This window comes from Tachypleus tridentatus, chromosome 10, assembly GCF_004210375.1.
Source record: "Tachypleus tridentatus isolate NWPU-2018 chromosome 10, ASM421037v1, whole genome shotgun sequence".
NCBI classification, from domain to species: Eukaryota; Metazoa; Arthropoda; class Merostomata; order Xiphosura; family Limulidae; genus Tachypleus; species Tachypleus tridentatus.
Window position 1 is genome coordinate 161,057,464 of NC_134834.1, and position 72,089 is coordinate 161,129,552.

Here is a 72,089-nt window from a genome sequence, read left to right on the forward strand (position 1 = left end):
ATACTATACAGATGATATTAGTTACATATTATATACTACTACAGATGATATTAGTTACATATTATATACTACTACAGATGATATTAGTTACATATTATATACTACTACAGATGATATTAGTTACATATTATATACTACTACAGATGATATTAGTTACATATTATATACTACTACAGATGATATTAGTTACATATTATATACTACTACAGATGATATTAGTTACATATTATATACTACTACAGATGATATTAGTTACATATTATATACTACTACAGATGATATTAGTTACATATTATATACTACTACAGATGATATTAGTTACATATTATATACTACTACAGATGATATTAGTTACATATTATATACTACTACAGATGATATTAGTTACATATTATATACTACTACAGATGATATTAGTTACATATTATATACAGATGATATTAGTTACTACAGATGATATTAGTTACATATTATATACTACTACAGATGATATTAGTTACATATTATATACTACTACAGATGATATTAGTTACATATTATATACTACTACAGATGATATTAGTTACATATTATATACTACTACAGATGATATTAGTTACATATTATATACTACTACAGATGATATTAGTTACATATTATATACTACTACAGATGATATTAGTTACATATTATATACTACTACAGATGATATTAGTTACATATTATATACTACTACAGATGATATTAGTTACATATTATATACTACTACAGATGATATTAGTTACATATTATATACTACTACAGATGATATTAGTTACATATTATATACTACTACAGATGATATTAGTTACATATTATATACTACTACAGATGATATTAGTTACATGTTATATACTACTACAGATGATATTAGTTACATATTATATACTACTACAGATGATATTAGTTACATATTATATACTACTACAGATGATATTAGTTACATATTATATACTACTACAGATGATATTAGTTACATATTATATACTACTACAGATGATATTAGTTACATATTATATACTACTACAGATGATATTAGTTACATATTATATGCTGTGAGACCACAGTACATGATTTACTATATCTGACTTGTTTTTTTGTTAGTTGTAAGAATGTCTTTGTTCACTAAAACGGTGATGCTGCTGTATACTTGAAAATGATTAGTATTGCAACATTTTTCAGTGACATTTGTGTTGTTTAATAGAGCAGTACGTTTCTGATATGTTCTGCGAAACGTGTTTTTAAGAATATAAATCTTATGTTTAGACTTTAGTTAGATTATTAACCAAACAGTTTAAAAGTTCTTAATGCACATGAAGGTTTAGGGAAAACTGAAGAATAGAAACACGTGAATTTTAATCGCTGGATTAATTTCACTCTCACATTATTTCTGAAAGCTACAATACTTTGCTTTTGGTAAATGTTTACTCACGTCTTTCGTTTGTTTGTCGAATCTTTCAAGTTTTTTTCGAATTTTGTTTTAGTTCTTGTACTGAAATTTGAAGAACCTCATTTGAAAAGTTGCCTAAAGTGAAACCCAAATGTACAGTTTCAGTTCTTTATAGTATTTTCCAAATGTAAAGTTAAAGTTGTCTAAAGTAAGACTCAAATGTATAATTAACGTTGTCTGAAGTAAGACTAAAATGTATAATTAACGTTGTCTAAAGTAAACTAAAATGTATAGTTAAAGTGCCTAAAGTAAGACCATAATGTGCATAGTTAAAGTCTCCTTAGAAATAAGACCTAAATGTATAATTAACGTTGTCTAAAGTAATACTAAAATGTAATACTTAAAGTTATCTAAAGTAAGCCTTAAATTATGTAAATTTAGAAACTGCCGTATATGAGACATTGAGCCTCGAGTGAGGAAGGTGAGAATCTAATGCAAGAGTATATTAATAAAAATATTTTATTTTAAACTATTCAACAAAAAAACAACATAAAATCTGTTTTTAAAAGAGATGTGTCAATGAAGAAGCTGCTGATAGAAATGACAGGATAGGAGAAACGCACTGATATTCGTGATTGTTATTATTCAACAGCTGATAAAACATTAGCTGTTTCGTGAAGTACATTATAAAACAACATTTCAAGCGCGTAAGGAAGTGGCTCGTAATCCAAGGAATGTGGGTTCGCGCCCGTGTCGCGCTAAAAGCATACTCCTTCCCAGCCGTGGTGAGTGTATAATGTCACGGTTAATCCCACTATTCGTTGGTAAAAGAGTAACTCAAGAGTTGGCGGTGGGTGGTGATGACTAGCTGCCTTCCCTCTAGTGTCACACTGCTAAATTAGGGACGGCTAACACAGATAGCCCTCGAGTAGCTTTGTGCGAAATTCCAAAACAAACAAACAAACAAAACAACATTTAATGAAGACAAGTGACCATCAAAGTAAGATAATTATGTAACTTTACTAAATCTTTACTAAACGTCATGTATTAACGCTATGTCAAACCTTAACAGATTTCATAGGTTTCAAGTCTTATGCTACACGTTTATTAATTGATGTTTTAAATGGCCTATATTTATTAAAGTCAACAACCTGTCGTTATTGTGAATGAAGTTTCGTGTCTTCAAGATTGATGTTGAGAAATGAGACAATAAAGAAACGTGCAAGAAGGAAACGACTTTCACACAATACAAACAAAAGGTTGTTCATGAAGACAGAAACGTGTGAAATAATTAATATTTGGTTACATAGAGGGCAGATTTTGCTTTAATGTTTGAGTGTAAATAGTCCTAGGTGGGACAATTCGCTAATTTATTGGAGATAAGAATATATATTCCTAACAAAATAGGAAAGACTAATATTGACAGTGTCTTTATTAGGTTTAGGAACGATAGTTTTCTTTGTCTGTTATAGCAGACCCAGAGGGTTTATACATTAGTTTCTTCTAAATGTATCAGCGTTGACAAGTTAGTACAGCGGTTCTTGTCCAAACACTATGAAAGTCGAAGATGGTATTCGCAACGGAGGGTTAGTGCAGGAAATTTGCTATTTGTTGATTCTATTTCTATTGTTATTTACCCATAGAAGAGTCTGATAGACAGTAATCGAATATTTAGTTCCTAGGACTATACATGAGGATATAAATATTTCGAAACTTCTAAGTTTCTTATTGACCACACGTGAGACACATTTTACAATCTCTTTGTGGAGAAAAAGGTTTGCGCTGTTTTTTATGGTAAAATGGATTTTATGTTTAAATTTTATCATATTGATTTCGTGTGGCTTAAATTAGATTTTTAAAACATGGCCTGCTTGACTGCTACATTCAGGCTACTTTTACAAATTAGGCTCAACAGAATAGTAAAAACCAAAGGACACGAGAACTCAAGATAATTTGCTATCGTGTACTTGTATATTGAGTAAAGAACAGAGAACTTGAGTTTGTAAAGACAAAAATCTGGCAGAAACATACCTTGTGGCAAAGCTATGAAATCATTACTAAAAAACTGACTTATTCTCAGAGAGTACCACTTTGTTAGCATGTGTCTTGAAAACAGTTTGCTGAGAAATTCTCCCAATCTTAACAGCACAAAGGAAAGTGTAACAATGAAAGACCAATAGAAACTTAACAGGACAACAGGAAGTGAACTAAAGGAAAAATAAATTTTAACAGTGCAAAAGGAAATGTAATAATGGAAGACATATAGAAACTTAAAAGGACAACAGGAAGTGTAATAAAGGAAGATACATAGAAACTTAACAGGACAACAGAAAGTGTAATAAATGAAAAACAGAATTTTAACAGTACAAAAGGAAATGTAATAATGGAAGAAATGTAGAATCTTAACAGGAAAACAGGAAGTGTACTAAAGGAAAAATAAATTTTAACAGTACAAAAGGAAATGTAATAAAGGAAGACATATAGAAATTTAACAGGACAACAGGAAGGTAATAAAGGAAAAATAGAATTTTAACAGTACAAAAGGAAATGTAATAATGGAAGACATGGAGAAACTTAACAGAACGGAAAAAGGAAGTGTAATAAAGGAAGATATAGAATCTTAACAGGACAACAGGAAGTGTAATAATGGAAGACATGGAGAAACTTAACAGTACAAAAGGAAGTGTAATAAAGGAAGACACATAGAAACTTAACAGAACAACAGGAATGTAACCCAGGAAGACACATAGAAACTTAACAGGACAACAGGAAATGTAATAATGGAAGACATGTAGAAACGCAACAGGACAACAGGAAGTGTAAACCAGGAAGACATGTAGAAACTTAACAGTACAAAAGGAAGACTAAACAAACAAACTGAACTGTAGAAAAAAAGTGTATCAGTCATGAATTACGTGATATTTCTTGTGTTCAGTAGATACAATCCAGCTGCCCACATGGAGTAACATTACAACTGTAACTCATGTTTCAGGAAGTTAAGGGCCCGGCATGGCCAAACGCGTAAGGCGCGCAACTCGTAATCCGAGGGTCGCGGGTTCGCCCGCGTCAGCGCTTTAAACATGCTCGCCCTCCCAGCCGTGGGGGCGTTATAATGTTACGGTCAATCCCGCTTTTCGTTGGTAAAAGAGTAGCCCAAGAGTTGGCGGTGGGTGGTGATGACTAGCTGCCTTCCCTCTAGTCTTACACTGCTAAATTAGGGACGGCTAGCACAGATAACCCTCGAGTAGCTTTGTGCGAAATTCCACAACAAACAAACAAACAATCAGGAAGTTAAGAGTTAAAAATTGTATCATGGGATACAATCTTTTAAAAGTTCGACAGGTTCTAATATAACATACGTATATATCCGTTTGCCACTTCGGAATATGTTAGTAATAGTATTGTACAGATAAGTAAGACATGACAAGTTATATCACGATATGTAGTATAGTATAGTAATAACTCATCTATGATTTTCTAATATTTGCAGATGACCAGAGAGGCCAGCAATAGAACTGCATTTGTTAACCATTTAAAATTTACTTAACAATGGATGTAGAATCATCAAATATGTCTGAAGATAATTTCGACAAGAGAAAATTTTCAGAGCATTTTTCTATAAATTCAAGTCCTGGTCACATTTCTATGCTGAAACATGAAGGTCAACTTTCATTGGCAGAGAAGAAATTTCTGTTATCAGTAGAAAGAGGAGACTTAGCATCAGTCAGAAGGTAACACTGAACATTTGAAATATGGAGTAAGATTCCTTCTAACCACAGCTGACATACATATGTTTGTAATTTACTTCAGAATCTCCTTGTAAATATTACAACCCTTCATTATATTATTCACATAATGACGTTTGTTCTTTGTTCCCTGTAAAAATACAAATAACATAAACATAATGACACATAAGTAGTAAATATGGTTTTAAATTCATAAAGTCGATAAATTAATAGTAACAAAGTGACCAATCGGGTCTTCGTCCCATCAGTTACTGTAAGCTTCAGATTTATCCCAAAGATGGAATCCCCGAGATATCCTAAAGACAGCTCTTTTAAAGTAGTCAAAAATGATCTTGTAAGATGGCAAAGTTAGCTTTAAAGTGAAACCAAGATATTTGCTTTATAAATATTAAAAGCAAAAACCTGACTCAGTAATTACTGAAACAAGTATGTTTACTCTGTATTTATAGACTAAGTGTTCATCTCCGGATATTTAAAATGTCACTATGAAGAGAGTTTACCTCAGTCATTGTTCGAGAACTTGAATAACGTTTTAAAATCAAATTCTCATTAGAAACATTTTTAACTCTGAGGTTCCAGGTTTTGTGCATTTGTCCTCAGATATTAGCAATTTGTTCTAAATCATTTCCTATCTGTCGTCAAGCGTAGCCTATCTCTCTTAAATCATCATCTACCTGTCCTCAAGCATCACCTATCTCTTCTAAATTATTACCCGTCGTTTCTAAAATCACCTATCGGTCCTCAAGCATTACCTATCTGTCCTAGATCATTATCAATCTCTTATAAATCATTACCTATCTGTCCTAAATCACTACCTATCTGTTTTAAACCGTTACCTATCTCTCCTAAATCATTACCTATCTGTTTTAAACCGTTACCTGTCTGGCTTAAATCACTACCTATCTGTGTTTAAATCACTACCTATCTGTTTTAAACCGTTACCTATCTGTCCTAAATCACTACCTATCTGTTTTAAGTTGTTACTTATCTGTCCTAAATTACTACCTTTCTGTTTTAAGTCATTACCTATCTCTCCTAAATCATTATCTATCTGTTTTGAAGCGTTACCTATCTGTGTTAAATAATTACCTATGTGTTTTAAACTGTTATCTATCTGTCCTAAATCACTACCTATCTATTTTAAGTCGTTACTTATCTGTCCTAAATCACTACCTTTCTGTTTTAAGTCATTACTTATCTCTCCTAAATCATTACCTATCTGTTTTAGGGCGTTACCTATCTGTGTTAAATCACTAACTATCTGTTTTAAATCGTTACCTATCTGTGTTACATCACTACCTATCTGTTTTAAATCGTTACCTATCTATTTTACCAAAACTTTCTGGTATACTTTAGATGTCTGAGAGCAACAGAGAAAAGGGAAATATGAACATCAATTGTGTTGATCCTCTGGGGCGTTCCGCCCTTCTCATGGCTATTGATAACGAGAACCTAGAAATGCTGGAACTGTTGATCGGGTTCCACATCGAAATGAAAGATGCGTTATTACATGCAATAAGTGAAGAGTACGTGGAGGCGGTCGAGAAGCTTCTGGAACACGAAGAAAAGGTCCACAAGAATGGCGAACCCCCATTGAGATGAAACACGTTCTTAATAAACACCACTGTTAGAAGTTCCTGGAACACAGGGCTAAGAGAAATAGAAATATTTATAAATGTTTTTATCTTGAACGCAATTATTTATCAGAAACTAAATTTTTCTTAACCCACTAACCAGTCGAGAAAATTGTATTACTATAGTAACCAATCATTAAAAACTTTCTTACGATACTAACCAATCATGAACTAGTTCTTACCATACTAACCAATCACGAAATCTCTCTTACTTTACTAACAATCAATAGTTTATTCGAAATCTGAACTTTCATGCTATGCTAGCAAGTTATGAAAAATTTCTTACTGTACTAACCAATCGTGAAGCATTTCTTACTGTATTAACCAATAATAAAATATTTCTTATCATACTAACCAACGATAAAATATTTCTTACTGTATTAACCAATGATAAAATATTTTTTTTATCATACGAACCAATAATAAAATATTTCTTATCATACTAACCAATGATAAAATATTTCTTATCATACAAACCAATGATAAAATATGTCTTATCATACTAACAATGATAAAATATTTCTTACTGTATTAACCAGCAATAAAATATTTCTTACTGTAATAATCAATGATAAAATATTTCTTATCATACTAACCAATGATAAAATATTTCTTACTGTATTAACCAGCAATGAAATATTTCTTACTGTAATAGCCAATGATAAAATATTTTTTATCATACTAACCAATGATAAAATATTTCTTACTGTATTAACCAGCAATAAAATATTTCTTGCTGTAATAACCAATGATAAAATATTTCTTGCTGTAATAACCAATGATAAAATATTTCTCACTGTACTAACCAATGATAAAATATTTCTCACTGTACTAACCAATGATAAAATATTTCTTACTATAATAACCAATGATAAAATCATGTAGTATTAATAGAAAGGCTAAATCGACTAACTATGAAGTGTATATATTTTTTCTAAACACAGATACAGTATTCAAAGCAATAATTAATCATATATATATATATATATATTTGTATAAAACACAGAGAAATAAAACTAGAAATTTCTGATTATAATGAAAGAGTTAATTTTTGTACTAGGGTTCATTCAAGTGCTCACTTTGTTCTACAACTTACGTTGTTTCAAATAGTTTGTTGTTGTTGTTTTTTGAATTAAGCACAAAGCTACACAATGGGCTATCTGTGCTCTGCCCACCACAGGTATCTAAACCCAGTTTTTAGCGTTGTAAGTCCGCAGACATACCGCTGAGCCACTGGGGGCTGTTTTAAATAGATATAACAAGTCTAGATATGAAAATCCTTAAATATATACGTTATGAGTAATCTCCAGTGAACCATAAAAAATAAACTAAATATTTGTATACTGCCACAGTATATATTCTTGCCCTGGAAATAAGGACTCGACCTCTGCTGATTTAATAGCTTCTAATCTCAGCAAATATTGCTAGGTTAACCAGTGGAGATTGGGCGAGAGATTATGAGGGTCATAAAGTTCTAGAAAGTTCTGATTCAGGAGACAACGTGTTCTCAGCTAATAAACCTTTGATCTGTTAGCTTTGAGCACCAACTCATGTTCGATATAAGTCGTAAAGATAAGTTATCACTGCGGAGATGATCGTGAAACCGATTTGTCTCCATCTCTGATTGCTATGGGATAAAATTATGGTGGCTTTTTTCTTCTAATAATGACAGTTTCAGAACCCGACAGCCGTGATAGCTGCTAGCTACTTATCAGTGCAGTTAGAAAGTTTTCCTGGGGAAAACATGATGCACCATGACGTAACAACAAGAATGTGGAGCTAGATAGGGTTAACACTATTAATGTAATTCAAACACAATTTAATGGTGAAACAATAAAGAGATGTTCCCCAGCATAGCCCCTTAAAATTAAAAAGGAAACATGTTTTATTTGTTTTCAAATCATGATTTTAACATTTCCAAGCACTTATAAATCTAAGATATAGCTATATTTATATATTGATGTTGTATTGATAGAGGTATTGCTCAGTTTGTATCTTTTACAAACTATTTAAAAATAAAGCAACCTTAAAAACGTAATTATTGTATGTTTTAGAATACTTTAAGAATATTTTAAAACGTTTCGTTTTCGTCAAGAGAGATTTTTAAAAATATTTGTTTAGAAGTAATAAGTAAAGAATTTCAATTTCACGTATGTTAACAGCGTAAATATGTTCCTTTAGAACGTTTTGGAAACATCTTGAATAGAGATATTGTAATTTAAAATTAGTGAGAAATTATTGTAGTTGTCAGGATAGAGGTTTAGTTTGGATTTGTTGCTAAGCGCATAACTACACAATGGGCTATCTGTGCTCTGCCTACAAAGGGTATTGAAGGCTTACGCTTGCAGACTTATTGCTAGGCTGCTGAGGAGAGTGGGCAAGGTTGCAGATGGCTTGTTCATTTAATATATACAATAGTTATTACCAGATGGCGATATTAATGTGAATTTGAAAGTTATTTTTCATAGTGTAAAGCATAACCGGGTAACTCGTGATAACGAGAAACCTACTTGAAGTAAAAATGTATGGATATTAGAACTTTAATGAAACTAGAGACCAACGTTTCTACCTTCTCAGATCATCTTCGGGTTAACTTAAACAGATATCCCACAACGTAGCTTTGTGTTTAACTTCATTCAAAACGTCTTTAAAATGCTATCGGTATTAGTTTTGACACATCCAGGTAGGTTTGCCTAGTCCCTCACATAACGTTCTTTACAGATTATATTTACTTGTCAAGTAATGGATAGTGTTCGCTGAAGAAATAGTAGTTCATTCCAATAGCAGGATGTACGTGTTACGGAAAAACCAACTTACTAAATAATATCCTAAAACTTGATCTTTTCTTCTTGTGTGAAGGTTGTACATTTCAGATAACGTAAAGACAGGAGAAATTGACTACAATAAAATATTGAAGGAGTACAAAAGGAGAGAGGTACATTTAATAAGCCTCGACTGATTTATTTTTGAGTATATTTTAGTATATAATTTATACAAGGACTGTATTTTACGTTTGTACATTTTGATATATATGAATGTGATTCAGGTTGTACAAATTCATTTTAAAAGTTGAGTAATTTTATTGTAGGTGTGTGTTTTCTTATAGCAAAGCCACATAGGGCTATCGGCTTAGCCCACCGAGGGGAATCGAACCCCTGATTTTAGCGTTGTAAATCCGGAGACATACCGTTGTACTAGCGGGGTCGAGTAATTTTATTATAAATTGTGTGTGAAATGACTTCCCGAACAGTATGTCTTAAAGTCACAAAACCGGTAAAAGTTTAAGGTTATAAATATCACAAGGAGTTAGACCTTTTAATATTTCCCGTCTGTTCCAGAGCTGGGAAGCTATAGACCAAGAGACGGCACCTTCACCCCAGACGTGTCCCCTAACTCTTGCAGCTCACAGAGACATATTACGAAATCATCAAGATTTTGTTGGATCGTGGTGCAACTCTTTCCATTCTTCACCAAGTGCGATGTGGATGCAGCGACTGCGTGGTGTCCAGCTCCGAGGACAGCCTGAGACACTCTCGGTCCCGGATCAACACTTATCGCGCCCTGGCCTCGCCCTCACTCATTGCACTTTCTAGCAAAGACCACGTTCTGACCGCCTTCGAACTCAGTTGGGAACTGCGGCGATTGAGCTTCATAGAGCATGAGTTCAAAAGCGAGTATCAGGTAACTAACTGTCATGTTTACTTGGTTTGTTGGGAACTAAGTCGGTTGATCTTCATGGAACACGAGTATCAGGTAACTAGATGTCATGTTTACTTGGTTAGTTGGGAACTGAGTCGGTTGACCTTCATGAAACACGAGTATCAGATAACTAGCTGTCATGTTTACTTGGTTAGTTGGGAACTGAGTCGGTTGATCTTCATGGAACACGAGTATCAGATAACTAGATGTCGTGTTAACTTGGTTAATTGGGAACTGAGTCGGTTGATATTCATGAAACACGAGTATCAGGTAAATGTCATGTTTATTTCATATCAACAATAAAATATTAATTTAAAAGGGTCTCTCCTTTCCTATTGTTTGTTTGTTTTTTGTTTTTTTGATTTCGCGCAAAGCTACTCAAGGGCCATCTGCGCTAGACGTCCCTAATTTAGCGATGTAAGACTAGAGAAAAGGCAGCTAGTCATCACCACCCACCGCCAACTATTGGGCTACTCTTTTACCAACGAATAGTAGGATTGACTGTCACATTATAACGCCCCCACGGCTGAAAGGGCGGGCATGTTTGGTGCGACCGGGATTCGAACCCGCAACCCTCGGATTACGAGTCGAACGCCTTAACACGCTTGGCCATGCCGGGCCCCTTTCTATTGTAATTTAAAGTTATTTAATTGGATTTAAATGGTGTTTGCAACAGAAAAGCAGTATCATTCAATGTTTGTTTTCAAAGCATATTTCAATAAATATGTTTAGTAGTTGTTATAAGTAGTTACCCGGGCACATGACTTGGTTATTTAGTGTGGAAATGGTTTCCTAGGAACAACATACTTACCTTGATAATCTATAGTTTCCTGGTAATGAGTGGTTACCTAATTACGAAAGTTTAGAAATGTGTACATGAAGACTCTCTGAGTGCTGTTGTCTTGAATTCAGCACAAACGTGCACAATGGGCTATCTGTGCTCTACCCAACCACGGTCATCGGTACCCGGATATTAACGATGTAAGTCCGCAGATATACCAATGTGCGACTGGGGGGCAGCTCTGAGTCAACGAACTGAAATATACGGATTTGAGTAAAAATGGATATACTTATATCCTTATGAAGAAAAGAATGTAAAAGGTAGTTACAGTAAAAAAGAAATACAACTATAATTATTTATATTGGGAATATCTTACATGTAAGTGTGTACATTATCGCAACAACTAGCTAGAGCACCTGTTCCCTGGAGGGAAGTTATGTAAATTCATGTTTAATGAAAGGTTATCTCAGGACATGTAAAGTTACTTGCCTTATATGTAGTTGTAACAAAATACCCACATAAACTGCAAAATTTGTATGTACCTCCGTCAACAAAGGACGAAGTAGTTACATGGACATACAGCAGACAGTACTATTATATTTATACAGATATGTAGTTACATGGATATAAAACAGACAGTACTATTATATTTATAAAGATATAGAGTTGTGAAAGACCGAGTATAACGGATTAGGGCAGCTTCTAGTGAAGAAAGTTAAAGGTAAGAATAGCTTGTTATTAAAAATGATTCAAAAGTCCGGTGCGAATACAGAGAAAACTCAGCAGATAGAAAAACAGTAAGAACCCAGCCATCATCTTGTGAGTATTTGTTTCAAACATTGACGACCAAGTTGTAGGTGTTTTAATGCAACCCCACATTGGTTACTAACCTCAATGTAGCTGTTCCATTGATGGATTCTGACACCATGGACATAACAATCTCAACTGACCAACATAAAAAATAGACATGACTAAAGAATTGAATATTTTCTCGTTATTGACTCGTTTATAGTTTTTATTTAACAAACGTTTAGATACTAAATAGAACTTTATTCGTTTTTCACGTCCAACAATTTTTATAGATTCTTATAAATTTTTCAGTGTTTTGTAGAGACAGCATCTTCTATCTTATAGATCAGAAACTGTTTGAGTTTAACCTTCGTAATCTATTCTGTCTTATACATCAGAAACTGTTCGAGCTTAACCTTTGTAACCTATTCTGTCTCAGAGAACAGAAACTGTTCGAGTTTAACCTTTGTAATCTATTCTGTCTCATAGATTAGAAACTGTTCGAGTTTAACCTTCGTAACTTCTTCTATCTTATATCTCGAAGATAATATAGTTTAACCTCATCTATATTTTAACTTAGAAAGTGATATGACTTTGTCTCTTCTGTCTTGTAAAGTCGAAGTTGATTTAATTTGATCTCTTCCAACTTATAAAGCAAAGCTAACTTAACAAAAATAAGGCTAATATTTTAAAATATCAAACAACCTAGTCCTACGTGTCCTTATGTTATCTTTCTTTCTCACAGTTTCGGAAGGAAAGTATACTTGCTATACATTACGTTAAGCCTATTAGTTTGTGTAAAATTACATTGTTTAAATCTATAGTTGCTGTACATTATGTTAGGCCTATTAATTTGTGTAAAATTACATTGTTTTAAATTATCGTTGCTATACATTATATTAGGCCTATTAATTTGTGTAAAATTACATTGTTTAAAATTATCATTGCTATACATTGCGTTAAGCCTATTAGTTCGTGTAAAATTACATTGTTTAAAATTATCGTTGCTATACATTGCGTTAAGCCTACTAGTTCGTGTAAAATTACATTGTTTAAAATTATAGTTACTATACATTATGTTAGGCCTATTAGTTTGTGTAAAATTACATTAAAATTATAGTTACTATACATTATGTTAGGCCTATTAGTTTATGTAACGTTATATTAATCTTGTTCCTTATAGTTATTTAATAATTTAAAATGTGTGTAATAATAATAACACTATACTAACCATACTATGTTCGCTATATTTTAGAAGGTACTTTATTTGACCCCTATAACTGTAGTTTTACTATCTTGAAATTTATTATTTAACTTTTTAAACATTTTTATAGTCGTCTGTAAGACCGACCATGTATTGCTTTTGTTTTATCTTCAATATCATATGTTTCATAGCGGTATAATGAATGCCATCGATTTACTAGGACTGATTAAATAGCAAGTCCTCTCCATTATTGACTGTCAAAACATACTTTAACCTGCTGTTTTGGCTAATATAATGGTATCGTAGAGTATAATTCACGAACAGCTCGCTTCATAATCTGGCGAGTATCAGGTTCAGAATGAAATGGTTAAAATTGCTCTTTGATTTAATACTGATCACTTCGAACTAAACGCAAAATGGCTGAAATGAAGCGTCATCTAGAAGTTTAGACCGATTATCTTAAGCTCGAGTTTAGGAATCACCTTTTCCCATCATTTATTTTTTATCGCAAATTTAGTAATCAGTTGCCTCACGCCATCGCTAATGTGCCCATTTTGTAACGTTAATCTGGTTTAAATGATTGTAATCGAGTGTGCGTTGTTTTTCATGCGCTTGCAAACATTTTTATCGTGCAACAAACCCCAATTTTAAAATAATAAGCCTTTTACTTTACAGTTAAACTATCGAGGGGCTAGTTGACTGGTGAAAAACACATATATATGAAATAAATTAAAATATATGTGTAAATTATATACAGAGTATGTGTGTGTGTTTTTGTTATATAGCAAAGCCACATCGGGCTATCTGCTGAGCCCACCGAAGGGAATCGAACCCCTGATTATAGCATTGTAAGTCCGTAGACTTACCGCTGTAATAGCGAGGGTCTGTATACACAGTAAGTTACAAGGTTTATTTCTGATGTAACACTCTATTTGGAACTTTTTATTTTACTTGTTATTTATACCACAGATAAGAACTCTTCCCTTGCTCAATGGTATGGCCAGTTGGGTTAAGGCGTTCAGTTCGTAATCTGAGGATTGTGGGTTCGAATCCTATGACATCAAAACATGCTTGCCTTTTAGTCGTGAGGGCGTTACAACTTTCGGTCAATCCCACTATTCGTTCGTAAAAAGTAGCCCAAGAGTTGGCGATGAGTGTTGATGACTAGCTGCCCTCCCTCTAGTCTTACACTGCTAAATTAAAGACAGCTAACGCAGATAGCCTTTACAGCAGGTTTTAATTAATGAATGAATGAAATTATTACAAAACATTAGATACTATCCTTTTACCTGTGTCAAAGGTAAGTTTATAATGCAGTGGACAATGGCAGTGTCATTGACTGCAACGAACCTCTCAATTTACAACGACCTAACAACGGTGCGAAATTAAACGTTGTTTGGAATGGCAGTCAGTGTTAGAATAATAGTTTAGATTCACGTGTATGAGTTGGTTAAACTGTAAAGTACGTTGAATGTTGCACTTAATCTTAATTCCAACTCGGATGAATCACACTTTCTACCCAAACCGATCTCACAGCAGTATTTACAACAATAATTAACAAATATTTTATTTAGTAACTATGACTCGTGAAGACATCTATTGGCTATATTTTATTTTTTTATTTATTTTGTCCTAGAAACTTCACCGACAGTTTCAAGGCTTAGCTATGACTTAAGGAGACGTCTGCTGTCTGTACTTTAAGATTTTACTTACTTATTCCAGGAACTTCGTCGACAGTGTCAAAACTTTGCCACAGTACTCCTTGACCACACCCGCAGTTCTTACGAGTTAGAAGCAATTTTGAACTACGACCCCAGTGGTCCAGCTTTCCACCATGGTGACCGAATGCATCTGAGTCGTCTGAAGCTGGCCATTAGGTACAAACAGAAAAAGGCAAGTTAGTTCTGTCTAAAGGTACACGATAGATATCTTACCAAAGCCAAAGGACCTCCTGTCGGTTCTACACATTGGAAGAACTGCTTACATTCAACAAGTTTAGTGTAACATATCTCCACTGCAGTTTTACAGTTGTCAAACAACTTTTATTATATGGTCAAATAAAATAGAAACCGAAAAATAGGTCAAAATTTATCCTTTATCACAACAACCTAGGCCCAACATGGCCATATGATTAAGGAGCTCGACTCGTAATCTGAGGATCTCGGGCTCGAATCTCAGACGCACCAACCATGCTTGCCCTTTTAGACGTGGGGGCATTATACTGATACGGTCAATCCTGCTATTCTTCAGTAAAAGAGTAGCTTAAGTGTTGTCGGTGAGTGATGATGACTAGCTACCTTCCCTCTAGTATTATACTGTTAAATTAAAGATGGCTAGCGCAGATAGCCCTTGTTTACCTTTGCGCGAAATTCAAAAATAAACACAAAAACCACGTTTATTTTATAAAGCTGAAATATAAGGAGAAAAGAGTTACAGTTGTAGTGTTCATAGTTATTGCTTATGAACAGCATGCAGAGGAGGAATCTTCCTCACCAGAATCGTTAATCTGATCAATTCATATTTTATGTGAATAATTTAATACAGATATGTTCCTGGAACAGGAAAGGCGGAGCCACTGCTGAACTAATAATTCAATACAGATGTGTTCCTGGAACAGGAAAGGCGGAGCCACTGCTGAACTAATAATTCAATACAGATGTGTCCCTGGAACAGGAAAGGTGGAGCCACTGCTGAACTAATAATTCAATACAGATATGTCCCTGTAACAGGAAAGGTGGAGCCACTGCTGAACTAATAATTCAATACAAATGTGTCCCTTGAACAGGAAAGGTGGAGCCACTGCTGAACTAATAATTCAATACAAATGTGTCCCTTGAACAGGAAAGGTGGAGCCACTGCTGAACTAATAATTCAATACAAATGTGTCCCTTGAACAGGAAAGGTGGAGCCACTGCTGAACTTTGCAGCACGGTTAAATAAAAACAGTAAATGTTTCAAGATGTCTAATGGAGAAGCTGGAGAATTGTTTGTCTGTCAGTTTTGAAATTCACGTAAAGCTATACGAGGGTTATCTGCGCTAGCCATCCATAATTTAGCAGTGTAAGACTAAAGGGATGGCAGCTAGCTGGTCATCACCACCCACCGCTAACTCTTGGGCCACTCTTTACTAACGAATAGTGGGATTGATGGTTACTTTATAACGCCCCACAACTATAAAACGAACATGTTTCGTACGACGGGAATTCGAACCTACGACTCTCGGATTACTCGTCGAGGGCCCTAACCAACCACATGGCCGTGTGGGACCTAAACTGGAGAAAGCAGCGTCATATTCCTTCGACAAAGACAGATAGAAAGTAAAGGACAATTAAAAAATATTTTCTCCCTAGACAAATAAAAATTAGATAATAATTACTGTATTAACCACAGAGACATTAGTTGTTAATGTTACTAAATAGATATTAATTAGTGTATTAACCACATAGCCATTAGTTGTTAACGTTACTAAATAGATGTTAAATACTATATTAATAACACTGACACCAGTTAATTAATGTTACCTGTAGTTCTTTTAAAAATTTGTAAAGAGAAACTTGAACATAAGTTAGAAGCTATTTAAAAATAAATAAAAAAATTCAGACACAGAACATTGATCAATTCGAAGGAGAAGTGAATATAACTGGAAACTTCACACTTTTTACCTTTGAAATTGAAGTTAGCAGAATGTATTTTACTTTAACCGCGACATAACGGCTCTAAAATTTCTTAAGTACAAACTTTGAACTCATGGCTTCTCGTCCCTAAAGATGTTTCGTCCATCACTCGTATTGTTGTCATATTTAATGTTACCAATACAAAAAAGCTTATTTTTTGCAGAAAATTAATAAAATTGTTTTAACCACAAGTGATAAGTTATTTTTAGCTGCGGCATAACGGCTTTAAGATTGATGTATTTAACTAGGCCTAAGGTTTCACAGATTAATTTACTGTAATCCTGCCAAAAAGAATTTCAAGTGCCGCATCTGTTGAGAATTTTCTCTTGCTTCCTTTTTAGCTGAGCACGCTATTTCCTAGAAATAGCACAAAGCCACCCATTAACAGTAGAATTAATTCTCCTATAATTTGCGAGAAACGCTTGACAAATACCCTTTTGTAATTGTACTGTTTTAAGTAGCTAAGGATCTTATTTTTAATGGGGTATCTTTCCTCGGATAACCAACTATTCTTTACTGAATATCTCTAAAATATATCATTGTGGCAACGGTGAATATTCATGAAACCAATAACCAACGTTAGTAGTATTACTAACGAAGAAATTCTTAATTTATCTCGGGAAAAATAAAACCTTCAACGAATTGAAAACTAAACTATTAAGTCAGTCGTGACGAATAACCACAAAATATCTTATGCAGAGGCGTAGATCCTGGGGGGTATGGGTGGGATACACCCCCCTTCATTTTAGGTGGGGGTATGTGGCATACAATCATCCCCCCTACAGTTTAGTCTGTTGAATTGTTTTATTGCATCACAGACCTACAAATTGTGTGTTTGTTCTTGTGATTCTCGTGTTCTTACCAATCGAATTACATAATTAGGCCTAGATGTAGGCTTTTCAGTAGCCGAAATGTACATCTTTAATATAGGCGTGCTTCTAAGCTTTTCGATCTAAGCGATAGTTCGTAAGTATCAGTCAGTAAGCCTAAGTATACATGATAGGCTTGCAAGCACTATTACAGAATCTACCTACGTTTTGTACGTAGTGTAAGATAAAGTAAAATTTTTATCACAAAAGATTGAACAGAGCTTGAAATTCGAAAATATTACTCCCAAGCGTAAACTCCTGTGATCTAGATCTGGCAGTCCATTTGTAGCTTGTAGCTGCATCAATCATATGTGTATATTGTGCGGTTTTCCTACGTCATTTGTTCTTATGCATGTCTAGCCGCTTTTATTGTCGAACGCCTTACTCTCCTTAGCTGCCGAATCCGCTGACCATAGTGTACAGTTAACGACAGGTTCGAGCCGCTTGGACCAGACGCGCTCTACATCACCCCCTTCCGCTCCCTTTAGTCTAAGCCTCAATTTTACAACAGGGCTCATTAGAACTGTGTTTGTGGCCCTCATTAATCCGTGAAATTTCAGATTATCACCGCCCTCTAATAAAGTGCTGGTGCTTTATGGTAAAAGAGCAATATATTTTCTTATCATAGATAGTAAAAAATATTGTGTTTTCTTGTACAATTAGAACACAAAAGGAGCGATTTCAACGGCCTGAAGCCTCTACTCGAATTGTATTGCTAGTTTTTTAGGTGTTTTTATTTAATAGACGTGCTTATAGACATTATATCACAACGTGTTTGCCTTTTGATGAGCTTTAACAGGAATATGATATACTTGTAATTGTTTAAGTATTTTTCGAGAAACTTGCAATTACTTGTGTTGTAACTAGCACACATTATTGTCTCAGCGATGCCCAGACGGTCAGTCGGCTCGGTAGTTATTGTGAGGTTCGCGCGTTCGACTTAAATACATTGTACAGTTCAGTCCTACTTCCATTCTGTTCTATCTTCGTTCGTTGTACGTTGGAGTTTTCAATAAAGACTGTATTTTAGCCTGTTGAGTCATCTGGGAAACATATTCCAATTATGACAAGCAAGCGTCTAAAACTTTCCGATATTAGACAGTTCTACAAGCCAGTTACTAGTACTACAAGTGACAATGTAGATGCAGATAATCCAACCACCTTAAGTAAAGGAATAGAAACTTGTTATACAGAGGAAATACCATGTTCATCAGAGGACGAGTCTGAAAATGCTTGTGCAACTATTGCACATCATGAACCACCAGATAGTTGTGAAACAAGTTTGTGCAGTAATGAAAAATCTGACACTCCACAGATGCAGTGTGGAAAACCATATCATCCAGATGCACAACTAATACCACGATAGAAAGCAAAATCTCAAAATATCAACTTCCAGGGCAAGTGGTTTGATGAGTTCCCATGACTGCACTTCGACAATCAGACTCAAAAAGTCATATGCTTTCATTGTGCCAAGGCGGAAAATAGAGGTCTTTTTACAGGGAAATTGGAGAGGTCAGTGGAGTATACCTTCATATCCACCGATTTTTGCAACTGGAAAAAGGCAAAACAGAAATTCAACGAACACCAGTCCTCCTCTCAGCACAGATTCGCTATACCTCAAGAAGGTTCACTTGATGTAACTTCAGTGACTGTCCAGCTACATGATGGAAAAAAGAAGCAGCAAAAGAAGTCTAGCCAAAATATTCAGAAGTTTACATTTCTTACTGCGTCAAGGTTTAGCATTACGTGGACATACTGATACGGAGGGGAACTTCCTGCAGTTAATGAAGCTCCTGGAAGAGGAAGATCCTGAGTTGACAGCCTACTTGTCAAAGAAAACCACATTTGCATCACCCCAGGCTCAGAATGAAATAATGGAGATGTTCAGCCATCAAATACTGAGGAACATAGCACATGAAGTGCAGCAAAGTAAAATCTTTGCATTAATGGTTGATGGTACTCAAGATGTTACAGGTGCTGAACAGGAAGCAATATGTGTATGATATGTAGATGAGAACCTTGACATCCATGAAACATTTCTTGTTTTGTACAGTGTTTCCAATAAACTGGTGAAACAATGTGAATGTGAACGCAGCTTTTCTGCATTAAGACGGTTGAAGACGTGGTTAAGTTAAACTATGTCTCAGTGCTGCCTCAACCATGTGGCAGTTTGTTACACTCACAAAGATGAGGTGAACAAGCTAAATACAGAAAAGCTTATGAAAGAATTCATAAACATATCGTCACAAAGGAGGTTTGTGAACATGTAAACTAGAGGACTAAATGAATCTTACTTCAATGAAAAGTATGAATAATTGTGTGCTACATTGTATTGATGTGTAATTTTCAAGAGCTTGCAAAGACATTTTAATTATTTTTATCAAACAACATGAACAGTTTTTCAGTAGGTATAAACTTATCAAGGGTAATTAATAATTTTATTGATGTTTGAAAGCATAATTCATGCAATGAAAGTTATTAGTAACCTTGTCAAGTATAATGGCCCTCTTTTATACTGTGCAGTGTGCAGGAATAAATTCATGTGGCAGTTAATTTGTGACACATTTGTCTTTATTCTACTGACATTTTGAAAACTGTTCACAACACCTCACTTATACAAACCTACATGGAAACCTTGAAGTATCATGGCAACAAGATTACTCTGTGACTGCATGTTTACAGCTTTCAGGTTCACGTAATCAGAGATTACAAATTTGCAAATTGAACAGTCAACAGAAGTGGTTGCAAAAATCATCTCCCCCATCGGGTGTAAAAAATCTACGCCCTGCTTATGACCTTTAATACAAGAAAACAATGCAACTTATTATGTTATAAAGCAATGCAATGTTTTCTTTTAGAATGCTACTAAAAATTACATGCTACAAAAATCAGATTATTAAATAAGAATACAAAAAATAAAACCTGGTATTTAATTTAACAACATATACTTATAGCTCAGATACTCTAATCTGACTGCATGCATTACCAAACTGAAACTTTAAAAACCTAACTCAAAGCTTTTGTTTACTTTGTAGTAGATAATTATTAAAATAGTATGTATTGGTAAAAGCATTTTTCTGCAAGTTGAAATTATATATTATATTAAACACAGTACTTTTATTTTCATAAATATTAACAAAAAATACTGATGATTAACTTAAATTTTTCAAAAATCATATGTACGTTTTTTTCCATGCTTAAAACAAATCAGTTTATAACAATGGGCCACTTTCTGTGAACTTTCTTTCAAAGTACAGGAAAAATTCGCATTTATTGTTTATAGTATTTAGTACAAGTGCATATATAGATATTATTAGATTATCTGTATGGAGGTTATAATGTCACATTCTTTACTTTAATTCTTATATTTCCCAATACACTTCTCAAACTGAAACACTTCAATTACTGTATATAATCTCTCTCTTTTTTTCCTACAAAGTGAAGCCTCGTTTATGTAGAGCAAAATTAACAAATATATCTCTCAGTTCTTCAGTACAACAACCACCTTGATACATGACATTTTTTCTACACATCATTACTTCAACATGTATGAAAGTTTTTGAAACACGAAATCCATCGGTGAGTACTTATCATTATAAACTTGTTTTACTCTGATTCATGACTTAACACATTAACATTAGTAAAAATGTTACTTTATTATAAAACAGAAGTTTTTATCCATCTATTAACATTTAAAGGAAAATGCCTCAGCCAGAAAAGAAAAAACAACCTTAAATAATCATTTAATATTTTTCTCAGATGCTTGTTTTTTTGTGAAAGACTTGACTAAATTGCAGAATTTTACTTTTAATATAGAAAAAATTTATGACATTATTAATCTTATAACATATTTGTATTTTTTAAGTTCACAAGGCATTACATAATCTTAGTTATTTAATTAGCATGTTTGGGAAGAAGTGATTTATAGAAGGAATAGCTTTTTGTTTGTTTGTTTAGAACTAAACTCAAAGTTACACAGTAGGCTAGCTGTGCTTTGCCCACCATGGGTATCAAAATCCAGTATTTAGCACTGTGAGTCCCCAGATATACCACTGTGCCACTGGGGGGAGGCAAGGGAATAGCTTCAAAACTATCAATATTATATCAAGTACATTAATTATCAAAGGCAATCAAAATCAAGACTATAAAACAATAATAAACAAGAAAATTTCAAAACTTGTTTTTAATTTAAAAACAAAACTTGTAGCACCTTCTAGATGTAATCCAAATGTCTTGATAGAGATTGCCTGTGGTAATAGCACCAAAAAGCATTGGGGATATCCAATCTGTCAGACAAAATCCAAAAAGGAAATAAGAAAACAGTCATGAGTCATGGAAAATTAATTAAGAGTACAGAGTTGAGAGACTGTTGGAATAAGCACTCATGACCTCTGGATTACAACTGGAAAGTGCAACAAATATTTTATAAAAAGAAAAAAGTTCTGAAATCTTGAACTTGTGATCAAGCAATAGAAAAAAAGTAAAAAAATTACATTTTGAGAAGTTTATATTTCATTTATCTTTAAGAAATCTGAGCAAAATTAAGCTTGAAAAACTGTATTGACTCAATGAATTCCACAAATGATTCCTACGTAAAATTACAGATGTCTTACTTCAAGTCTTTCCATTCATTGGTTATATTGTGTAAAATCCAATAATTTTTAACATTGATAAGGGAAACTTAATTTATTCTATACCTGCCATAATTGACATGAACAATTAGGTGATAAAAAAACTTGTAAAAAAACAAAACAAAGAAACATGCATGACACACATACACACCACTTTCATGTTTCTTTTTTGTTTTGTTTTTAATAAAAAAAATATTTTTAGCATAAATATCACACATAAACATTTAGCTTAAGTACTTAAAGCAACTTCTGTTCTATGGTGCTGAAGATAAACCTGACAATTAGCAAGTGACTTAGTAACTAGATTGTTATCAAGTTAGAAAATACATGGGCTACCAGATGTTTAATTTAAAACAGGTAATTATGAAGAAACCAAAACTGTTGCATAATTTTATCTTGTTCTCTAATGATTCAAAATGAAAAATTATTTAATAATAAAAATGGTGCTATGCAAGTTATTGTTTTGGTTGTTTATGAAAATGTCTGTAAAATGCACCTTCAGAATACTGGCATTAAGAAAAAACACTAAAATTGGACCAAACGTCTAATGAAGATGGAGAAGAGATATCAGATGCAATCAATGGAGGGTTCCAAATGTCAAAGGTTTGAAACAGGTTGAAGCTATCAGTTGATAGAGTTGAAGTAATTGATGGGGGCATTGGAACCTGGAAATAAATAAAATTTTCTGAAATGACATTAAGACTTTTATCATGTTGTAAGATAGGTGTGCATTACCAGGAACATGCTAACAGATTTTTATAATTAGAATAATGCATGATCTTTCCCATTCCATAATATTCTTTTAACATCATGACAAAAGAAAAAAAGTGTTATTAAGTTATTGACAAAATACATTTTTTAATCTAAGAAAAATATAATGCAACCAGGCATTTAACTTTTCATAATACAGTTATATAATGCATCAGAACGTGATTTCGTATCCTCTTCAATAGATACAGTTTAACTAAAACTAAAATTATTACATTTCACTTACAAACACCTTTCTCATTTTTTGGTTTGAAAATTCTGAAAACTTAATATCAAGTCAATTAATCCAATAATACTTTTTTTTTTACATAAATGAGTTTGGATTCTGATAGAACACAGTAAATAACTGAAGAATGGACATATGAACTATTATCACATATAACTAGGCAAATATAAAGTGAAGTAGTAAACGTAGGTCTTCCCCATTCATACATATATGAAGAATTATGGTTGAAATTTAGGGAATTTTTGGATAAAAAATATTTAAGTTGTTAAGAAAGTTCAGTGATTACGTTTTACCAAAGTCATAAAATCTCTTGAGCTAACATACAATGATTTTACCTCAACAAACCCAGACTCTTCAAATACTTCCTGATCTCTTTCAGTGGTATTCAAATTAGCATTATCCAAATTCAATAATGGTTGAGCAAATGTGGAACTGTTTGCTGTTGGCCAGATACTAGATAAAGAATTCCTACTGCTATCTACAACAGAACTCCAAAAGTGACTAGAAGCTTTGGGCTATGGCAGTCATGATAAAAAAAAAATATTAACAACACAATTTAATACAACCAAGAAAAAGGGTCTAAAGAATGGTATAGACAAGTCAAAGATGTTTTACAAATTTGTTATCTTTAGTCAATCAACACAGATTACAAAAATATATGTAAGAAACATATATTCAATTTGTAAAAATTGATGTTATTGTGAAATGATACCTCTTGGTAACTACTTTAAGTGCTGTGAAATCTCATGTTGTTAAGGGCATTGTGTGTAACACCTCCCTAGTGTGTTCTTCTGCATGAGAATTTTGCTTTCAATTTTATAAAGATTAATAAAAGAATCAGTAACCAAAAGATAAGAACATTCGTGGACCACTCAACACAGAGATAATGCTGATGTATTTAATTATAGAGAAAAGTGTTGACAATGAGAGAAGGGAAAGGGAATAAAACCTTCGTGGAAGGAAAGAACTTGATGATAAACTTATTACAACAGTAACTCTATTCATGAGAAAGAACTTGATGATAAACTTATTACAACAAGTACTCTATTCATGAAAAATTTTCATTTAAATTACTTCCACGTTTTACAAGTTTTTAAAAACTTATAAAATAAACAATTACGAGAACTGAAGCGTGCCTAATTATCATCACGTGTTCGAAGAAGTAAGAGGATTTCATTTACAGACTGAGAAATAGTGTATTTGATTATGTCCTTCTACCATATTGAGGGCTGGAAAGCTAACAATAAGAAGGTTTTCATCTTACCTACTCCCCCCCAGTGTGCTACAACCTCATTCTACTTTTTATTTCAATTAATTCTTTACTTGGACAGTAGTAACCTTCCCAAAACTGTTTGCATGCAGCAAAGGGTGATTGATATATGTGGGGAGTTGAGCACCCACATCTTGCTCTCCTAAATTTTATTTCTTATTCTATATCTATTGCTACTATTTATTTCTTATGCGAGACTACCGAATAGAGGTTAAGGCTAGTAGACGGTGTATCCCCACCGCAATGTGGGTCCTATTTCGGAGTCACCTCCAAAACCCAGGGTACATTTTATAATCCCACATTGTAGCTTGTACCATTGGATCTTTTCAGTTGATATAGCGTTTTTTGTTTAATTTGCTTTTGTTTCAGCTTGTTCTTGTGTTATAAACAAACTAATATGTATGCATTTACACACACACATACACATGTTAAATCAAGATAGTTTTAGTTTTTATAGAAGACAGGGCCACAAACGTCTTATATTTTCATAATTTTGATCAATACTAAAAAAGTTATTCTGGTTTGGGTAATAATTATCCATTATCATTATATTACCTTTAGATACACTTTAAGCTATGTGATGAGTTCAGTAATCTCATGATAAAGGAATATATTTTGCAGGCGAATTTAAAAATGAACAAAGTAGGCCTAATTGAAAACGGCCAATTTATTTAACAAGAAACAGGAGTCTGTGTTTAGGTTCTTAAGGTATATTGAGTTACAAGAGACTTTATCGGTCTACATAAACTTAGCAACCAGCTCAGTATTTATTAAAGTATGTTAACCAGTTACTTAAATTAACGGTTCACGTTATGTAACATAAACTCCTTAAAGTATATTGGGGTGTAAATGTTACTTACTACTATGATTCACCGCTTGTTGTAATATAACGACCTTGTTTGAGTGAATCGCATCGCGTATTTCTAATAATGTATCTAAGATCGGCTGGTGTGGGTATTAAAACTTTTACTAACATAGCACAGAACGTTTCGACCTTCTTCAATCATCTTCAGGATAACCCGATGCCTTCACACTTTAAAAATCATTTATTAATATAAACTAATATACTTTTAAGAATATGAAATAAAATTAATTAGAAAAGTAATAAATTTCAAATATAACAACATTTTGGTACATCAAATGTATGCCAACTAATAACTGTAAAACATAAATATACATAACATCAAACATCCTCTAAACATTTACAGTCAAATTGGTGTCTTCACTGCAATAATACTTCTTAAAACGGATGATTTCTAGTACATGTATAACCGAAAATAATTCTAATTGGAGACACCGTAGTCTGCAAGTCCACTGATCTTAGGCTTAACACAAATCAGGCCTTTACTAAGTACGACTATATTAGATACAGAAATAAATTAACACTAACTTGGGTACATTTTCACTTTAGTTTAGTTATTGTTAAATTTTACTGTACATAAAAATAGCAAGAAATATACAAATAAAAGTTTTTTTAAAATATCTAACATTAGGTTGTAAAGCAACAAATAGCCTACCTGCTTTGTGCCATAAAACACTAAATCAATCAATGTAGAGCAACAGTAAAGGTTTTTAGCTCATAGCTGACCCCCAGTGGCTCAGCGGTATGTCTGCGGACTTACAACGCTAAAAATCGGGTTTCGATACCTGTGGTGGGCAGAGCACAAATGGCCCATTTTGTAGCTTTGTGCTTAATTTAAAACAACAGCACAGAGCTGAATAAAATAATAAAGTATACTCACGTTGGTTTGTACGCATGCGCATTTAGATGGTAGGTGCAGGTACATTTTCGGAACAAATTCTCATTTTTATTTTAAGAGACAATTGTTTGTTTGTTTGTTTGTTTTTTGGAATTTCGCACAAAGCTACTCGAGGGCTATCTGTGCTAGCTGTCCCTAATTTAGCAGTGTAAGACTAGAGGGAAGGCAGCTAGTCATCACCACCCACCGCCAACTCTTGGGCTACTCTTTTACCAACGAAAAGTGGGATTGACGTCACATTATACACCCCCACGGCTGGGAGAAAAAGCTGTCAAATTCATTTTTACTATTTTATCAAACTGTGAAAATCCAGACTAAAAATGACCAAAATTGTGATTGAAGCCTTAATAATTGAACACGATGTTGAAAGTGCCCTAAAGAACTTTATAGAGAAAAAAATGTGAGCATGCTAGACAAACAGCATTGACAGCATTCTTCAATCAGTGTACACCACCCTCCTAGCCATGATGATGTTGATACTCCCACTCGGTCCAGCATGGCCAGATTGTTAAGGCACTCGACTCATAATCTGAGGGTCGTGGGTTCAAATCCCCATCATACCAAACATGCTCACTATTTCAGTGGTGGGGGCATTATAATGTGATAATCAATCCCATTATCTGTTCATGAAAGAGTAGTCCAAGAGTTGGCAGTCGGTGGTGATGACTAGCTGCTTTTCCTCTAGTCTTACACTACTAAACTAGGGACAGTTAGTACAGATAGCCCTCATGCAGCTTTGTGCAAAATTCAAAAATCAAACCAAATAAAACATTTGATAATAGTAATAATTACACCATTTTATTTTAATTAAAATTTTAAAATATCATTCATAAATAATTTCAATATATTTTACAAACTACAGGAATTAACACTCAATGTTAGATCTTTCTATGATAATATTTTCCATTAAAGTTATCACAGTTTTAAAACAGACAAATTCTTACAAGCTATGTATTTTTACTTAACATGTACAATTTGTCCAACATGTTTCCCAAGAAATACAGGAAATAGCTGTAGGAATTATTTTCACAAGTTTCAGATTTATATTTCTTCAAACTTCAATATCTTACACGATAAATTTAAGTAAGAAAGACTATAATAAATCTTTGCATATTAATTGTGTTTGTGAAGGTAATAATCAGAGTTCTAAACACTATTAAACATATTTACCCGAATTCACTTTGGGAAAAGAAAAAAAATCAAAACATATTAATCTATATTAACAAATAACAGTTATGTTAAAGAACATTACAAGATTTCACAGACGGAGCTCATATGCTCACTCTAATGTTTCACAAATGATGTTTCCCTATCACGAGGTGAACACCATATTTTTTCAACATTGTTATAAATCAATAATTTTTTTGCCACCAATAACACGAGTAACAGTTTTACAAAATAATAAAACTTTTTTCAAATCTTTCACACATCATGCAACAGATTTACTGTTATGCATTTGTTCTGATGCCTACATTTCTTTCAATTTGATGCTTGTAGTGTATATTGTTGGATGTGTATTGTGCAAGTCCCAGCTGTTTTCTAACTTTCTGGAAGATTCTTAAGAGTAAGAATCAACAATATTTGTTTTACAAAAATGCTTACACATTTTTTAAAATGGTTTAACATTCAAGATTATCTCCTTAAGCCATATAAATCAATGCACCAAAAAGCAGAACAATTTTTTTTATCACTACAAGTGTACTACAAGCCACAGAAGCTATAATTGTGATTAATGCTTATTAATCAGAAAACGATAGAATTTGATCAGGAATTTTTATAGATACTGAATATCACAACCTGTTTAACTTCAGTGAATTAAGTTATGGCATTAGTATATCTACAAGGACATTAAATATCTTTTGTGTGTATTAATCTTGTTGACAAATGTCATAAATTTAATACATATAAATATTTAATTAACATTTAAATTAAAATTTCCAGGTGTTTCAAATTGTAATACATTATGAACGTTACATAAAAAATTGGAGACTGATCTGAGATAAATTATAATACATAACAATCAACAATATAATTTCTCTAAAATTAATTTTAAGATAATAATGAATCACTGTTATATTGCAGCCACGATTAGCTTTACTTCTCTTTAATATCTTACTATATATAATTAAAGCATGTTCTTTACATGGTGTATTATTACAGTACTAACAGTAATTTTGTTATAGTAAATGCATTTACCATTAGTACTACATCTTGTCCTTAGTCATAATAATAATAATGATGTTAGCTTTCCAGCTACTTCTTATAGTTTGACTTTATTCATTACTTCCTGTACTTACACATTACATCAGTAAAGATATAATCAAACACACATGTGCAGCCACAGTGAAGTAAAGTTCTTGTTATCAGAGTATTTTTATTTGAAACTATGCTCTGCAATAAAGAAATAGTTGTTGCATAAATTTTAGTTATTTTTCTAATTTATTGAATCTTCAATGCACAAAGTGGAGAATTGTTTTATGGATTTTTTGTGGTACCAGTACTGGTGAGTTTGTTTTATAAATCTATTTTTATTAGTACAAGCTTTATCATTACATTTTAATTATAAAAATTAATTTACATTGCTAGCTTATTACATGGAATTAAGCCTAACCTAAATCACCTAAGCTAATTATTATCATGAGGTATTACTGGGATTACAGCCAAGAATATCACTAACAAACAACAATACTCAACTGACAACAACAAAGAGATTACAAGCAAAAATGTAAAACCGTATATTTAATTAGAAATATTTATTACTCAGTTGATTTTCATCTGTTCTATGTGGACAGCTACCCTATATCAGACATTCAAATTAATTACATAATGGTCTTGACTTTGATGTAGCCTTCTGTTAAAATATTGTATCACAACAATAGAATTTTTATCACACCAACTCCACATTGTACTGTTGACATCCTCTTATCATCCCTTCCTTGTAAACAGTGATGATGTAACACTGAATAAGTTCCCACCAGTTGAATGTATTATGCTACATAGCAATTAGGGATGGTACAAGGAGTGACAGTGGTCTTTAGAATAATGTTGACTCTTTTTCTCATTATCATATATATATACCATATGTTTCAGCAAGAAAAAAACATGAAGTCAAGCTTATCATTTGAAACATTACTTTTTACCAAATTAGAGCAGTTTATTCGAAATCAGCTCCCCTCATCAGTAACCCCAGAAAAGGACAAAGTAGAAAACTAAACTCCTTGTAGTAGGGGACTACAGTTTATATGATTGAATTTTCCTTTATTCACCACAGTACACCTGCATTTGTAAACATATTTAAAGAATATAAGTGGTATGTAGCACTAGTTGCTTCAGAATGAATGAAAGTCATTGCAGTACAAAAAAATAATGCTTAAGTGCAAATATAATGAGTTATCTCCTTTGTAATTTATTTTTCAAGTGAATATTAAGTATCAGGTTCCACTTTGTAAAAGATGATATAAATAGGTGTCTGCTACAATTTAGAGAATGAAAAGAATGAGAGTTATCACTAATACAGATGGTTAATCACACTTTAAAAGAAAGGTCCGCATGTTAATGCTCTAGTATGATGTGATAAATTTGAGTTACAGCACTGTGCATTAAAATGATTAACTTGTGTACATTCGGTTTATGGCAAATCTATGGTCCTTTGACAATATTAAATGTCATGAATATACTTACAGAACAGACTCCAGAATGTTTGTCAAACCCCTTTATGAAGAAGAATATTAATACGGAATGTTTATAACGACAACACAGTTTAAATAATTTGACAGTGCAATACAGCTGTGAAAGGATTTACTGAATACACTCAAGAAATACATCACAGTCCTCTGTGAGGAAAGATGTTTATACAGAATATTGAGAAGAGCAAAACAATTGAAAACAATTTAAAGAGCCATGAAAGAATTTCCAAGAATATATTCAAAAACAGTAATAAGCTTCAAAACCACATCTCAAACAAGTGCAGAGCAAACTTAAAAATTTGGCTTAGGAAAATGTACCCCTCTAAAGATAATAAACAAGGATATGGCATTCAGCCATACCACAAAATCAATGTCTAATTACATGCAAAAAATGAAGTAATGCTGGAATTAAAGGAATTCCATTCAATAACATACCCATTATATCCTTTACTTCAGAACCAATAATCACCATAAACTAAGTTTTAAAAGCCAATGTCCACAGATTCATCTGTTATTAATAAAAGCTTTCTACTTGTCAAAAATAAATTATATACAAACAAACTTAGCATAGATGCTACATTAAGAGTTTAAATCTCAAATCTATCCATATCTTAAACCACAGCTTTATAGTGTTTTACATCACTTAGGTGGCAAGTAATAGTTGATTCATTATTATAAAGATTGTATAAAGTGTTGTCATAACTCTAAAGAAAGAACTGACAACATTTCAATTATTTGAAACACTTCTCAAATATATTAATATAAATATATTTTTTTTATACATTCTTGTTCTCAGGAAGACATTTATAGGCACTGACCTTTAAATTTTGCTTCCAAAAGTTAGATTAATTTCTAAAATGTAAAGAGAGCAAGAAAGAACACTTTTTCTAACTTATGATTCATCAGAATTCATGTATCTGAGCATTTTATGTCCTTTCTGATGTGTATTATTTCAGTATTGATGCACACAAAATATCAAAGGAATACTATAACAACATGATTATTTTCAAAATAATACAAGAATGTTATAATTATAATTTTAATCAAAACAAAAAATGCACAAATTTTGCCAAACATTTTGAAAATTATTTCAAACTGTCACTGCTATAGTTGTTATACAATCAGTAGTTAAGTTTTATAGCTGACAACTGTGTGCAAAAAAATTGTGGAACAAATAAAAATCATTAATATTTCATAAAAGTAATTGATCCTGTAATGTATATGAAAAAAAATTAGCAAACTATAATAGCTGTGATATATCTTTTACAATTCATAAGTTAGTACTGTTCCATTGACCTCTTCATTACACATACATTTAACATTAAGATATCTCAGGAGCAGCAAAGACTGGGAATATAACCACTATGTGGAATTTCATGAAGAAATTTTTCATGTCACATTAAACTGTAAATTTTTCTTAATTAGTTTATTATAGATTCCAAATTAAAAGTATGTAAAAACAGGATTTTAAATCCATCTTTTGTGTGTAACATTTCTGTGCCAACACAAACATTTTTTCAACACAAGGATTTATCAACTAGGATGGACATGATGGTAGACAAAAAAAAACCTATCCTAATATGTAATATTTCTTTTCTGTAAAATGCAACATTTAAGACATAAGTGATTTCAGCTCCCTTGATATGTTACTTTAAAATTACATCTTCAGAAATGACTGTAAATGCTCAGAATTTATTTGCATTTTACTTTACTAAATCCAAAAATGAGAAAATCGAAACTGTTCTCTTCTTAACACCCTTAGCAGCCTTTCAGTGTAATAACAAAATCAAATTAAAGAACTACTTCCAGTGGTGGATTAATAACACAGCTGCTGAACATTGTTTAAGAAAGAACATCATACTGTGTTTTATGGTCATGCAAAGGAAACAAACTTAACACATTCCAACAGACAAAAAAAGGGAAATCCATGAATATACAAAACAATAAATGTATTACAACTAAATACAGTAATAGTATAATAACTTCAGCTGTGATTAATAATATCAGTGATGCAGTGTTTTGTTTGGGAGGTACAAACTATAACAAGCCATTAATGAAGTTACTTTTTTATTCACATCATGAATATACTTAACTTGTGTAAATTAATTAATTTATTTAATATTTTTTTGTTCAAACTTGCATATAGTTGAAGACAATTTGAAGTAGAATATACAAAGTTGAAAAAGAATAATTACATAAATATTTGGTTATAATTAATACAGTACAAGTTTTCAACATAATTCTAAACACTGGTAAAACTTCCATCATATTTTCGTCAGTCTCATAAAAAGCTTACAAATCAATGAGCAAATACTCATTGTAAACTGTATAACAAGCTATCATTAAATCATCTTACCTCTTTCATCAGCATTTTCATCTTTATTATTTCAGCATATCGGGTTAAAACTTCCCATGGGGCATGAATTTTGACAAAGTTTACACCAACTGTGCTCTATTGAAACATAAAAAATAAGATGTAACCTTACAGAGGTTTTCTTATTATCTACTCTCAATACAAATGGTATTGTGAGTAAAAATATAAATAAATATATGATTTAAAACATATTTCACACAATTCAAAAAAGTTTGAAAATTTTAAGATAATAATCAAAAAATATGTTTTTCAGTAATATAAATAACTTTTTTCATACTTTAGCACTCTTACAACAAGCTCAGTCAAATCAACTTTGTTTGTGACCCCAAACTGACCTTTACTTTTCATACTGTGACTTAATGTTTTTGTGTATCTTTGAAATTTCACAAGCTTTCAGTAAACATTACCAGATTTTTGCATACAAACACCAGAAAGAAATCAAAATATTGACTGCTCTAAGTGTAAAGTGGTTCTTACATTATGGAAAGAACATATGGTAATTTTGATTTGTTTCCTTTTTTTTTAACATGGTGGTTATGAGGATAAAAAATAATTTCCTTCATCTGAAATTTATCAAATTTCATTTGTGTAATCTCCAAAACTTCTTGAATAAATATCAAGTTTTTCTCAATAAAACTTCATATTCTATCTTCTATTTTCTCTATCCTAATTCTCCATGCATTTTTTTCAGTTTGACACTCCTCATAACCACCATGATAAAATTAAATGAAACAAATCAAAATTATCATTATGTTCTTTCCATAATGACTGCAAATTGTAACAGGAAACTATGATTTTATCACAAGTAGCTTAAATATTGTAATAATATAATTTCTACTAAAATATTTTTGTTTTATTGCTCTTTGAACTGTGTCTAACTAATAATCCCACCACAAAGTTGAAAATCCCATGACAAAGTGTATCATATATTACATGATCAAATAATGTAACTCATGAACTGCTCACAAGCACACCTTGTGAAGCATTTGTAGTACTATTGGTATCTTACCTAATTAAACGTTCTTCAATTTAACAAGTTTCTACTTTTTTACATTTTATTTACTTTCATTTTAATAAATAAAAAATTGATATGAAAAACAAGAAATTACGGTACTTCACTAGATCTTCAATTTTTTTGTTTTCAACAAAATTTAAGCCTAGTGTTTTGTATTAGAGGTACAAACAGATTAAAAATTTTTGATTTGTTTAATTAATGCACTTACATACACAACATAATAAAACATGGAAAACAAACAATGTCCTACAACTATCACAATTTCTCTGGCTTTCCACCTACGAGATAAAACTTCAGCTAAAGGCATCAAAAAATTTCACACAGAAATAATGTTTGAACTGGAGAGAAAATAAACAATTCTTTGAAGAAAAAAACGATGTAATATATAATTTGTTAGATTAAATCTTTGACTTTTTATTGCATATAAATAAATATAGTTTATGACATCAGAAAGAACTACTGGTAAGTGGGTCTGATTTTCTCATTTATTACTCTGTAAACTAATTGTATAGAAGGCTTTGCTTGAGCAATAACTATGTTACAACAAATAATTTCTACCACATCTACTTTTAGGAGAAAAAATAAATAAGAGAAGAGACAAAAACTAGAGGGTAAATTACACAATTTCACACTATGGGAGTTTGAGGATTTTTTAAAGTATTTCCTTATAAAATTAAGAATTTAAAACTTATGTAATATTAATATTTTAATTATTAAACATGTTTTGATGTCACGTTTATTCATGTACAATGATATTAAAGTGAGATAGTTACACTTTAAATATAACTGAAAATGTAACATAAGCCTTATGACCTATCCTCAGCATAAGGATTAACCAATTTACCACCTGCTGCATTTCATTTATTTTTAACTCATTTTGAAACAGCCCATAAAAGGTCTCAAAAGGAGAAAAGTTGGTTGGTTGATTTAGTGTTTTTTGGCACAAAGCAGCTACGCTATCTGCATCAAACATCCAGTAAAAAGGTAAAAATAAATTAAATGTAGTAAAATACATAAAAGGAAATGAAGATTAAACAAAATATCATTGAAAAACAGAAAAAGCATAAAACCAATGTTGACACCTAGTCTACAATGTTAAGATAGAAGGCAGAGTATAAGAAGTTGTAAAGGACTTTCTCTAGCATAATGGTAATAATCATTGCCTGTCAGGAAGACTAACAGGTAAGTACAAGAACCACCACCAGTCACCTGAAGTTGGTCTTTTCAGTCCTGGTTATTTGTCATTATGGCCAGTACCAAAAGGTAAAGTAATAAAAGTGTTAAAAGACATGCAGCAAAATTGTAAAAACAAGTCACCAGGATGACTAATGGGTAGTTCAAACAGCAGCGTTAGTCACCTGAAGTTGGCCTTTCCAGTCCTGGTGTCGAGTTATTTAATGTTATGGCCATTTTTCAATTTAAAATTGAACTAGAGATTGAGACTCTTAAAGGGAGCCACAATTAAAAAGGTGTAATGAATAAATATCCAACACTTAAATGAGATTATAAAAGATTAATGGCCATTAAAAAACTAAAAACTTTATCAAGGTGGACAGTGTTACCATCACCAATAACACTGTCCAATGTTACAGATTATCCCTGGGAAAAAACATGTTTAAAATAGTGCCTTCATTGAGAATCGTAACGATGGCAAGAAAGTAAAATGTTTCTTACAGTGATTTGAGTGTTACACAAACATAACACCACTCTATCAAGAGAAGCAGGAGAGAGATAGCGCAGAATGTCATAGTGTACATTATCAGGTTCAACAGGTGTACTGCCAGACTGATAAAGGGGTATTTTCAGTTCCACCAGTGTAAAGGGACGATTATAGTCGAAGAGACAGTCAGTTCGGAAGGAAAGAGTCTTGATGGCCATGAAGTTGGAGGAACAAGCAGAAGTGCTAGATACTCGGCAAAAGCTTTCACCTAGAGTATTGGCGATGCTCAGGACATCAGCTACCTCTTGGCCATCAGAGAGTAAGATTGAGAAGAGGACAGAATTGTAGTGCCCACTGACCTTTCAAATCCTATTCCATATGACCTTGGAACTGGTGGTAGAAGATATGCTATTTGTGAACTTAATCCAAGATTCCTTCTGTCTTTGACGTCTTATCCACCTAGCATGTGCATGGGCCTGTTGAAAAGCGATGCGGTTTAAAAATGTGGGATATCTAAGGAAAGTATCCCGGGTCCGTGTTTGAGCCTTTCGTGCCATGTGACAGACAGGATTCCACCACGGATGAGAATATCGTGGAAAATGTGTTAATGTTTTTTGGAATACACTGAGCACCTGCTTGTATAATACAGTCAGTTACCACTGCCACACAGTCGTCTATTATTGGCTGACTTATGATGGCAGGATCAAGTTCTGCGAGAGCAGTGAAAGTGGACCAGTCTGTCTGATCTAGCTTCCACCGGGGCACGCGGGTCAGGTGACATCGACCACGGCCAGTTTCTCTCAAAAGTATAGGAAAATGATCACTGTCTAGTGGATTTGGGAGAATAGTAAAGGGGAGCAAATTCAGAGATCAGTTGCAGTAAAGAACTGACTAGGCGCATGAAAATAAGTGGAAGAACCAGTAGTGAAAAGAGAAAGATTGTGATCAGACAGCATACACTCTACAGAGCGACCCCTCCAATCAATAACAGCACTTCCCCCAGAGAGGATGATGTCCATTAAAGTACCCCAGGATTAGAAAGGGAGACGGCAACTGTTCAACGAGAGCATCAAGGTCTGATGCTTTTCATTTGTTTTGAAAACAATTCTCTTGGAGGCACAGAGAGATCTGTCTGCACTCCCACTGTAGTTGTGGAATGAAGTGCAGCAGCATATCTCGGAGATGAAGTGGCGGACAGCAATTTCCAAGCCTCAGGATAACTAATGTTACGAGTCGTTTTCAAACGCTGCATCTCTTTTCCTCCAACCATTTTGGACAAGAACAAAAGTAGGAAGGGTGAGAACCATTGCAGTTGACACAATGTGGGTCTGAGTCACACTCATAGGGATCGTGGTCCTTGCCACCACAACATGCACATGTGAGGGAACCAGGACATGACGTCTTTGAGTGGCCGAACCTCTGACATTGAAAACATCAGAAAGGGTTTGGAATGTACAGCCGTACTTTGTAATTTAGATAACCTGCCTTGATGGTGACAGGTGCACATAGTGATGTAAGTGTCAAAACGAGGATATTTGTCAGCAGTGTAACTCCATCTTTGCAAGTGGATAAACCAACGAGAATCTCTGACTCAAGGACGTTCTTCAAATCCTTCTCAACAATAACTCCTCGTAATGAATTCAAGGTAGCATGAGGGGTAACCTCAATGGGTACATCCCCAATTGCCTTTGAATTCAAGAGGAGTTCACTGTGTTGGGATGTGGATGTTTCAACCAATATGTCTCCAGATCGAAGCTTCTTTACTGACTTTGGAGAGCCAGCGAGTCCCTCTAATCCATCCTGAATAAAAAAGGGGGACATTTGCCCTAAAGTGTTTCTGAAAGAGAATGTAATATAAGAAAATGAGGTACAGGTGTTACAGATGTTGAAGATTGCTGCTCAGAGTCTTCAAGACGTGGTCATTTACCTATTGACTGTTTTTTTACTATTTTACTTAAATTTTCAGTAAGAGGATCCATAGGAAAAACAAGAAAATTTCGGTTCCCACTGACCCCACCTACCATGGAGCCCTACGAGGGAACGCACTACAATGTCAAGCAAGGACACTGCAGCAATGCCATGGTTTCGTGAGCACTATACCCAAACACCAGCATCAGACACAATGTCCAAAACACCCATTGAGAACTTCCAACACTGGTATTTGGTTGACTCTAACCCAAGTGGACCAGCCGATTGACCCAAGGGGGCCACCCAAAGGCTGCCCATCTACAGGAATTCAAGGCCAAAGTGATGTGTTAGGGTTGGACCCCTCAATCACCAGGATCCTCTCCTCTCCTTCATGGGTCACCACGTGTGTGGATGTTTAGATCCCAGAGAAGGTAACCAGAAAAAACAGAACCTTCACTGGGAGGTCCCCTCACCATGTACAGAAATCCACACCGTGGGGGGAGAAAAGTTAAATGCACTAATCACATCATGTAATTACTTTATTATTCAAAGTCAGTTCTGGTTCTATATTTTAATACATAAAGCAATTGATTAAATAAAATAGGAATATTATGGTTCACACAGTAAAAGATGTTTCTAGTGTGGTTTCTACATCATTTTTTGTTATGAGTATAATGTTTGTTTGTTTTAGAGCAAAGCCACATTGAGCTATCTGCTGTGTCCACCATAGGGAATCCAACCCTGGATTTTAGTGTTATCACTAAACCTATCACTATCTCACCAGGGGAACAAAAGCAAGAATGAGCGATATGCAATTTCCTTAATATACTTTTGTCAAATATTATTAAGTTAAAACCCATTTTGGGGTAAAAATTCATTTCCACATCAAACAGAGTATATACAACTTCTAAGCCTAATAAACCTCATAAAATATTACTAGGATTATAAGTAAAATTATTAATAAAACAGGTTACCCAACTCTTCATATAATTATTGTAATTATTTCTGTGATACAGTATACCATTAGATAGACCAGTGTATCAAGTTAGTTACATAATTTGTTGATCTATGCACAAAGCTATCTTTTACCTCAAGTAATTAATAAAAATAAATGTTATACTAATAATTATACCACTAGCTTTAAACATTTCATATTACTTAATGCTTGAAATAAATACCTTTCCCTAATATATTTCCTTAGTACAAGTTGTTTGTTAAATATATAATAAACTATTCAGAGTTAACAGCTACAGAACAGGAATATTTTTGTAATATAAATAAAAACAAGTCTGAAGAAAGACACATTAAAAACACAATAATGAAAGATACAGCAAAACAACAGCTTTGCAAATAAGCAAAACTTTGAAGACTTGCATTTATCACTTTAACTACATGAAATCTTGTAACCAAACACAAAATGTTAGTTTAGTTAAATTTTAATTTCTTACAATTTTATGTTTCATACATTATTTTCTTATGTAAAACAAACACCTAAACCATCTATTAACAATTCATCATGAAATAACAGATATATAATGAAAAAACAACATTTACTTGATGAACATGTTCCAGTTCCAACCCTTCATCTTCCAGATTTGCCTCAAAAAGTTGTCTAATGTTTTCATGAGGACCGCTGTCTTTCTCTGATGATGGCTTGTAAACTAACACGACGGTATCCATCGTCAAACAAAGAAGGTTCCTAGTTAATACAATTCCAAAATTTTGTAATTCTAACTAGGTTTTTATTTCATCTAAACAAAAATCATTATTGGTTTGTCTAAATGTTTTGTTTAGATGAAATAAAAACCTAGTTAGAATTACAAAATTTTGGAATTGTATTATTGGTTTGTCTAAATGTTCTGTTTCTTGTTCATAACAAAAATAGTTCAATATATACATATACACTTGATCTTTTTTTCATCTATCAAAAGTGAATCTGTATTTATAAAAAAATATTAATAGGCTTCTAAAGAGTATATGAACACATTTACTGAAATATCCTAGTGGCAGCTTGTAATTTCTGTACATGTAAAGCTCACAAGTTGCATAAATGAATAAGTATTCTTACCACAGAACATGGGGAAACTTCCCCTAAAGTAACCTCACCCAAGAGAAAATTATTTCCAAATTTAAGGGTTTTATTTCTAAATGATAACTTTTGTAATAAAAAGTAAGGGGCCCTTAAAACAGGGCCATTTTAAACATACTTGTACAAAAGATCTTTAGATATAAAACTAGACAATGTTTATAGACATAGTGTGTCTTTAGCACATGAATGTTCTGCTCCACAGAATTCACCAAATACAATTCTTCCCCTCAAGAAAATAATTCTGAAAGAAAATTTTCTTTAAATATTACAGAATAGTTAATGATTTTGAAAAAAAAGCATTTAATTTCAGTGATTGGTATAAAAAAATTATATCATGTACATTAAACCTGTCATATTAATTCCCTTGATAAAAAACAAGACATGTTATATACACAAAGGGGCACAGTAAATATTTATATTATTAATAAATATACAAAATATAATCATATCAAAATTACACTAGTAACTTTGTATATAAAATGCTGGAAAGAATCAAGCCAACTTAAGGTGTATATAAGACACATTTATTCCACCATTCAATACCTCAATTATTGAACTACTTAATTCACATGACAGTTGTACATTAAAAACTGTTTGTAAGATTTGATTTTTTTACATACACCATTAGAACTTTAAAATACAAGAAATTTGAATATCTGTTGATGTTTTTAAGTAAAAAAAAGTTAGCAACGTAACTATTTTGTAATGATAAAACAGGAGAAGTGCTAATAAACATGCATCATGTAATAAATAATAAACAGAATCATAAACTCTTTTTAACTATTGAACAATGTAATAATACCTCTGTGGATTCCTCAATCTGAATATCAATTTCACTTGATATTGATCTGATATCTTTAGCACTTTCATAAGTGCTCGACTCAGACTCTGAATCTGACAGAAATAATAATAATTAAAACAATGAAAGAATACACAGAAATGGTAATTTTTAATGTTGTTCACTGTTGAAATTAAAAAGTAAATTGTACGGAAAATCTGGTTTTCTTATGTCCAAATTTTTCTTACTTTTCAAATGTTAATCCTTAAAATAAATAAACAAACACTACCTACACTAACCAGTCTTTTATATCTGCCAGGTGACGTTTTCAATGAGATAATGACAAACTATAATTAGTGACCAATCAATCATAAAATTGGCTCTAAATTAACTGTTTGTTGAATACAATCTCCTATTAGCTGTAAATCTTTTTAGATATTTTAAAAAACATTCAGTCTCAAAACAATTATAAATGTCATTTAACTACAGTGTCTCTTCAAAGATTTGATTTACCATTCGTCACTTGAGTTATACCAGTTTCAGAGAATTTCACCACTCATGATTTAGCCTCGACAGGGGCAAATTGAGGGTGAAATTCCCTAAAACTGGTATAATATTTCAACAAGTGATAAATGAAATGAGAGATCTTGTTTCACATTTATTATTTTAAATGCCTCTGCTAAATAATTCAAAGAATAAATTAAGAACATTAAGCATATTTTATACACATACAAAACATTTTGTGGAACAGGCAAAAGCACATTTTTCTTTAGAAACAGTTTAAATGATGACATTAAATCAAAATTATTAAATACATACATAAAACGACAAGAAAAACTTATACCATTACAACATGAAAAACATGTTTCTTTTTCAATATTTGTCCTGAAGTATTTATATTCTTATTCGGTACTTACCTGCTAAAATTCTTTGGCCTGTTTCCACATCAGGCTCTTCCCCACTCATTTTCTTAATATTGAACAGCTAATCTAGATAACCAAATGTGACATTTACAGAAACTTGAAAACACACTACACTTGCTAAATATAATCATATATTATTCAACCAAATTACATAGTTATTTGAGAATTATTAGATGTTTTAAAGACACAAAACTAGCACTGTAGATGACAAATATTATCCAGCTATTGAATCAATATCAACATGTACGATCACAGATTGCAACAATGATTTGCTTTTAACTTTATAAAACCATGTCAACTATCTTTACATAAAAAGCACTTAACGCTCGTCTGGCATTAATGCAGTGCTCTATGTCTGGATCATGATTCATAATTAAGTCTGAAGCAGTTTCCATTGCTATAAACATTTTGTGAAGTTTATGTAAGGGAAATTATTTTTCCCGCTCTTCACTGGCACCTTCGTTACACTCTGGACTTTTTTTCTTCCTGATGTGCCCGATCTTGGTATAAATTAAGGACCGTATCATTATCGAGAGCTTGAGAATGTGTGTAAGTACACTCTCGAATATTAGCCACTTCCAAAGACTCAAATCCAAGACTGTGTCCAATTTTGACGACGTCTTCAGAAACATCCCTAATTTAGGACTTAAAGCCGCAGGAATCGCTTGCACAATTAGGCAGAACGTGCTTCCATATTGCTCTCATGTTACTCTCGAATCGTTGATACTCTCGATTGCACTTCTGATGATGTAATTTTTCCAGAATTTAGTCGAAGATAGTGCAGCTTCTGTAGTTGTAGTCTTTATTGCTTGAGAAAAAGTTCGCTTCAAATAATAAGCTTTAAACGTCACAATGACACTGTGATTCATTAATTGCAGTAGAGATGTATTGGGTGGAAGAAGATGAATTTTGACATTTTCATTAAAGTCACAAAGTCCCGTTGGATGGCTTTAAAGTCCAGGTTGTTTTCTTTTGCAGTAATGTTCAACTGCAGGACAAAATAACTTTTAACCAGTCTTGAAACAAAGGTTTCGTGACCCATTTTTTTATTTGTTCGCCAACCAACTGGGAGAGTCTTCTTTGCACAGCTGATAAATGTTCGGGAGGTCTCTGCACGATACACAAGCATAGATTTTAATTTAAAGTCGCCAGATCCATTTCTTCCTAACAAGTGTCAAACGATCTTTTAGCGCTTGTAACGTGGCTGAGTTTTTTTCATTTTCTGATAGGAAAGTTCTAGAAGGCATATTTTTCCCAAAATAAACCCGTTTCATCAACATTAATATTTGGTTATCTTTGTACCGTACTTTTTAATAATTTCTATAAATTCATTAGGAAATTTTTCAGCAGCATCTTTGTCTACACTTGAACTTTCGCCTGCAATACGAATATTATGCATACCAGAGTGTTTTCTTTGGCTCGGTATCATCACACATTCTTTTTCTCACGCATAATAAAAGGATCTCTGTAAAAAGTATATACCCCCCCCCTTAACATGAAAAAAACTGAACTGTCGCTGACAGCAAGTGATGCTCAGATTTATACTGTACAGCATATAAATGTGCATGCGCATTGTATAGGCTTCCAGAAAGATCTAGAATAAGCGAATGACACAAATTTGTAGACATCTTTTCAGAAATATTTATTAAAATGTCAACCATAATAAAAAGGGCCCAAAGACTTATACGTGAAGTCCCACTATAGTGAATCCCATACTGTTAAGCTGCACTGTGGACCTCCATTAATATCCAAGAACACACTTCAAAGACGAAGAGAAATATGTCACAAGATATTTATGAAATTGAACATTTATAGAAATATAAATCTACGTTTCAAAAATCGAAGTGTCACAGTAACAAAAATTACATTTAGCAAAGAATTTCATTCATGTACTACCTTGTAATTGATTTACACGTTAATTTTGCATGCTATTCTTCAGTTTAACTGAGAAATGAACAACTTAAAAATCTAGAAGTAAGTATATTTTAACGTCAACAAAGAGATAGGTTTGTTTGTTTTTGAATCTCGCGTAAAGCTACACGAGAACTATCTGTGATATTCGTCCCTAATTTAGCAATGTAAAACTAAAGGGCTGGTAGCTATTCATCACCACTTACCGCCAACTTTTGGGTTACTCTTTCACCAATGAATAGTAGGATCGACCGTCACATTATAACGGGGATTTGAACCCGCGACTTTCGTATGATGAGTCAAGTATTTTAACCACCTGGTCATGCTGGGACTGAGGGGAAAGTAGCATTTGCAATTTACATAATAGTTATTATAAATCTTAGGCCTATTTGATCCAGGGTATTAACTTTATTGTTACAGCACAACAAAACTATGATAGTATTTTGCCTGGCAACCATGAACAGGGTAATGAACATATTACCGTTTTTAGGACGAAAGATCTATTGAAATCTTGGCCCGGCATGGCCAAGTGTGTTAAGGCGTTCGACTTGTAACCCGAGGGTCGCTGGTTTGAATCCCAGTCGCACCAGACATGCTCGCCCTCCCAGCCGTGGGGGCGTTATAATGTGACGGTCAATCCACTATTTGTTGGTAAAAGAGTAGCCCAAGGGTTGGCGGTGGGTGGTGACGACAAGCTGCCTTCCCTCTAGTCTTACACTGCTAAATTAGAGACGACTAGCACAAATATCGCACTAGCTTTGTGCGAAATTCAAAAAACAAACTATTGAAATCTTATTAGTTTTAATAACAGAATATTTGATATAGCTAATTGTAGTTATTAATCCCTATATAGCACCATGGAATGCAGTATTTGTCACATAAGTTATATATGTGAATATTCTTTAACTGATTTTTTAAAATTTAAATATGGTTACAATGTTTATACATTTATAACTACTCAATTATAATTTATATGTATCATGAGACATCTGTTAGCAGTCTTATTGTGGTTGAAATCATAAATACCGACAAGACTTGTATTGTCAAAAGAAATTGCAAAGCAAGACTTCGTATAAATTTTATTTGCTTTAACTAAATTTCAAGTTGAAATCTCAGGAAAGTGTTGTTATTGTTTGTTAAATCTAAATTACTTGAGTTGGTACTGCATAACATAAACATGATTATAATATCTCAGTTCAACCAATAACAGAAAACAATAAACTTTGCAATCAGCAATCATAATTGTTAGTAAAATTTTTCCACCAAACGATATTACTTGAGTTCATGACGTCATTCAAACAAGAATACTTTGTAAGCATAGTAACACTGATATTTCACTTAGAAACAATACAGAAAGTGACTTACAAAGCGTACAGTGCAGAGAGATTTCAATGGCTAATTACACTCAATTATTTTATATTTTCGGTAGTTTCCTGCTTGTTTCAGGTTTTAAATTCGTCTACGAAACTGAACGTGGTTCTACTCTTACATTAATATGTTCAAACCAAGCTTATAAAAGAGGGAGAAAAGAAATAGTTATTTGGTACTCAAATCGCAATGAACTAGTTATTAATAATGAGAGAACGCAAATAAAATACGGTGGCAAATTAGTGCTAACCGACGTGCAATTTGAAGACGCGGGAATTTACACATGCAAAAATCGTGAAGGTGATTACAAACATGATGTCAGAGGTAAATTCAAAGTTTTTTTTGTAGACCATATTTTTATTTATTAAACGATAGTAATTTAACAGAAATAACATCTAAATCTGAATCGTCCATCTTGCTTTTAAATTTCTTTCAGCCATAACCTTTTCGTTTGATATTTCACCATGTGTATTGATTATAAAAATAATTGCCTGTGTATATGTAAGATTACACTATGTAACAAAATTTTTACTGTTTCTTGTTCTTGGGGACAAAATGTTATTTCCTAATTGCTTATGCCTAAAGTAAATGGTAAAGGCCTATTGTCTTCAAACTTTGCTTTTGTGACTTGGGAGCGTGTACAACGAAAACATGATGGGGGGAATATATTTGGGGGCTGATACTTGAAAGGGATTTATATATTTCAGTCGCAAATCTCGAAAAAGTACTTCTAAACATCTTTGTATAACTTTAGTATAAATACATGTAAATCTTGATTCATATGTTGTTTTATTCAGACATTATGTAAATATGCCCGTTTCTACACGTGTATTGACTACAAAATTATTTATATTGCCCATGTATACGTAAGATTATGATGACAATAGTATCACTTTTAACTTAATTATTTCACAATAAAAATTTCATATTATGTGTTACTTATTTGTAAACAACCAAGCGGAATGTTCATAGGAAGAAAAAAGAAAATTAATTCTGTCATTAATTATCGTTTGTAAAGCATTTGAAATTAGTTTATTAAAAATTCGATAACCAATATTTTATCAATCTTACTATATGTTTGTGATATTTATTTGTATTCATTGGTTAGAGCTATGGAATTCCTGATTTTTCTCTTACAGAGCTTGGTAGTTAACGAAGCTAAAAGTAAACAAGATACTCTCTGACAAATCAACCTTAGGAATTCAAAGATTTGGTTAAAATTTTGTAACTGTAAAGATATCCTACTGATCACTACACTTTCAATCTATTTAAAGTTTCTCTATAGTAGTTTCAAACTGTTAATACCACCGCCGTTCGATTCTCTTTCTTTTTTTTGCTAGCTAAGCTCTGCTCCCCACTAGTACAGAGGTAAGTCTACGGATTTACAACGCTAAAATCACAGGTTCGAATTCCTTCGGTGAGCTCAGCAGATAGCCCGACGTGGCTTTGCTAAAAGAAGTTTGTTTTTTGAAATTCGCACAAAGCTACTCGAGGGCTATCTGTGCTAACCGTCCCTAATTTAGCAGTGTAAGACTAGAGGGAAGGCAGCTAGTCATCACCACCCACCGCCAATTCTTGGGCTACTCTTTTACCAACGAATAGTGGGATTGACCGTCACATTATAACGCCCCCACGGTTGAAAAGACGAGCATGCTGGCCCTACTAAAGGAAAAAAAACACACAAACATAAACAACTTAGCTCTACATTTATTTTTACGTATACAAATTAAATATTTTCGTTCTTACCGTGAACGGATGTTTCTTTAATAGTAAAACGTTTTGATGGAGAGTGCAGATGTTAGTGAATCCTAATAATTATGTTTAATGCCACATTTGCTCGCAAATATTTCTGCCTCATTTTTCTCAATTTGCTCATTACTGATTTTAAGTCTGTGGTGTGCGAAAATCTCGTTTTAGATGATTACTTTAATGCTAGAACCCGTTAGTAGGTCTCATCTATAGCAATAAAAATATTTTTTCTTTATGCGTTGTAAAATATGTACAGGATGGGTAGAAAATGTTTAAGTTGGCGAAGCAATGATATTACACGATGATTTAATGTTTAAACTGGAATAAATGTGACTGAATAATTTCTTTGGTTAAAAGGAATTTTAATTAAAACTTCATTTGTTAAAACTGGTGTTTTCTTTTAAATTGATTCTCTTTTTCTTGCAGTTCAATATTTTCCAATGACTCGCAAATACGTTGTTTTTTCATATTCTTTATGAATAGATTTAAATCCAAGTCGTATAAGTATGTGTTTAGTTTAAGTAGAGTGCATATTTACAGAGAAAAATAGAAACAAAAACTCACAGCTTTAAAATGTGTAATATAATCTATTGTACCATTTAATCATTAATTAAAAAACGTTACGATTATAGTCTTATAATCGAACTGATAAGCAACCAGTTTTGGACTGACAACAGATAAAATCAGTTAACACTTAACATTAAATAACTATGTTCATGGAGTTATTGTTTTAATGAAATAGTCTCCCGATGGAACAGCGGTAAGTCAATGGATTTACAACGCTAAGATCAGGAGTTCGATTGCCCTCGGTGGACACAGTAAATAGCCCGATGTGGTTTTGTTATAAGAAAAACTATGTGTGCTTGATCATTCGAAAAGCTTTTCATTCTCTACAGTTAATTAGAAAGTTAAGTTCTTGTTTTCTACTCCAAGTTAGCTATCAAATATATTAGACAAAAGTGAAAGATTACCTCATACTTACAGTTTGTGGTCCCTGTATATAGTTGTCAGATTTTCATGTATTACACGTGGACTGATATTATGATATTAATACAGCTACAATAAGTACATTTCTATGTAACTTGTCTAAACATTTTCAAGGTATCTCTAATTGAAGCTGTATTAATGTCAGTTCACATGTAATAAATGAAAATCTGATAACTATGTGTAGGGACCACAAACTGCAAGTGTGAGGTGATCTTTCGCTTTTGTTTAATAGATTTGATAGCTTACTTGGAGGAGAAAGCAAGAACTTAACTTTCTATTTGCGGTCACATTCAGTGCTTGTACTAACTGAGCTAACTCCGATCTACTGTTTTTCACTGTAAAAGCGAACTACTGTCAGTTATTCTGAATTTTGTCATTGAAAACTAACAACTCTGCTCTTGTTTTATATATTTCATTTTGTTTTTTTTCTGATATGTATTGATATATTAGTGATACTTACCAATGATCTGAATACTTTTCCAATCATGGTTTTCAGTTGGTTGAGTCAAATAATTCATATTATTCGTTTGTTCACCTAAAGAGTAAATAATTTCTTTATGGATTTGTCTCTGCTGATCAAACTGTTGTTACTGCACCAGATAGGAATTTTAAAATACTCTCATCTACGTTAATTAAACTGTGTTTTTATCGATTTCGTTCATAAAACGATACGTTTTCTTTTATGTCATTTAATTATAATGAAAATTGAACTGTCAAATTTTCATATGATAGTTTTTAACAACCTTCGTGTAATTTCCTATTAATACTATCTGCATTACTCTTAGTACTCTCAGAATATTTTGTAAATTATAAAATATTTTAAATTAAAAGTATCATCTTCAAACTATAATACATCGAACAAGATTTATTAAATCTTATTAATACAGATATCAAAGTGTGTTTTTATATTGGTTTAATGTGTGTTTGCTCTTGTATTACAAGGAATTATTTGGTTTATCGTCTAATGATGTTGGATTCTCTGTTTCGCATTTAAAGGTTACCTGAAGAATATTTATTTGAGTTGCAGTGTTAAATTAAAAACGTGAGATCCTATTTTTTTTGTGTTACATGAATCTTGTTTTGAGTTTTGGGCTTGTTTCTCCGACGTAAAATACGTGGAAGTTGCCATAAAATATTTTATAAATGACATTAGTATTGTATTTGCTTTATTTTTTTACAAGAATTTAAGTATTTTGTTTATTGTATTTGGGGTTATTGACTGGGTGAGTATCGTGTTGCTGACTGAGGTTTCTCTGTGTCACCGTTATCTCAAATCTCCTTCCTAATCGCTTTATAACCTAGAAACATCGAATTATATATGAATTCTGTAATAAAAAAGTTTTAAATTACCCATTGTAGAATGTCTGCAATATTTATTAGCTTCAAGTGGGTTCCTCAGAAATATAAATGCGTAAAATAGATTATTACAACATTGTTAAAAGTACTTACAAGGAATTATTACTTTAGAGATAACATGAAATCAGTTTTTCTTAATTTTAATGAGAGGAAATGTCGATGTTGAAGTGTGGTATGAATAAGTATTGGTAAACATATCCACATATAATTACTTTAAATGTTACCATCAATACTACACTCTTTGTTCGTCCATATACTGATCCATCTAATCAGGACTCCAGTAATGGATGATATTGCCCAACTCCCAAGGTGCTAAGTGGGTCAAAAGATTATTTGAAGATGTTGATATTGACAGCTATAATATACTTATGAAAAATGCATCACATTCCATCAGTTGATGTTAAAGATGCCCTGAAAAGAGCTATTTCAGGGCAGTGATAAAGACGAACCCGTAATCTTATCGGTACTCCTGAAATAAACATGCAGTATTAGTCAGAGGCTGCCACTGATGTTCATAGCAAAAATACTTTATAGTTTATAGGGATTATTAAGCCATGCCAAAACAGTTTTGAATATGCAACCTGGCATATAATGTGACTCAATCTGATATAAAGTCACGATAGAACAGAATTTATCAGAACAACTTCATGACATTGCTTAACATTTCGTAAATGGTGTGATGTAACCGAAAATTGGTTGCTTTTGGGAAAGGTTTGTAACAGACCTTTCCAATGTAAATTTTTATATGCCCAAATATGAAAATATATTCAAATGAGAATTTAAATTTTTCGAAACAAAGATATTTATTGTATTTAAGAGCATCGAAAAAATAATTTTGGTTCGCCAAAATAATTTATGAACAATTCATAAAAGACGTGCAACAAGTCGTACGAACACAAATGTCAGGATAAAAAACGCTGAAGTGTCCCAGGCGACAGTACGTAAAAAAATATCTCAGTCTTCTAACCGCTGAGTAATTAGATAGATATGCATGTTATTGTGTACACACACACACTTACCAGTCACGTCACTGATGTAGTAATTATAGATTTCTATGTGATCAGAGACCAGATGGATTATGGTAAACCTGTAGAGAGAAGTGATGAGGCTCCAAAGTTATTTTGATTTAATGAACTCATTTTGTGAATGTTGAAGCAAAGTCTTCTGAACTGTAAAGATACAAATCATATCTACGAAGTTTTTTAAGAACGTATTTTGAATAAACAATACTTTAAATTTACAGTGAAAGGTGTTAGATCGCAATATTATTTATCTTGATAAATCCACAAAAAATTAAGTATTTGATTTTATATTAACTTTAAATGAAAAATTTTCTCGGAATGCATTTCATCCAATTTCTGCATTATAAGGATATTATTTGATATTTTGTTGTTTGCAAGACACAATCATATACTGATACATTTTACCAACGTAATATTCCCAAAATAACCTGTATTTTCATAACTGATATTAACATAAACAGTGACAACAGTTTCAACGTTTAACTGTGACAAATAAGAATTTTACAAGGGAAACACCAACGGAAATCAAATGTACCTATAGAAAAATAAAAAAAAGATCGTGTGTAATTTCATAAACTTCCAAGTTTGTGTGATTAGTTTCATTAGTTAACTCCATTAGGAAGTACATAAAGAAACAAAAGTCTACTGTTAAGAAACTGTTTTGACACGTTTTATTTTTCTCACGAAAAGTAACATTAATGTTGTTATTTTACAGAGTGAGTCATACTTAATATTATAACTAGTGCGTCGTGCTCATTGTGAAAAACCTTAAAATTCCAACGGTGACACAAAACGTGCTAATAAAAATATTAACTCTCTGTTGTTTTCTCCAGTGTATGTTCCAGCCGAGAATCTCAACTGTACTCGTGGATACCAAAGAGATGTTAACAGGTGTTGTAAGTATATATGATACTCAATTACTTTAAACTGTTCACATTAAACACAAATAGATGAAAGACTTTTAAAAATATGGAATTTTAGTTAAACAAATACGTTTTTTGATACTAAAGACGTTGTTAGAACAATAAAATTAACACTGGGTAAATAAATGTTTAGCTATGTACTTTTAACGCTTTTAGATCCATGTCCTCCTGGACACTATGATAACGGATCCCAAACTCACTGCCTGCCGTGTCCAGGAGGGACTTACATGACATCATTTGCTGCTGACGCCTGTATACCTTGTCCTGGAGATAAAATTACTGATGAAGAAGGAGCTGATAATAAAGATCTTTGTAGAAGTAATGGAACAAAAGGGTTTTAAAGTTTTCTTTTATTGTTTCCTTAACATTTTAAAGATGTTTATTTTTGTTCATGCAGATTGTTATAATACGATACTTCTTCATAACTTTCATGGTTTTTAATGCATTAAAAAGCTTTGCTTTTACTGGGAAATCCTACTACTCGTTTTTAAAGATGAGCTCAAACATTTACGACAAATAGTATTGAATAGCTGTCTTACCTCCAGTATATCATTTCAAAATTAGGAACGGCTAGCGCTGAAAGTCCTCGTTCAGCTATCCGCGAAATTGAAAAACAAACAAATATTACGGTGTCTCGATAGCACATCTGTATGCGTCACATTATTACTAAAAAGACGTAAAGATATTTAACTAAAACAGTGTATGTCCCAAAACATAACAAATCTATGTTTAATATGTTTATTTTGTGTCCCAAAACATAACATAATGTCGTTTTGTAATAAAATACAGTAATTTGTCCAAATACAAAACAAATGTTTTAATATAAGATTATAATAACATTGGATTATCAAAACGTTAGCAGTGTCTCATGAGTACTCAATAAAACTATTAGAAAGAATTGTTACCAAGTAAACGAAAAACTTCATGAGCAGTGACGTACGACGTTCAGTGTTTGTGGTCAAAATGGTATCGTTATTTATCTGGGAAATTTAGAGTAAAGAGAAATTTGTAAAAATTACTGTTTTTAATAGTGTTGTAAAGACGCAGAAACTACCATTCAGTGGATACGATTCGATAGTAAAATATAATTATGCACCATAATAAGTGAAGCTGTTAATTATAAAACTTAACACAGTAAGTGAATACCCATTAAACAAACTGACTTTATTAAGTAGTCAATGGAAAGACAGTTTGTTTAATTTGTGTTATACATCTTTACAGTTTTAATGAATCTAAGTTGATTTAACTCACTGTGTTATACTGAGTTGTATAATATGTCAATTATCGTAAAGAAAATGTCTAGATTTTTCTTATATAGTCTGATCACGTGTGTTTGGAATGGAAAGTCAGTAGGTTTCTTGTTGTATTGTCTATTAATGTAAATATGTTGGAAAACCTAACTGATTTCCCGTTATATAACTATATAGTTGTTGTTATTACACAACTGTACTATTTGTCTACTAGTAAGGAGCTCAAATAATATAACAGGCGTCATTTTTCTTTGCTAATTATCTGTTTAACGTGTAAAGAAAAAATGTATATTTACAGTTGGCAAATTGTAAAGGTTGTTATCAATGTTTAATATGAAAATATATTATAAGTGTAAGAAATTTCATATTTATTTAATTGAAATTTTAATATGTTAATGAAGATTATTGTTGAACTTAAAGAATTATACACATTACTATTATTGTTAACTTACATTTGAAGTTTTATTTTTCTGTTTTACGTGACCGGTGGAGTACGTAAACTGATTTTAAATACGACTCTCTGTCTTAAGATCGAATTGAAGTGGTTTCGAAGGCTACGCTTCACTTGACTTCAAAATCTACAGTTCCAAGATGTGCTTGGCGAACAGCACTCATTTTGATGTGTCTTACTGCTTTGTGGTAAGTTACGACTGCAAGTTTTAACTGTGACGCATTATCCATAGCTTATTTAATTACAATATGTATTTTAATGGACTTGAAACACGTGATTCTTATTTATTTATTTTCTGTAATGATCATGCAGCGTACTTTGTTTTTTCTACACCTGGAAATCTAAACCTCGGGAAGAACGGAATGTTTTGAAAAAACCGTGTCGAACACAAACAGCTTGGTGATGAAAAGATAACCACTGATGAATTGGATATTTTGGAGGCTATGCCACTGATCCCTGAATGTGAGAAGAAGGTCTCTGAAAAGAATGTTAAGAAGACAAAAACTAATATTCCAAGAAAGCAAAAAGTGACCAAACGAACAACCCTGGAGACGATATATGAAAACGACCTAGGAGAAAGGAATACTTTGGTTCGAAATTCAATTAAGTTCTTATTCATCTTACGTAATAATTAATATTTGATGCAAGTAAATTCACATTTTTACAGTTAAAAAAAAAAGATGCGTTCAGAGAATCTTTAATGTTCAGAGTCGTTTGAATGCGTGCAATTTTTTTCTCCAAAATAGACTTATACATGTTCGATACCATTGAGGTGTAATAAGTCTATATGCTAGTTAAATTGATGAATCACCTCTTCTTCAATCTTAGTACATGTTGGAAGACAATTACCATCCATTAAACTGAACACAGAGCCAATCATAACAATATATGATTGTGTAAGAAGTTCGCATTACCTTTACTGATGTCCATAGCATTAATAACATATGGAAAACATAAAGATCAGAATGCCCTTTCGTAATTTTTCATTCACATACATACTACCACTACTGATAATAAAAGCGAATTATTTTGTACATTAGTGGCACCATAATATATCATTTCCGCTCATATTGCTCACTTTATTTCGTTTTTTAACTGTATGTACAATGAAATGACGTCATGTTGGAGCTTTGAACATCTGATTCAGATATTATCAGGTTACACATAATCGGTATATAACGGCAACCTGCTTTAAAGGTGGATTGGGACCTTCTTAGCCAAGTACCAGTGTATTTGTGCCATTTTGTTGCAAGTGGTTCAACTATATCTTGTTGATGACGCTTTCAGACATTTTACAACAGTTTTTTTTCTTCTTTTGACTGTCAGCCAACTTTCATTGGTCTGAAAGACATTTAGTGAAATATCCAGTTCTCTTCTTTTGGACTTTACTAAGATTATTGATTGTTTTAAAACGCTATAAGGTGCGTGATTTATTCCAAAGTTGCAAAAAAATAAGACAGTTTGAAAACTGTTTCTCTCTGTAACATAAGGTAAATAACCAGTCGTTTGAAGTTCAGATCACATAACTTTTCATGTTTAATTTATATAACAACAAATTGAGTAGAACACTTAACATTTAATTATAAACGTACTTTCATCTTGTCTAGTTATATAACAATAAATTGAGTAGAACACTTGACATTTAATTATAACCGCACTTTCATCTTGTCTAGTTATATAACAATAAATTGAGTAGAACACTTGACGTTTAATTATAACCGCACTTTCATTTTGTCTAGTTATATAACAATAAATTGAGTGGAACACTTGACATTTAATTGTTACCGTACTTTCATCTTGTCTAGACAATAATATAAACAATCTAGTTATCCTTTGTGAACGTGTAAAATATAAATGGAAAACAGTATTTAAGCTATTGTCTGCTGTATATCATTCTTTATTCACTGCGTTAAGCAATGTTTGAAATAGTTTTTCTAGTTTCCAGAAAACATTTATGAGATAACTGAAACCAATTTCATAATTTATTATTTTTATAGAAACATTTATTTGGTTTTATGCATGTTATAGTAAAATTATTGCTCAAATTTTGAGTGTTGCACCACTAAACATAACTATATTCTACATCTTCAGAGAGAAACACCAGCGTCAAAACAAGGAAAAGCTATTAAAGAATATATCCAGCGACCTCTGTTTCCTAGAAATGTGAACAATTACGATGAACTTATTATCGTTAAACCAAATAGTAAACAAGGACATCGAAAAAAAAAGGTTGTTATTCTCATTGAAAATTCTGACAGCCAAGATACGTTTATCATTGGAAAAGTTCGGAAACAAACCTGATTTTTCTTCAAAACTGAGAAATAGAATTAATAAACGAATTTATAAAACAGCCATTGTTAATATGTTCACTCTAGAGTTAAGAGAAATCAAGATGGCTTTTATCTCCACACTATACAGTTACACTAATGGGATTGATACTCACAAAATTGCACAAAATTTTTAAATTCACCATCATTGATATTATTGGTTTAGCAGAAACTTACATAGTAATTTAACTATTTACATTTATGTACAAGCAAATTAAATATAAACTCTAAAAACTTAGTCTTAACATTTTATCGGAACATTCATAACTATTATTGAAATTTAAGAGACTGTGGCTTTAGTTCAACAATTCACAAGCGTTTTTTCATGTTTTTTATTATTTCCTTTTTTGCAGCATTTACTTATTACAATATATAATGTTAAAACTTGTTTATAATATTAAATCAAAAGTAACGAAATGTTTGTATACATATTTTTCGCCCATTTAAATGTAACAGCTATTATACATTAAATGCTCATTTCGGTAATAATTGTGTGTTTGTTTATATTGTTTGTAATATAGCTCTAAGTAAATTTACTGTCATAATATAGTCCAGCAATTCACAGTTGTTACACTGAGATTTACATGCAACATTTTTTTTTACTGAAATGTATGATCTACATGAACTTCTTCAATTTCTACGTTTAATGTGTTTGACATAGTTGATTACTTCGCTTAAGCCACGTATTGGTTCTTCAATTATTACACATTGATAATTTTCTTGTGCTTTGTCTACATGTTGGATTACGTATTAATTATACAACATTTTCAGTAGAATTGTTGTGATATGCCTATGACATATTCTGTTCTTATCTTACAGTTTATATTTATCGTTTTCAAATGGTACTCAGTGATTAACGTGTAACACTGTTAAGATATAATTTACATGCACCATTTTCGGTTATTAAAGTATTATTGACATGTGTCATCTTTCAGAGTGACGTGTAGCTGTTAGAGGTTGCGTCACACTGATTGTTACAGTTTATGCCTGAAATCAATAAACTAAAAGTTGAAATACATTTTTACTTTGTGTCTATCAGATGTGCTAGAACTCTAAATAAAGATAGCTTAACTGACTCTCGACCATAGTTAACTAGTTCACGTGTTTCACGTGCATGTATAGCGTGTCCTCTGCATAAGGAACAAGACTCTTTCCATCATCTGATAATGAATGAATGAATGTCGTCGGTGTTTGGGTACATACCCTGGAGGGTCAGGTTCTCTAAGACTTCTTCCTCCAACATCTGATAACATGGAGACATGTTTTGTTTTTTGAAAAGGACGCCAGTCTCCCATTGGAAGGTCGTGTTTTCAAAATCAAAGTTTCCGTTAGATTATTGTTGATTTGGCGCATCTTAAAAGTCCATCAAAATGTAAACAGGCAACTATGCTTTCAATCTGTTTTACAACTGAGCAACATTCTTGGAGTGTAAGTTAATAATCAACTAGAATTTTCTTATCATCAGTTTTACTATCATCAAATTCAATACACGTGCTCTGCCTGTAACTTTGTTGTTGCTCTAGTGGCTGGAGTCGAAGATATTTTAATTTCGTGGTTGTTTGATCTTAATTAATTCGTCCTGACAGAAAATGTCGGACAAAAACTTAATACAATTCATCACACGATAAAACGAATATTTTATTAGTTTAAGAAAGAAATGTTAAAACTAAACCGTCCTTTTAAATCCGATGCAGAATATCCACAATCAGGAAAACTTCAGATTTTTACTCTCTCATGAACTACATTTTCAGGAAAACAATTTTCAACTAATAGCAGTACTGATACATAGTGCAGAATAATTCTAATATTTTAACTACCAAAAACTGCCATCATGCTATTAAACATAGGAGGATAGATTCAGAAAATCAGATGCTTCATTATAAAGTGGTTATTTCTAATAATTTTCATATTTGATTAAATATTAATTTCATTATTTTTAAGAGAATTGTCAGGAATATTGGACAAATCTAATAACTGCAAAAGAGGGAGCTTCTATTTTATTGATCAACTGCCTGATCAGAAAATGTCAGTTGATAAATAATTTTTGTTTGAATTTCGCGCTAAGCTATACGAGGGCTATTTCCGCTAGCCGTCCTTAATATAGCAGTTAAAGACCCACCGACGATTGTAGGACTACTATTTTAAAAATAAATAGTGGTATTTAACATGACTTTATAACTTCCCCTACCGACGAAAGGGCGAGTATGTGTGACGTCGATTCGACCATGTGACCCTCTCTCAGATCATGGGACGAGCGTCCGAACCACCTAGCCAATTAATAAACTATGAAAATTTTGAAAATGTCGTCCAATTTGATAATACAAAAAATATATTATTATATTTACAATAAAATTAAGTAATCCACTTTCGTAAAAACGTTTATCATTTATACTTAAATAATTAGGTTGCTCCCTTACCTTCAGTCAAAACATAATCATATTCAAATAATGGCGTATTCCACTTACCTTGAACAAAATTATCTTCCTATTATGCTTCAAAATTTGAATTGTATTTTATTTATTGTATTTTTGACTTGTACAGTTATCAAAATTAAATTCAATAAAGCTTCTTTGTTTTGTATTTCATATGATTATTTTTCTTTTATATTTTATTTTGCACGTCTAGTTATATCAAAGACTATTGACGAAGAATAACGTTAATAAGTTTCAGATATTTCAAGTACTAATTTATTCTAATACTCGAGTCATCATTCAAAAGTATCATCTAAACTATTAAGTACAGGCTATAAATACATCTAGGTATTTATGTACACTATACAATATATTGTAGAAAAATATCATTTTTCATAATGAAAATAACAAATCAAACAAGAAAATCTTAGAAATGAAGTATTCTCCCATTTTATTTTTCTTTACCTTAGGTACATTTTCTCATTTCTCCACAAATGTATAATTCACAGTAGACAAACAAATCAAGGTTAACAGAATGTTCTCGCGCTTTCGTAAAGTACATTTTTTTAGTTGATTAACACAAAATCGGAGTTCGATTATTTAATTTATCGTTTCTTTATTCACTGAGAGAGCACGTCCTGGTGTTAGCGTACCTGGAGGGTTTATTATTCGCATCCCGCTGTTAAAAAATTTCTCTCACACTTTAGGAAAATGGATTCGCTACAAGAGGGACAGTAAAATTCCAATATTTGTAAAACAGTTGACAATGAATACCTTTTTGTAGCTGTCTTTTCTCTAGTTCAAAATACAAAACTGCTGAGCTCACAAAGTACTTGCTCAGCTTTACGCTAAAATTATGAAACAAACAAAAATACCTTCACTTCGTTTTTATGAGCCTAAAAACACACACCTAAGATTATTTATTATACTTTTCGTGATGACACCTTTGTATTTTATGTTTCATCAATCACTTCAAAAAGAAACATTCGAGGTTATTTCACCTGATTTATAAGAGAGCTTCTCTTTTCATTAAGGACATTTTTCATAAACTAAATTATGACGGCGATATAATTTAGTAGTGTCTTTGAGATCTTATGAACATGATAATCCATGTTAAAAACTGTGTCTAACAATCGATTCTGCACATTAAGCTCTAATCTAACTGTAATTAATATACTCACAAACGTAAATAACAATAAATATCTATTTTCCTTAACTTCTTCAGCACCTTTATTTTGTACATTGTGTAAGCAAAGTTAATCGTTTTTTTATCATCTTAATGACGAGAAAAACCACATGTAGATAAAATATATACGCTGCTAGCCAAAATCTTAAGGCCAATGAACATAAAGAAAAAATATGCATTTTGCGTTGTTAGACTCAACCACTTATTTGAGTAGAGCTTCGAAAGATGGAAATAAGAAAAGGAAAAAAAACAACATTTTTAGCATTTAATAGGGAAAATGTGAACACTATGAAATAAGCCTAAATACTAGCTGGTCAAATGTTTAAGACCATACCAAAAAGAAGTCCTAAACAGGATAGGAAATGCCCAACAAGAGGTCTCAGTAGTGAATTGCACGGCTGTCATTGCGAATAACTTCAAACATTCGCTTTGGCATGATTGACAGAAACGTTTGCAGAAGGCTGACTGGAATGTTATTCCAAGTGGTGAAGATGACTTTACGAAAATCATGCACTGTTTGAAATTGACGTTCATTTCTATAGACTTCCTTTGCCATCCACCCCAAACATTTTCATTGGGGTTCAGTTTGGACGAACACGCTGAATGGTCCAAAAGAAACGCGTTATTCGCCATGAAAAAATCCTTTGTCCTGCGGGTATTGTGGATTTCAACGTTGTCCTGCTGAAAGATCCAGTCATTTTTACACAAGCGAGGGTATTCAGTCAATAATGGTGACTGCCAATATCGCCAGCTGCTGTTTGACGCCCTTGTATAACCTGAAGCTCCATTGTTTCATGGAAGAAGAAAGAACCCCAGATCATGATGGAAGCTCCTTCACTGTGTCGTGTAGAAAATGTCTTCGGTGAGATATCCTTGTCGTGCCAATAACGTTTGAAGCCATCTGGACCACCCAGGTTAAATTTTTTTCTCATTAGAGAACAAAACATTTGTCCACTTTTCTACGTCCCATGTTTGGTGCTTCTCAGCAAAGTTTAAAAGAGCTGTTTTGTGGTGTGGAAGGAGGCGTGGCCTTTGAACACGTTTACGTTTTCTAAAGCCTTTCTCTTGTAAATGCCGTCTTATTGTTTTTGAGCTGCATTCTGCGTCCGATAGGGCCTTAATCTGGTTCTACGATTGGCTGGTGTTGTCTTGCCGGATAAACCGTCGAATCCCAGTGCTCAACGTAAGCGAAATTTTTTTTGGTCGACCACTTGAAATTCTCGTTCCGGTCAAGGTCTTTTAAGATATTTGCAACAGTAGTTTTACTACGTTCAATCACACCAGCAATGGCACGTTGAGAGAGACCTTGCTTTAGCAGCTTGACAGTTCTGCCACTTTCACACTATGTCAAGTTTTCAGCCTTTGCCATATATTTTCCTCAATGTAACACAGGAGATGTCAGTGGGAGATGTTGAGAACGCTAATGCTTGAACACAAATGATTAAATTTCGTTACGTGTTTACCTATTAACGCTTCGTTTGAGTATGGTAATAAAGTTGTGTTTTTTATTTTCCCTTTTATTATTTTCATCTTTCGAAGCTCTTCTCAAATGAGTGGTTGAGTCTAAAAACAGAACACAAAAAATCACCTTCACACGTTTTCGAACACTTCAAATCAAATAAAAACAATATAACCATAAAAACACCCAATTACTAAATAAAGAAACCAACATAAACAAACTCAAAATCAAAAAGCATTACTTATACAGCAACTCAAGCCCAAAATAAACATCAAACATCTAAGCACGCCCTCTACATTCCTTCTCTCAATTACACAACTCTCTTCACACATGTGGTCAGCTATCAGTCACTTACCTCTTTCTTTCTTTGTGAGCTTGACGACGATCGAAGAAGGTCGAAACGTTGTTCGCTTCTCTTCTTATAAGTTTTCTTAACACATACAAGCAGTTTTTAAATATATACATTTGTGTATCAGATCTCTGGATTCTATCAGAACATGACGTGTATAAAATTCAACTTGGTACGTATTATTCTTTATCCTTGACGAGTCTCCTCTTTATTACGTTACTTACTTTACGTATTACTGATTCAAATCAGTACAAATATGAATTTGAAAATAGAAGATAAATAAATGTTAATACGTATTAAATTTATGATATTTTGTAACAAGTTTGAAAGAAACAATGTTCTTTTTTAAGACAAATAAATTTTAATACAAAAATTATAACTTATGAAAACCGTTATCACTAAGAGTTATTACAAATGATGGATTATATACAACAGTTTTATAAACTTGTAGACGTTAATAGTGCTACTCCTCGTTTAAGCTATTTAGTTTGATAGGCTGCACATCCTTACAAGCTGAATTTTTCCGCCGAATATATTTAACATTTTCGAAGTAATAATAATGTAAAAGTTGATTAACTGAAGTTAAACTGTTTGTAATGTTAAAAATCTATAAATGCTGCTAGCCAAATTGTGTAGTTTTCCGATTAGTTAGGGCTAATCACAGTTCTAATATTGCATTCTGATGGTAAGTGACTAACAACATTCTTCACGTAATACTGTCTCTCGGTTTTTATATGAATCAAGCGCGTCGTTCGAAGTTTCAAGAATGTTCTAGTGCGATTTCGTAAAAGAAATTTTGTGTATTACTCTCAAGAAATTTCTACAAATTTCTGGGAAAGGCTGATTTAAAGAAAAATACAAATACCAATCAAATTAAAGTATTTTTGCTTTTAAATTTCTTCTTTCCCACTATTTTATGATTGGTTATGTTAAAATAGTTTTAAAATATAGATGAAGTTTCTATTTTTGCTACAATTACGACCAAAATAAATAAGATCATAGATGTTTTTTTTAAGAATGACTCCACTGACACAGTTTTATGAACATATAATTTTATGTGTATCTTTTTGTTCTATCTAATACAAAGTTAGTTTTCAGCTATAAGTGAAATGTGGGTGTACTGTTAGAATTCCATTACCATTTGACCTTCCTTCAAGCCTTCTTTTGTTAATCATTTCATCTGTGATTATTAAAAACTTTAGTAACAATTATTTGGTGCTTGTTAAAACAAAACAGATCTGATTATCCGTTACACAGATATTTGTGTGTTCAACGTGTTTTATATGTTTTTACAGCAGTTTCTTAACTTTATATTTGTGATTAAGATTAGAAAAAAAGGATTGGTACAGTTTTCCATGATGATAATCGCTTCCTGTAGGCGAACTGTTGGTGTGACGTTTAAACTTAACAACATTTACGAGTTTAAAAACACCTGATAGCAACAAATATTTTTAAATCTTCCATATTAAAAAAAGTTGTATCCATCTTAATACAAAAAAACTGTTTTCCTTCCTTGTTATAACCACGGCAGCCTGAGTCACCTAGCAGGAAACATACAGAGCAATGGACTAATAAAATGGACAATTTTGTCAAACAGTTGACATTGATGGTGTCTGTTTGCAATATAACACATTCACACAGCTGAACAGGGCAGATATCCATTGGCATCTAATGGGTTTATCTTTACTATTTTCGAAAGAGCTGATATCCTACAAAGCTATGTGTAAGAGATGTAAGACCTGTGGGCATCAAATAATATTACTGTTTCCGGAGGTGTTCAGATTCGTATGCTGGAGTCATGTATATATTTGTATGGCTCTTATAATTGTGGTAAACTTTATATCCACAACTCATAAAACCCCCACAGATAAAGTATTTATACATCTTTGTAAAACAGATACGATCCGTCAGACACCTAGAGACTTTTGGAAGAAAACAGTAGCGTATTTTGGAAAGCACTAAATTTTCTATTGAATTTTTTTTTAATTTCGCTCAAAACTACTTAATTGTTATCTGCGATAGATGTCCCTAATTTTGCAGTGTAAGACTAGAAGGAAGGCAGCTAGTCATCACCACTCGCCGCCAACTCTTGGGTTACTCTTTTACCAACATTTTACCAAGATTGACCGTCATATTATAACGGTGGTACGGCTGAAAGGTTGAGCATGTTTGGTGTAACCGGGATTCGAACCTCAGATTACGAGTCGAACACCTTATCCCACCTGGCCATGCTGAACCTTGAGTCGAACACCTTAACCCTCCTGGCCATGCCGGACCTTTTCTATTGAAAAGACTAATGACTACTTTAAAAATTTAGTGGAGCTGTTACGTTACTTTGTGTTTTCAGCCTTTTACAGGTTTTCTTTCATTTTCTTCAATAGTGTGATTAAGTTTTCTCTTACATATATCGTCTAGTTAAATTTAAATCATTTTTTATCGTTACTAACTTTAATTGTCCTGTGGTCTTTATTTTTTATAACTTTAATCACCAAAGTATAAATTTCTATAATTATATCTCTTCTTGCTGTAGTGTACATTAGAATTTTGTCTCTATAATCTCACTGGCAAGGACTCGAATGCACTTTTATCTTTTCACCAAAAAACACTAACATCTGTACAGTTTATCAAAGTACATGTTTTGTCTTTATTGATGGTAAAAACATTGCATATATTCACTTCTTTATTGATGAATTTACTGTTGCTTACTTCTCATCCGACTTGTATTCCTGATGATAAAAAAATAATGGTAATTTAAATTACGATGATTTTCAAAACCAAGTGTAGATGTTTCTCAAGACCGTTAATAGTGTAGTGTCACATATTTTACTGTACACATTATTAACAACACATTGACTATATATAGTTTGATTCGAATTTTAGCATAAAAGGCAACTGTATTTTTATCTGCACATTTTGTTTTTCATATTTTAACTGTCTGAAAGAAGGAACGTGCCAGTAGTTACATCGTAAAACTGAGCTTTGTTTGTGTGGAATTTTACCCGTTTAGGTTGTGGTGACCTTCGATTTTGGTTTTTAAACGTTGTAGTTGTTACTGTGTGTTTTCTTTGTTAAGTGGATTATTTTCATTTTTCTATAATCGACATCACGGGAAACAGATGCAGTTTCGGTTTGTTTTGTGTTACACAGTTGCCATGACAACTTTAGACGAAACGTTAAAAATTCTGATGTCTGTCATACCTCATCTTTATCTCGCATGCTGAATACCGCAGTATATTTAGAATCTGAGAACGTAGAGAATCAAAGTAATTTTATTTATTAAATAAGTTATTTACACGCGTGCAGAATTAAACATTGAACAGCTCTGTATATATTATGCTTTAATTAAGATAATTTTGAATCTGTCAAGGATTGTTGCGTGTAAGTATAGTGGAATGTCTTGATCCAGAGACCAAATCACTCTTAACTTAAATACCCTTGGTTGATTTTTGTGTAGACTAAGAATAAGGACAAGTTTCATGTGAAGTTGATTTCCCAATAATATCTACAAATAAGGAAAACATAATTTAGATTTTATCATGAGAAAACTGTTTGGATTAGCTTAAAATTAACCGAGAACTTGGAAAAAAATATAATTTGTATTTTGTAAAAGACAGTATTATAAATAATGTACATTCATTTGTTAGTAAGACGATGGTGACTGTTAACTTTATTAATTAATTTAATTAAGATCGAAATATTGGAACAATCAACAGATGTTCATGAAAACACATAACTATGATTAATGTGTTAAATATATTACAAGTAGAAATAAGTAATTCGTCTTAGAGCGAGAATATGAAGTTTATTAATCATACCGACTAATTTGTTTTATATTTATTGTTTTTATAATGTCAAACCTGAGATATTTTTAGAAATAATGAAACCAATTTAGAAGAGGACTTTATTGACTGTGAAGAATTTTGTAGAGTTTTGTGTTGTTGTTTTTTTTTAACATTGTCTGGAGAAGTACTCTGATCTATATATTATGTTTGTAATTAATCGCAAAGCTACAAAATTCGGTATTTGTTCTCAGCCCACCATGGATATCAAACCCTGCTCACTATAGTTGTAAATCCCGAATGCATACCGCTGTGTCACAGAGGGGTCTACTCGAGCTACCCAATTTGTATCACTTATTTATTTCATCTTCAACTTAAGTTAAACTTTAAAAAAATTCAAAACCACAAGTGCAGTGGCATGTTGTCAACTGCACATTAGTTCTTTAAGTCATGTGTTGTTTGAATTTCAATTTTTAAAAGAATATTTTAAATTATTAAACATATAAATTTATAAATTACTAAGTAATATTAGCGTGGCAATATGTATTTATAACAACTCACATTTTCCCTTAGTCTGCAATATTAAAAGTAAATACTAAATTGAAATACTGTTTTGATCTTCTGCAATAGTGGTGACGAAAGCCCTTTTAATTGTGAAAACTACTTTCGAATAATAAAACCAGTTATATTATTGTAATGTAGTCTAGTAAGGTGTATCCTTAGGAAAACCGAGCTGAAACCCTTTTACATACTATATAGCTATAGTTATTACATAGCAAAATACTTATGTTATATAACTGAGAGAGATCTTGTGAAACTAACTGTGTCTAGGTGATTAATTTAATTAGTAGAGTGTGTTGTTAAAGCTAGTAAATAGGAGTTAAAGATACCAGCTGGTTTACTTCTGTATTGTTTATAAAGATTTGTATAGGTTGAATTAACTAGTTTCATTCTTGTTTTATAGTTTCAAAAGGTGAGTAACGATCTTTTAAAGTAAGTTACTTTGGGATTAAATAAAACTTAATTTACTTAAGTGGAATAAGTCAGATTTTATACTTTATTATCAATATCTAATATAAAAATGCAAGAAATGTCGTACTTATTTAATTAACATTTTTACGATGTTAAATCAAGATATCGTTAGGTTTAAAGAATTACACATTTTTCTGTTATTAATAACTGATATTTTCATTTTTCTCTCGGTTTCATGTAATCGATACAGTACATAAATCGGTTTTAAATACGACTCTCTCTCTTAAGGTTCAACTGAAGTGGTTCTTAAGCGCCATTCCTCTGGGCTTCAAAACCTGAAGCTGTGAGATATCTTTGGTGGACGGTAAAGCTAGCTCTTATTTCGATGTTTTATTGCTCTGTGGAAAGATACATGTTATGTTCCAGTTCTTGATATTTAAAGTATGTGGAACAGGAATTAATCATTTTATCATACAGTTGTGGGAGAGTATCTGACCTCAATACCGACTATCTTTTAATTGAATAGCAGGGTTAGGTGTTCAATTGTATCTCTCCCACATTTCAAAATGTCAAGTATGCTCAATGCTTTTTTTGGGAAGTTCAAATGTCAGTACGTTTAATTAACCTTACGAATAAAACCAAACAAGATTTTCAGTTATAGCTAGCACTACCTACCGACATTCTATATAATGATTAAACATGTTTTTCCTCACAGTAACTATTATTTACTAAATTTTTGTGTGAAGATTTATCAAGTATTTATCGTAAGTGAATAAAATGATAAAAAATACATTGCTTTAGATTTAATATACAAGAAACTGAAAGAAAAAAACACTTTTTTGTTTCTCATTTTATTGAACAGCAGTGTTATTTATATTACTTACCTAAATGCTTCATTAAAGTTTGGTTTGTGTGCCCAAACTGCTGTTAGAAATATCTTTCTTCATGTGAGATACTATATTCATGTACCTTCTTTCATACGAGATATTATGTTGATACATCTGATTTCAGGCTAGGTATTAATTTAAGACCTTCGACTATTTATGAGGTACTATTTTGATACATCCGCCTTCATATGAGATACTATATTTGATGGTGTGAAATAATGAAATATTATGACTGAATACACTTAGCTAAGGAATAGAGGCAATTATTTATTGCTTAAGCATGAGAGTACTGTTAAACTTATATCTGTAGGTAGATTCAGTTTAAATAAATAAAGGCGCAACCCAATATCTCTAGCTTATGTAATAACGTGAGAGAAAGACCTCGACAGAGAATAAAGAGAGAAACTTATTTCCTGTTAAAGGAAAAATGTTAGGCTCGGTGTGATTTAATGATTAGGATGTTATATTTTGTATCAGAGGGTCTATGTTGGTATCTGATGACAAACAAGCAAACAATTTATTACACATCGCATTTAAGAGCTACAAGTGTATTATTGTGTGTGATTCTTTTTCCTTTTTTTTTAATTTCGCGTAAAAGTACATGGGGACTATCTGTGCTAGTCGTCCCAAATTTAGTAGTATACGACTACAGGGAAGGCAGTTACTCATCACCTCCCACCGCCAACACTTGTGCCAACGAATAGTTGGCCACATATTATAACGCTTCAAGATTGAAAGGGTAAGCATGTTTGGTGGGACGGGGATTCGAACCCGCGATACTTAGATTACGAGTCGATCGCCTTAACCACCTAGTCAGGCCAGGACCACTTGGGATACCACAATTGATAGTGGAGGAAGCTATATACTGACTGTCTGCCTTCCCTCGTGGAAAGTTTCAGTTTTAAGATAACGTAAATTAAACACTAATTCCTGCAATCTAATCTTTATTGATATATATATTTGACTCTTGAACTACTCTTGTTTGACTGTCACTCTTATAGCATGCCAACACAGCACCAAAGTGCAGGGCATTATTTCGTTTAGTAGTAACTGGACTTAACCAAGAACCCTCAGTCCCATAGTCTGGATTACTGGTAGTTCGCTTAAAGAAGTGAGCAATAGGCCGCAAATGCTTTTATTGTTTAAGCCCGTATTCCTCGCATTCGTGGGTTAAGTTTGTTGTTTTTCTGCATAATTCTCACTGTTTTCGTATGAATGACACACAGGTTGGTTCTTCGAAGAGTCCCCCCAAAATGGCCTCACTATCCTGTTGAAAGCTATGACGTGAAGCTCTGGAATCGCAGGTCAGTCTTGAAGTCCTGAGCTATGGGTACTTCACTCCCTAGGTTTTCTTGCATTTTGTTTTATACAGTATGACGTCTTCGGTATGAAGGGTCTGTAAGGAAGCGATATAATCCATATCGGGTAGTAAGACCTCAGAGATTGATTGGTTGTTTTTAATTTAGCGATGACTATCTGTGTCACCAGTCCCTGACTTTGAAGTGATAGAGTAGAGGGAAAACAACTAATCAACACCAAACATCACCAACATTTGGGCTATTCGAAACGAACAAAATGTTAGATTCTCACGTTCTTATGATCATGTTCTTATTTAATTTGGGTCTTGTGTTTGAGAAGTGGAACTAGTAACCATGCTTCGTTCTTTCAGCTGTATGTGCGTCATAATAGTAACAGTCAATCCCACTTTTTCTTTAAGAAAAACTCTTCAGACGGTAAATGGTGTGGACTGATTACCTTACCAATGTTTTTTGGTTCAAAATTACGGTCTGTTAAGCCTAAATCACTGGGTATCTCCAACATGGCAACTTATCGCATTATGCGCATAATATATCAATTAATTGTACAAAGAAACTTATAATACGTGTATTGTTTTAATAATAATTTCATTGCTACTGTATATGACAATTTTTAATTGAGTTAAACAATCAACTCCTGTAACCACTACAAAATTTACATGAGCAACGTCTTGACCCTACTGTTGTTACTGGCAACAGACTGTGATATTAATTATTGCGTTTTTAGGGCCTTGCATAGCCTGGGAATCAGTACATTTGACTCGTAATCTGTGGATCGCGGGTTTGGATCCACATCACCGAACATGATTACCCTTTTGGTCATGGAAGCTTTATAATATACGGCCAATTCAACAGTTCTTTTGTAAACGAGAAACCCCAAATTTGTCAGTGGATAATGTTGACTAGCTCCTTTCCAGTAATATATCACTGCTATATTAAGGACGTCTAGAAGAGATAGCTCTGTACTATCTTTGCGCGAATTTCGAATCACACAAAATTTTAGGTTTTGGGGTAAATTGCATGATTCCAACGTCGTGTTTGCTCAAATAACAATATGAATTCAATAATTAAAAGTATATACACTCAGCTTCATTGTTATGACAAAATTTACAGCAATTTAAAGTCCCAATCTCAAATTCTCCGGTACAACTTATCAGAGTGATGTTTTTTGTTGAATGAAATGATCGACAGGTTCGACAAACGTAAAAGCACAAAAAGAAGTCTGAAAACAGGGAATGTCAAAACCTTAGTGATGTCTAAATATCATGAATTTATGGAAGGTGAAAGTACTAGTAACTTTGCAATCCACAGCTATTATTACATACTAACATATTAACATTAAATAGTATCAGTAAGATTAAAACACTAGTGTGATTAACAGCAATAAGAACTTTTCTATATTAACAAATCGCATCAACTGCTATATACCAATAATAATGAGAGACAAAATATTTCCCAAAACGCCATTTGTATGTCCAGCCTGATACTATATGCAGTTTACATGATTTTTATCATAAAATATATATAGCATGGGTATTAATGCAGAGGTTAGTGAAGCAAAGAAGGTTTTCCGATAATAAAAGAGTTGAAGAACCACTTCAAGCGAAGATATCCTTTGCCCTTATTCCTCTCTAAATGATACACTTCTTATGATTTAGTGTCTGAATTGGACTAAATACGACAAAAAAACCGGTAGTTAAAAGGTGTTTGAATTAAAACTTTTAATTATAATTTCATTTATAAAAACAACACATGATTGCCCATATTATTACAGACGAGGCCTGTCGTTATCACTAGAGATCGTAAAGACAACAAGATTCGTAATGTTGTTTATGAATACAGATAACAGTACATAAAGCTATATATATATATATATATATATATATACGAGAAATGGCCCGGCATGGCCAGGTGGGTTAAGGCGTTCGATTCATAATCCGAGGGTCGCGGGTTTGAATCCCCGTCGCACTAAACATGTTTGCCCTTTCAGCCGTGTGGTCGTTATAATATGACGGTCAATTCCACTATTCGTTGGTAAAAGAGTAGCCCAAAAGTTGGCGGTGGGTGGTGATGACTAGCTTCCTTCCCTCTAGTCCAGGGGTGTGCAACAGGCGGCCCGCGAGCCACAACCCGGCCCGCCAAGCCATTTAGTGTGGCCCTAGTTGTTGTAATCTAACCATGTGGCCTGATCTGTAATCCAACGCAAATGGAATATTTTTAAAGCATCGATCTACAGGATTCCCAGGCTTCGACTCGACAAACTTCTAAAATTATCTTTGCTAGAGAGGAGCAGGCCGAATTCGATTGGTCGGCCTCCTTAGGGCATGAATAGGTGACGTGCACTAGCACTATTGTCTACGACTCAACGTCATGTCCTGAACCTCGCCTTCGCCCGCTGGCGACAATTTTCCCTAACCTCTGCTGTCCGTCATTCATTATTGGTGAAAATTTTATTACCTTTTACAGTTACTACAAGAGATTGAAGGTAAATTGATTATTATTTAGCATATTGTTGTGACTTTACTGAATTTATTAAAATTTTGCTTTCAGATGCATCTGATTCTATGTACAGTGTGACCTCGTTATTCGCGGGGTTACGTTCTTTACCCTCCCGCGAATAGCGAAAACCGCGAATATTGGATGCAGTTTTAAAACGTATATGTATGCGATTATATACTATATGAAATGCTTCCCAAACACTAATGATACTTATACTCATTGATGCAGTAATAATGTAGCAATATTGCATACTGTTATGTATTTCATTAAATTGTACCGTGCGTTACCGGGCTGTGCTTTGCCGTTTGCGTTGTTGGGGAAGCTGAGGCAGTCAGCCAATAGCAGTCAATCTTGTTTGGTGAAGACGACAATTGATAAAACGGCTTGATTGAGTAAATACAACAGAAATCTCCTCGAAAAGCCCTTTCAGTCTCTGTGACCTACGAAAACGCAGTTCGCGCATAACCCGCGAATATGCGGGGCCGCGAATGGCGAACCGCGAATAGGCGAGGTCACACTGTATTTTGCTATTCTCAATTAATTTAAGTACCGGAAGGCTATGATCGGGATGCCAATTTAGAAACATGTGTTTCTGTCCATAAGAGGTTCCATGTGTAAATAAATTCTATGTTTTTTACTTTTGCTATTTTCGTGAGAATAATTTTTGTTTTGATTTCAGGGCTAGTAAAATGTCAGCAGTTAAGAAACGAAAATTGATGATGAGGGAAGGTTATTCAACAGTGAATGGTGCACAAAATATCTTGTTGTCCCACATAATCAAGGTGTTGTCTGCCTCGTCTGTCAAACTGCAATTGCAGTCATGAAAGAGTACAATATTAAGCGACATTACGCAACTAAGCACTCCTCCCAGTTTGATGAAATTGTTGGTCAGGCACGAAAGGACAAAATTGAACATTTAAAACATCCATTGAAAAGCAACAAGGTGTTTTACCACTTTCAAGAAAAAATTCAGAACTGGTGACAAAACTGAGTTTTAAGCTTTGTGAATGTATGGCAGAAAAGGAAAGCCTTTCAGTGATGGAGAATTTATTAAAAATTGTTTAACAATATTCACAGAATATGCATGTCCAGAGAAAAAATATTTGGTGGAGCAAACTAGCCTTTCCCTTTACTGTCTCACGCAGGACAAAAGATCTTTCAGAGGACATCAAAGAAACTTTGAAAGAGAGATTGAATTCGTGTGAAGCTTTCAGTCTGGCTTTGGATGAAAGCACTGATATCAATGACAAATCCCAACTTGTCATTTTCATCAGAGCTGTTACTGCAGGCTTTGATGTTTTCGAAGAGTTTTAGATATGGCAAGCCTTTCCTCCACAACCACAGGACAGGATATTTGTGAACAAGTGCTTAAGGTTGTAGAAAAGTTTGAACTGAATCCTTATAAATTATGTGGTGTTACAACAGATGGTGCTCCTTCCATGACAGGTAGGACAAATGGATTCACCAAGAAATTTCTAGCTGCAATTGGAGCACAAGACGTAGTTGTAAGCCATTGCATTATTCACCAAGAGAGCTTGTGCACCAAAGTTCTGGATTTTGCAGAAGTCATGAAAAATGTCGTCCAATGCGTAAATTATATTCGAACACGAGGATTAAATCATCGACAATTTAAAACTTTTTAGATGAGCTGGACAGTGAGTATTCAGATGTTTTGTACTTCTCTGCTGTACGTTGGCTTAGTAGAGCTGCTACTTTGAAGAGATTCTGGAATCTGCGAGAGGAGATTAAGTTCTTCATGGAGAGCAAACGTCAGAATGTGGACTTCTTGAGCAATGAGAACTGGCTGAATGACTTAGCATTCCTCACAGACATTACAGCATCTGTCTGATTTAAACTTAAAACTACAAGGGAAAAGTCAACTTGTGAATAAGTTGTTTGAGCATATTTGTGCTTTTGAGAAGAAATTGGAACTTTTCAGGTTCAGTTGAGAAGAGCCATATTGACCCATTTTACATGTCTTGCAACCAGGAAACTGGAATTTTCTAATCTGGATTGCACCAAATATGGAACCAGGGTACAAAAGCTGCGTGATGAGTTTGCAAACAGATTTCCAGATTTCAGACAAACTGAAATTAGATTGAAATTGTTCGCTCAACCTTTTGATTTGGCAGTGGAAGACAGTCCTGATGATTGCCAAATGGAACTCATTGAACTGCAGGCTGACATGGACATTAAAGGAAATTCTCTGAAAACAGTTTGCTAGACTTTTACAAACTCTGTGTACGTGAAAAGTTTCCCAATTTGTCCCGTCATGCACAAAGAATTGCCTCCCTTTTTGGTAGCACCTACTGCTGTGAGCAATTTTTCTCCAAAATGAAGCTCATCAAAACCAAATGTAGAAGTCAGCTGACTGATGAACATTTGACCAGTCAGTTAAGAGTGGCAACCACTTCTGTCAAAGCTGATATTGACAAGCTCTGCAAGGACTCTAAATTTCAAGTGTCGCACTAAAATGATCACTCATGCAAAAATATAAAATATTATTGCTTGCATTTTGAGAATTTTTTTTAATTTATTGTGCATGTACACGAATAAGCTTGTTTTTTAAGTGGCCCCGCTTGATTGATGAAGTTGGTTATATGGCCCACCGACGAAAAATGTTGCACACCCCTGCTCTAGTCTTACACTGCTAAATTAGGAACTGCTACTGAGCTGAAAGGGTTAGTATGTTTGGTGCTACATGGATTCGAACCCGCGGTGCGGGTCGAACGTCTTAACCCACCTGGCCATTCCGGGCCTACTAGCTTCTAATATTCATGATTTGGGATATATATTGTATACAAATTATACAGAGTATTGCATTCTTTCGCTGAATACAGTGGTAAATCTACGGATTTACAACTCAAAAATCAGGGGCTCGATTCCTCTCCGTGTATTCAGCATATAACCCGACGCAGCTTTCCTATAAGAAAAAAACACACTCATGAGGTACAGTGAAAAGTGGTTGATTTATTGTTGAGAATTAAGCAGAAAG

General features: G+C 32.9%; 2 protein-coding genes, 1 long non-coding RNA gene and 1 pseudogene across 6 annotated transcripts; 3 read left to right on the forward strand and 1 right to left on the reverse strand.

Moving 5' to 3' along the window:
- The first annotated feature begins 4,957 nt into the window (after positions 1-4,957).
- Positions 4,958-15,328, forward strand: LOC143228551 (transient receptor potential-gamma protein-like; annotated as a pseudogene).
- A 6,239-nt stretch (positions 15,329-21,567) lies between these two features.
- Positions 21,568-41,798, reverse strand: LOC143230785 (uncharacterized). Of its 3 annotated transcripts, none has more exons than XM_076464925.1 (6): positions 41,350-41,798; positions 40,887-40,958; positions 39,994-40,085; positions 32,502-32,597; positions 23,765-23,944; positions 21,568-23,100 (listed from the first exon to the last, which is right to left on the reverse strand). In XM_076464925.1, the coding sequence occupies exons 2-6, from the start codon at positions 40,933-40,935 to the stop codon at positions 22,948-22,950; spliced, it is 570 nt and encodes a 189-aa protein (XP_076321040.1). In that variant the 5' UTR covers positions 40,936-40,958; positions 41,350-41,798; the 3' UTR covers positions 21,568-22,947. The 3 variants fall into 3 exon arrangements, with proteins under 3 accessions (XP_076321040.1, XP_076321037.1, XP_076321038.1); XM_076464922.1 differs by adding an exon at positions 38,657-38,801 and having other exon boundaries at positions 40,887-41,797; XM_076464923.1 differs by having other exon boundaries at positions 40,887-41,793.
- Positions 41,799-49,937: 8,139 nt separating this feature from the next.
- LOC143228253 (uncharacterized) lies at positions 49,938-54,534 on the forward strand. 2 transcript variants are annotated; one of them, XR_013015286.1, is made up of 4 exons: positions 49,938-50,526; positions 51,989-52,097; positions 52,222-52,499; positions 54,001-54,534. XR_013015286.1 is itself a non-coding variant. In XM_076459542.1 (3 exons), the coding sequence occupies exons 1-3, from the start codon at positions 50,334-50,336 to the stop codon at positions 52,310-52,312; spliced, it is 393 nt and encodes a 130-aa protein (XP_076315657.1). In that variant the 5' UTR covers positions 49,938-50,333; the 3' UTR covers positions 52,313-52,644. The 2 variants fall into 2 exon arrangements, 1 of the variants encoding a protein (XP_076315657.1); XM_076459542.1 differs by lacking the exon at positions 54,001-54,534 and having other exon boundaries at positions 52,222-52,644.
- Positions 54,535-59,627: 5,093 nt separating this feature from the next.
- LOC143230789 (uncharacterized) lies at positions 59,628-65,707 on the forward strand. The gene is made up of 2 exons (XR_013016629.1): positions 59,628-59,813; positions 64,681-65,707. It is a non-coding gene; the product is annotated as an uncharacterized LOC143230789 (long non-coding RNA).
- The last annotated feature ends 6,382 nt before the right edge of the window (positions 65,708-72,089 follow it).

What these genes read in the sequence shown, in the direction of transcription:
- LOC143230785 (XM_076464922.1), bottom strand. Translation starts at nt 40,061, where the DNA reads ATGAAAGTGCTAAAGATATCAGATCAATATCAAGTGAAATTGATATTC. An exon ending in AACTGGAACATGTTCATCAA is followed by an intron (nt 32,598 to 38,656) that starts GTAAATGTTGTT and finishes ATGTTTCAATAG; the next exon opens with AGCACAGTTGGTGTAAACTT. An exon ending in AAGAGTCTGGGTTTGTTGAG is followed by an intron (nt 23,101 to 23,764) that starts GTAAAATCATTG and finishes ATTTATTTCCAG; the next exon opens with GTTCCAATGCCCCCATCAAT.
- LOC143228253 (XM_076459542.1), top strand. Translation starts at nt 50,334, where the DNA reads ATGTTTAGCTATGTACTTTTAACGCTTTTAGATCCATGTCCTCCTGGA. An exon ending in TAATAAAGATCTTTGTAGAA is followed by an intron (nt 50,527 to 51,988) that starts GTAATGGAACAA and finishes CTCTGTCTTAAG; the next exon opens with ATCGAATTGAAGTGGTTTCG. An exon ending in ATGTGTCTTACTGCTTTGTG is followed by an intron (nt 52,098 to 52,221) that starts GTAAGTTACGAC and finishes ATGATCATGCAG; the next exon opens with CGTACTTTGTTTTTTCTACA.